The sequence below is a fragment of the Cannabis sativa genome, chromosome 9 (genome assembly GCF_029168945.1).
Source record: "Cannabis sativa cultivar Pink pepper isolate KNU-18-1 chromosome 9, ASM2916894v1, whole genome shotgun sequence".
Classification (NCBI taxonomy): domain Eukaryota; kingdom Viridiplantae; phylum Streptophyta; class Magnoliopsida; order Rosales; family Cannabaceae; genus Cannabis; species Cannabis sativa.
Window position 1 is genome coordinate 16,797,847 of NC_083609.1, and position 72,089 is coordinate 16,869,935.

At 35.8% G+C, this 72,089-nt stretch overlaps 3 protein-coding genes and 3 long non-coding RNA genes across 10 annotated transcripts; 1 reads left to right on the forward strand and 5 right to left on the reverse strand.

The window, feature by feature from the left end:
- Positions 1 to 15,069: 15,069 nt before the first annotated feature.
- Positions 15,070 to 16,317, reverse strand: LOC133031139 (uncharacterized). The gene is made up of 3 exons (XR_009684632.1): positions 15,965 to 16,317; positions 15,340 to 15,894; positions 15,070 to 15,263 (listed from the first exon to the last, which is right to left on the reverse strand). It is a non-coding gene; the product is annotated as an uncharacterized LOC133031139 (long non-coding RNA).
- A 1,187-nt stretch (positions 16,318 to 17,504) lies between these two features.
- Positions 17,505 to 18,321, reverse strand: LOC133030807 (uncharacterized). The gene is made up of 2 exons (XM_061103697.1): positions 17,792 to 18,321; positions 17,505 to 17,704 (listed from the first exon to the last, which is right to left on the reverse strand). Exons 1-2 carry the CDS (start codon positions 17,994 to 17,996, stop codon positions 17,511 to 17,513), a joined length of 399 nt encoding a protein of 132 aa, XP_060959680.1. The 5' UTR covers positions 17,997 to 18,321; the 3' UTR covers positions 17,505 to 17,510.
- Positions 18,322 to 20,918: 2,597 nt separating this feature from the next.
- On the reverse strand, positions 20,919 to 23,893 carry LOC115723736 (uncharacterized). Its single transcript, XM_030653213.2, has 7 exons — positions 23,504 to 23,893; positions 23,132 to 23,238; positions 22,842 to 23,060; positions 22,439 to 22,751; positions 21,628 to 22,327; positions 21,318 to 21,387; positions 20,919 to 21,231 (listed from the first exon to the last, which is right to left on the reverse strand). The coding sequence occupies exons 1-7, from the start codon at positions 23,891 to 23,893 to the stop codon at positions 20,919 to 20,921; spliced, it is 2,112 nt and encodes a 703-aa protein (XP_030509073.2).
- Positions 23,894 to 24,887: 994 nt separating this feature from the next.
- LOC115723151 (uncharacterized) lies at positions 24,888 to 35,447 on the forward strand. Of its 5 annotated transcripts, none has more exons than XR_009684351.1 (8): positions 24,888 to 25,051; positions 25,362 to 25,431; positions 31,261 to 31,305; positions 31,501 to 31,658; positions 31,792 to 31,923; positions 33,800 to 33,946; positions 34,343 to 35,027; positions 35,124 to 35,447. It is a non-coding gene; the product is annotated as an uncharacterized LOC115723151 (long non-coding RNA). The 5 variants fall into 5 exon arrangements; XR_004012904.2 differs by having other exon boundaries at positions 34,343 to 34,427; XR_009684350.1 differs by lacking the exon at positions 35,124 to 35,447 and having other exon boundaries at positions 34,343 to 35,109.
- A 23,240-nt stretch (positions 35,448 to 58,687) lies between these two features.
- LOC133030856 (uncharacterized) lies at positions 58,688 to 60,687 on the reverse strand. Its single transcript, XR_009684392.1, has 2 exons — positions 60,412 to 60,687; positions 58,688 to 59,455 (listed from the first exon to the last, which is right to left on the reverse strand). It is a non-coding gene; the product is annotated as an uncharacterized LOC133030856 (long non-coding RNA).
- A 505-nt stretch (positions 60,688 to 61,192) lies between these two features.
- Positions 61,193 to 61,684, reverse strand: LOC115723737 (uncharacterized). The gene has a single exon (XM_030653214.2). It carries the CDS (start codon positions 61,682 to 61,684, stop codon positions 61,193 to 61,195), a length of 492 nt encoding a protein of 163 aa, XP_030509074.2.
- Between the last annotated feature and the right edge of the window lie 10,405 nt (positions 61,685 to 72,089).

A 72,089-nucleotide genomic window follows, 5' to 3' on the forward strand; every position in this document is an offset into this window, starting at 1 on the left:
TTTCATCGTCCACCTTAACAATAAGGGAACTTAGAAACCCATAAGAAAATTAACTAAGAAAAGCGGTAAACTAACTGAGCGTTTTCTCTGAATTTTTCTGTCTAAAACTCTGAAACTGTAACTGAATTCTAAAATCCTAAGCTTCTATTTATAGAAGGGTAAAAGGACTAATGTGCAATTAAACTTATTACAAATTGCATGTGGGTAAAAATGTAAATACTAATAATTAAAATCGGAGTGCCACGTGTCAAGCTCGGATTGGTGGCTTTGGTGTGCAACTTGACACGTGGCGAGAGGAGAGAAAGCCACCTTTTGGCTGATGGGGCTCGGTCCAAACGAAGGCCAGCCGCGTGGCTGGCGAGTGGAGCAAACGAAAGGCCCACAGGGGCCGGTGCATGCCATGCGCGCGTGGAGGAGGCAGAGGAGACAAGGCACCTGTTGGTGCTGTGTGGGGCCCAGGCGCAGATGGCCTCTACGCGTGACACGTGGCAGCGGAGAGAGGAAGAGGAGGCTTGGGCCAAATGGACTCTCCTTCTTGGGCTTTGTGTTTTATCTTCAAAAATGCTATTTTTCATAGTTTTGGGCCTCATTTTTTCACTTTTTCATTTCTTTTCCACTCTTTCAGAAATGCTATTTTCTCAATCAAATACGAACAAAATATTTTCAACATAAAATATATCACAATAATTTTAATGAAAATATTTATTTAAAATTTAATTAATTTGTATTTCTTTAAATAAATACTGTTGCCCCTAAATTCACCCAAAATACGTGGACCAGTCAAGTAGGGACACGTGGATCAGATAACTTGTAAATATGTGATAAGTCTTTGTATGCCACAAGGAAGCACCCTGGGCATAGGTCCCGGAGGAGGCACCCGGAGTACAAGGTACCCCCGGAAGCTCGCATAGCATGAAGCCTCTCCGGGATGTGTCAGGCCTCTCCTGAGCAATCAAGTCGCATTTAATGCCGCATGGGAGGAAGCGTGTTGGGACTGTAACACGCAATAAAGTCTGACGGCACAACCCCCAAACAGCAGCGCCATAGTAATGATCATTTAAGTCTAGCGACGGCTACACTGCGAAGAGTCATGTCAATCACAAGGCAAAAAGGACATTCCTCATAAAAACCCTACAGCACCTAGGGATTTGACCATGCATCACCCATGGTATATTCATTGGGAATACCCAACTTTATGGATACTTACAGATACATTTGTAAGAACAATTCTAGGGATTACCCCACCAAAACACTATAAATACCCCCTCAAAACTCATTTAATGGGGTCGAGAATCTTGGATTGCATATGAGCAAGAAGAGCAATTACTCACCAAGAACATTCTCTGTATTTATGAGGATAACATTCCCGCGAGTGTGGAATCTGTATTAAATACATCCATTAATAACAAAGACTCGTGGACTAAGGCTCATTAACGCCCCAACCACGTAAAAATCCTCATCTCGCTTTCTTACAGCTCAATACTATAATTATATTTTAATAGTTGCCGAAAATCTCGGTCAACATTTTGGTGCTTTCATTGAGAGCTGAGGAAAGCTACTACACAACAAGCATTTGACTTCACAAAAATGGTGGAGCAAGAAGTACACGTCAGCCTCACCCTCTGGAAGATGCTCAAGATCCAAATGTGGAGGATGTAGCCTCAAGAGCGGCAGAGGAGTCCGAGGAAGAAGAAGAAATAGTCCCCGACGAGGACTACGAGGGGAACCTCGACGAGTATGCCTATGACGAAGGAAGTTACTCAGAACTGGTGCTTCTCAGACAAAAAGCTATCGATCATGAAGCCGAGATCGAAGCTCAGAAAGCGCAAAACCAGAAAATGCAGGAAGTGATGCTAGCCATGCAGAAAGCCATGGAGGCAGCTGGCATTCACGTGCACCCAAAAGCAATGACCGCTGGGCTCAACAGGGAGCCAGCGACGTCTTCGCCTAATTCCCAGCAGCAGAAATCTAGGGAACCTAGCCCTATAAGGTACCCTGCTGAGGAAAATCAGACAAAAAACCCTACTTCTACCCCTGGGCGAAAGAAAAAGGTGCAGGATCCGCGAAGGGTCCGCTCGGATTTCCCTAAAGGGAAAGGTCCGCAGAGGGGCAAGCCCCAAAAAGGGAGTCTTGGCCCTCAGGATCGAGGGGACCGAAAAAGCGTTTCTGTGCACCAGGAACCAGGGGGTAGAGGGAGAAGAGGACAGAGATGTCCTCCCATTGATCTGAGAAATCAAATCAATGGGAATCAAGGTGACCTCCGGGACCACCTTGACCAAAAAAGATACGGGCCCGTGGTTTCCTCGGGTACGTTAAACGAAGGGATTATGGCGGAACTCGCCATACTTCGAAAAGACATTGCTCGAGTCTCCCGGAGGCAGAAGGGAGACGACTCCGACTCGGACAGCGAGGATCGGGAGCCATGTGCCAAGCACATCCTGGAGGCGGAGCTCCCTAAAAACTTCAAGATGCCTGAAATGGCGGCATATACCGGGAACTCCGATCCCAGTGACCACCTGTCACGGTTCAACCGTGTCATGACAGTCATGCGGGTCAGCAATGATGCCAAATGCCTGTGCTTCCCACTCACTCTGAGTGGGTCAGCGGAGGAATGGTTCAAAAAGCTGGAACCAGGATCTGTGGGCTGTTGGAACAAACTCCAGACCAACTTTCGGAGACAGTTTGTCGCCGCCAGAAAGGTTAACTTGGAGGTTAGTGCCTTGACCAATATCAAGCAGCTGCCCACCGAGACCTTGAAGAATTACATCAAGAGGTTCCGAGAGGAAGCCTCGAAGACCAAGAAGGTTGATGACGGACAACAGCTTGCACTTCTCCAAGCAGGAATCCGCACTGGGACTCCCTTCTGGAATGAATTGCAGCAAGAAGGTGCTGCTAGCCTCCAGGACTTCCAGAAAAGAGTCCAAAAGTATATTAACCTCGAAGAAGCCCAAATCGTGGCTTATGGAGGCTATTATCCCACCGGGATAGCAGGGTACATGCCCGGAGTATCGCCCTCGGGTACTGCCCCGACTGCGACTCCACAAGTGAGTGGCATACAGTTCTCTGCTACCCCCGGGTATAGCCAGGGCCAAACTTTGGCGCCAGCATCTTCTCATTATGGCAACCCGTCCGGGGTGAATGGACAAGCTCCTTCACAGGCTGCCCCGACTGCTAGCTTAACAGGCCCTACCCAGGGGTCAAGGAGCAAAAGGTCCTCCAAAGGCAGCACCCGAACGGGAGAAAAGCGCCAGAAGAAGGGGTACACACCCCAATATACCCAGTACACGGAGCTATCGGACTCTCAGGAACGTGTGTACTTTGCCACTAGGCAAAATACTCACTACCGGAGACCACAACCGTTGTACAAAGACAGCTCCCGGAGAGATCCGAGCAAAAGATGCGAGTACCACAACGACATTGGTCATAGCACCAATGAGTGTAAGAATCTCAAAGACGAGATTGAAAATCTAATCCGTTTGGGCCACCTCTATGAGTGGATCAAAAATAGGTTGCCCCACCTTAATCCGGGGCAGGTGGCTGGGGGTATGCCCCAGGGAACACCAGGGGGTACAGCAGGAGTATTGGCTCCAGCTGCTCCCGCAGGTGACGCCCAGCATATTCCCGGGCTACCGCCTCGGCCTAATGGGCGGGTAGCCATGATCTCCGGAGGTCCCCATATCGGAGGGAACACTCGTAAGGAGCGAAAACGATACGCCGAGGCCGCGAAGCACAATGAGATATGGGAAGTTACTCAACTCCCAGCTCAAAGGCCTCGGCTGATGGACCAACCCATCACATTCACGGAAGAAGACGCCAAGACGGTGCGTTTTCCTCATCACGACCCACTGGTCATAGAGACCCCCATCGCAAATAAAGTGGTGGCCAGGGTCTTAATTGACAATGGGAGTTCCGTGAACCTGCTCTTCAAAGAAGCCTTCACTGCGATAGGGTTGACCGACCGGGATCTCTCGCCTAGTGGGTCGCAACTCACGGGGTTTAACGGGACGACACTTATCCCGATGGGAAAAGTAAGGCTCCCGGTTACTCTGTGCCCGGATACTCCCCAGAGCACATTTAAATATTGCACCTTCGTGGTGGTAGACTGTCCGACAGCCTACAACGCGATCCTCGACTGGCCGGCCCTAGTGGACTTTGGTGCAATCACTTCAATCCGACATTTGTGCCTAAAATTCCCTACCCAGGAAGCCGGAGTCGGAACTGTGAGGGGAAATCAAGGGGAAGCCAGGCAATGTTACAATGTTGCCACCCACCTACCCGTACTTATGATCCGGGAGTCCCCTGAGATAGAGAAGGCTGAAGAGGATGAGCTGGATCCTCGCATAGGATCCGAAAGGGTCGTGGAACCAATGGAGGACGTCGAAGAAATACCAGTGTGCGACGACGACTCCACCAAAGTACTCCGGATAGGGAAGAACTTGGATCCGGAGGAAAAGGACAAAATAATAAAAACACTGAAGGGCGCCATCGACATCTTTGCATGGCGCCAAGAAGACATGACCGGCATAAGCCCTCATGTCATCACACATGTACTCAATGTCAACCCGGACATGCCTCCTGTACAGCAAAAGAGACGCCCGCTCGACTCGGTGAAAGCCGAGGCCTTAGAGAAAGAGGTGGACAAACTTTTGTCCAGCGGCATGATCCGCGACGTATACTATCCGGAATGGCTGGCCAATCCGGTCCTGGTGCCCAAGCCGAACGGGACTTGGCGAGTTTGTATAGACTTCACTGATCTAAACAAAGCTTGTCCAAAGGACTGCTTCCCGCTACCCAGGATCGACCAAATGGTAGACGCCACGTCCGGATTTAAACTGTTGTCTTTCATGGATGCCTATGCTGGGTACAACCAAATAAAAACGCATACGGTAGACCAGGAGTGCACTAGCTTCAGGACCGATAAGGGGGTATACTGCTACCTAGTCATGCCTTTCGGACTGAAAAACGCCGGAGCAACCTATCAAAGAATGGTTAACCGGATGTTTAAAAGCCTCCTGGGACGAAACATGGAGGTATATGTGGACGACATGCTCGTCAAATCCAAAGCATGCAACAGCCATGCAAGCGACTTAGAAGAATGTTTCGAAGTCGTCCGGAGATACGGTATGAAACTCAACCCAAAAAAGTGCACCTTTGGGGTCAAGTCAGGAAAATTCCTGGGCTTCATAGTCAGCCAAAGGGGGATTGAAGCAAACCCGGAGAAAATCCAAGCTCTCCTGGACATGCCATCCCCCAAAAAGCATAAAGACGTGCAGAGCTTGACCGGAAAGGTAGCCGCACTGAGTCGCTTTATCTCACGATCCACGGACAAGTGCATACCCTTCTTCAACGTGCTAAAGAAATGCCAAAAGTTCGAATGGTCGGACGAATGCGAGGAGGCATTCAAGAGGTTAAAAGACCACATGGCCAAACCCCCTATCCTATCGAAACCCGTCCTTGGAGAAGACTTGTTTCTTTACTTGGCCGTCTCCGAGCACGCGGTCAGCGCTGCCCTGGTCCGGGAGGAAGAGAAAACTCAGCATCCCGTGTACTATGTCAGTAAGCGCATGATAGGGGCCGAGACAAGGTACCCGGTCATTGAAAAATTAGTATTCTGCCTCCTGATGGCGTCAAGGAAGCTGAGGCCATACTTCCAAGCCCATCCAATCAAAATCCTAACCAATCATCCGCTCCGGCAAGTTCTCCAGAAGCCTGAAGCATCCGGAAGACTCCTCAAGTGGGCGATGGAGCTAAGTCAATTCGACTTACACTACGTCCCCCGGATTTCCATAAAAGGCCAAGCCTTGGCAGACTTCATTACCGAATGCAACGAAGCCGAGGCAACAGCAAATACGCCGGTACCACCAATCCCCACCTGGAGGGTATTTGTAGACGGAGCTTCTAATGAGAACGGTTCAGGAGCCGGAGTGGCTATGATATCACCAACTGGACTGCGACTCCAGGCGGCTCTCCGATTTGACTTCACCGCTTCAAACAACGAGGCCGAATATGAAGCCTTGATAGCAGGGCTAAAATTGGCAAAAGCTGTAGGAGCCAAAAGAATAGAAGTCTACAGTGACTCTCAACTGGTCGTAAACCAGGTTTCCGGAGAATACCAAACTCGCGGCGAGCGGATGGCCGCGTACGTAACAATAGTCCGAGAACTGCTCCACGAGTTCACGGACTATAAAATAGAAAGAATCCCCCGAGAAAAGAACGCTCACGCGGACTGTCTGGCTAAGTTAGCCTCGGATAGCGAAATCGAAGAGCTGGGGGTAGTACCAGTGGAACGCTTGGCAGAGCCAAGCATCAAAATAAAAGAGACCACACTAACGGTTGGGCAAGAACCCAGCTGGATGGTCCCCATCATAAAATACATAACCACAGGTGAGTTGCCCCAAGAGAGGGCACTGTCTCGAAAGATTCAGTATCAGGCTCATCGTTATGTAATGATGGACCAAATTCTCTACCGGAGAGGACTCAGCATGCCTTATTTAAGGTGTGTATCGGACCCTGAAGCTAGACAAATCATGCTAGAGGTCCATGAAGGGTTCTGTGGAGATCATACGGGAGGACCCAGCCTCTCAAAGAAAATATTGAGGCAAGGGTACTTCTGGCCAACAATGAAAAAAGATTGTATAGACTATGTCCAAAAGTGTGACTCGTGCCAAAGGTACGCGAACATACCGAGAGCTCCTCCAAACGAGATCACCCTGATGACCAGTCCCTGGCCCTTCGCGGTCTGGGGAATAGATCTCATCGGGTCTCTACCTACAGGGAAAGGAGGGGTAAAGTATGCAATAGTAGCAGTAGACTACTTCACCAAATGGACAGAGGCTGAGCCTATGAAGACAATAACTGCCAAGAAGGCATTGGACTTTGTTATCAAAAACATAGTGTGTCGATACGGCTTGCCTCACAAAATAGTCTCAGACAATGGAAAGCAATTTGATTGCGAGGAATTTACTGACTTCTGCAACCAACACGGAGTAGTGAAAAGCTTCTCCGCGGTAGCCAGGCCTCAAACAAACGGCCAGGCGGAAGCGGTCAATAAAATCCTAAAGGTCACCTTGAAAAAGAAGCTGCTGGCCTGCAAAAATAACTGGCCTGAAGAATTGCCAAGGGTATTATGGGCCTACCGGACGACCCCCAGAACCACAACCGGCCACTCGCCTTTCTCAATGGCGTACGGTTGTGAAGCAATGGTCCCGGTAGAAACATTATTCCCATCCCACAGGAGGACGACTTACGATCCTGCCACTAATCAGGCACTGCTCCAAGAAGCTTTGGATCAAGTCGAAGAACTCCGGGATGAGTCTCAAATACGGATGGCTGCTTATCAAAAGAAGGTGACCAAGTATTTTAACTCTAAGGTTAAAAACAGAAAATTCGCTATTGGGGATATGGTCCTAAGAAGGGTTTTCCCAGCCACCCAAGAACCCGGAGTGGGGGTACTTGGACCAAATTGGGAAGGACCATATGAGATCGAGGACGAGATCGGTTCCGGCACTTACAAACTAAAAAGAATGGACGGAATCACCGTCCTAAGAGCCTGGAATGCCGATCACCTCAGAAAATATTACCAGTAGCGAAATAAAATTTAGACTTTGTTCAAAGGGTTTGTACCGTCCAAATGTATACCTCCTCTATATATTAAATAAAACTGAGTGCCTTAAAAACAAAGTTTCTATGCCACTCAGGGGGGTACTAGGGTATACCGCACGGACAAACAGAAAAACAAACTAAGTAAAATATCCTGACCCAAAGGGCAGGTCAAAAAGTATGCACAAAAATAAAAGGCATAAGCTCAAAAATCCTGATCCAAAGGACAGGTTAAAAAACATAAGTATGTGGCAAAATAAAGATCACATAAAAAAAAAAAATATATCCTGGCCCAAAGGGCAGGTCATATACATATAAATGGCCCGGGGACAGGCCTTAGAATATAATTGTCTCCCCTTCGAATAAAAGCTGCTACCTATATATATTGTTCTAAGGCAGCAGCAAATATGTAAAAAAAAAAAAGAAAAGAGAATAATAAAAGAACCGGGTGGAATCTTGGTTATACTGGGTCGGTTGTACAGCAGCTCAGTCAGCGCGCGGAGGAAGGCGAGGTCCGATACGTGCCTTTAACACGGCATCAAGCTTCTTCTTCTTTTCCCGAAATTTGGCAATCATTTCCTCGGGTTTGGGATAAAAAGTAAGCTTGATATTTTGGTCGTTGGTGGACCAAGCCATGTAGACTCCATCGTCAAAGCGCTTCAGACACTGGGCGCAGGAAATAGGAGAGAGGAGCTCGGCTCTTTTGGCCTTCTTGATGGATTGCTCTTTGAAGTCCCTGAGCTCCTTCAGCTCCACAACTAGAGCGGCCTTGGACTCTATGTTCGCCTGGTGAGTTTCCTCTAAAGATCTCACCTTGGCGACCATTTCATCCAAAGCCTCCCTGGCCTCCCGGAGGTCTCGTCTGGCGTTATCAGCAGCCTCGCTTTGAGCCCTCAGTTCCTCCTGGTGTTGGGCCTCCATCCTGTCCCTCCGCTGGGCCTCGTCCCGGATCATGGCTTCCGCCTGAGCCTCCCTCCATTTTGCCTCCTCTTCCTTGGCCTTGGCAGTCGCCTCCTGGCGCTCGGCAGCCTCCTGGTAGATCTGCCTTTCCGCCGTGAGGTCCTGAAGGACCTTCCTGACATCGTTCATGTCCCCAAAGTCGGACAGAACGAAGCCATGATTTATGATGTTCTTGGAGAGGCGGCCAGCCTCAGCAGCAAGCTGAACCATAATACAAGGGTAAGAAGGAGAAGTTTCTCAAGAAGAAAAAAAATAAAAGGAAAAGCAAAATTGCGAAGTACTTACCACAGTGAGAGAATGGCTGAGGTCCTGGACCTGGAAGATGGAGTTCAGGGAAGCACAAGTGGCGAACCGCTTGGGCGCGCACCGGGTAAGCTGAGAAGCGAACTCCCCGGTCATCTCCGCGGCAAAAGGAGCCAAGGTGGGCCCTAGGAAGCGACGGAACCAGTCCGATAAGGGGTCTAGATTAAGGTCCCACGGGTCCTGGTACTCCGGGTGGTTGATGCTCGCCCCAACCTCCGCCCGCAGAATCCTCCTAAGGGCTTCCACCTCGGCGTACCCCCGGGAGTACTCGTCCATAGCATAGTTATGCTTGGCTATCCGAAGCTCTTGCCTCACCTCATCCCCCGGAACCGGAGTAAGCACGATGTTGGGAGGAGCAGGATTTTCTTCCATGGGGGAGACCCCGCCGTCAAGACCATGAGCAGGAGTGTCGGCTCTCCGAGGCTTCTTGGGCTCATCCTGGGCAATCATTTTGCCTTTGCGCTTACGAATCAGAGCCACCTCAGGCTCCTCTTCGCCTTCCTCAGCTTCCTCCGGAAGGGCTCGGGGCTCTCCCGTACCCTCAGCAACTTCCTCCGAGAAGTCCCACTGCTTCCCTTGGCCTTCTCCCGGAAGCACCTCCTCGTCATCCACTAAGTCAATAGTGTCGGGGGGAGCGCTGGAAGAAACCTTCAGGGAAGGGGCCGGGGGGGAAGAGGTAAAGGCCGGAGGAGCCACGGGAGTGTGAACTCCGGCAAGCTGTTCCAAAATGGCATCCATGGAGACACCTGTTTCACAAAATAAGCAAGTGTTAGATGTCCGTGAGGAACCACTTATACAAGATACAACAAATAAGCTACTCCTACCCGAACTTCCTAATTCGGCCCTAGCAAAGTCCTGAACTTTAATGCTGGCAGCGTCATCTCCGAGATAACTGTCCGAGGGCCGGAACCAGCTGGACGATATGTAAGCTGAAGGACCTAAGGGAATAGGTTCCGGAGGGCCGGAGCCCATCCGGGACCGACCTAGGAAATCTCCTAAGTTTGAAAAATAAAATTCCTTCAAACGATCCCCCCACCGGGTCGATGGCATCCTAAACCTATGAAGACGCTCGTCGAACCCTACAGGCCTATGACTGGCGTATTCACCAACGGAAGGAACATAACGAATTATCAAAGGAGACTTACCGCCGGCACCGGAGGTGCTAGCACCAGGAGCCCCCGAGTTTGGCTCTGGGACCGAAGGCTGTGGCCGGGGGGTTTGCTTCTCCGAAGAATCCTCAATACGAAGGGGCCTCCTGGCAGGACGATCCCCAATCTCTTCTTGAAGAATCTTGTCAAAAAATTTAGCTTCGGACTTCCCGGCAATCGCCTGGCTCCTCCGCACCACCGGGCTCCCCACGCGAAGTCCCCTCCCAGAGGCAGCCTGGGCCTGAGAGTACGCCTTCTCCTGGGCCTTCCGGTAGAGATAATCTTGGTATTTTTTCTCTGCCGTGGCAATAAGCTCATCCCGGAAGGCCTTCTCCGCGACCGGCGCCCTTACGTTGGGACAGATGACCCGTGAGAGGTTAGAGTCCTCCACGGATTGATGCGGAAGGATAAGTTTGGCCTTCCTGCAGTTCTCCGTGGTGACCAAACCCCCGACATCGAGATCGGCGCGGTCGTAGGAGGCAAAAGCTTGGGCCCTCCGGAGGAAGGTCTGAGTAGGGGCCGTCCGCTGATAAGGTGGGATCCTCACCCACTCAGTAAGGAGCTCCGGGTGATCCACTGCCCGGAACCCGGAGGAAAAGAAAAAGCGATGGCGATACTCCTTAACGTGAGTCTGCCTATTATACGGAACCACCCCCTCGTTAGCGGGATGGATCCGGAACCCATAGAAACCGTCCTTAAGTTTGTCCCCTTTCTTGGGGACGGATACAAGTTCATAAAAATATAAAATTTCTGCCGGGCTGGGAGATCCCCATCCGCGGGCGGTATAAAAAATGAATAAGCCTGAAAGCAGGCGATAAGCTTGAGGAATGAGTTGATATGGCGCAAGGCCGACAAATACAAGGAAATTAACAAAATAATCTTGAAGCGGGAGCATGGCACCGGCCATCAGGTGTGTCTGGCTCCAGGCCCCGAAGCCGTCGTAATTATGATTAGGCGTCTCCGAGTCGCGAGGTGGCCGGTGATAGGTCCCCGAAGTGGAAGGTTTGATCCCAGCAACGTCTATAATATTCTCCAGCTGGTGAGGACAGGTTAGGGTGGAATGAAGCTCAGCCGCTTCCCACCCGGTCGCTCGGGATTTGTACCCCTCCTGGGCAACAGGTCCCAGGGAAACCTCCTCCAGAGTGGCCGTGCCTTTCCCGCTCTTCTTCGAAGATTTCGAACCAGAGGCAGACATTTTGTACTCTGTGAAAAACAAAAAAAAAAAGAAAGAGAAAATTCCAGCAGTTAGGTCCCATACCAAACCCTAAGTCAAGAAAAGGGAGTGGGGGTCCCCTAACCGCTAGAAAGAGGCCCCCTCCGGACACGTGTCACATGGGAAACCCTAGAAAGATTCCCTGAACAAGTGTCGGGTGCAGTAAAATCGCAGAAAGTGGTTTTACACAGTAAGAGAAACAGAAGGAAAAAGACCCCATTCTATGCCCTAAGCAACCGTTGAACAAAGAACCTATGGTTTTTCTCAACAAAAATGCACGATAATAACAGAGGCATGATAATGGCGATCTTACAACTAAAGCAATAAACACAAAACAGAACACCTGAAGAACCTAAACACTTGCATGCCCAGAAATCTCAAAGTACGAACCCAGAAAAACAAACAAAGCAAGTAAAAGCATGTCACTACCAAAGGATGCAAGAAACTTACAGTAAAGTGTTGAACTGGGGGTCCTGAGTGTGGCCGAGTAAAGTTGAGAAGAACTGATGATAGCAAACAAGGAAAAACTGGAAGAAATGGCGAAGTGTTAAGAAGGTTCGTGCTGTTTTGAAGAATTTTCTCTCTGGGAAATTCGAGCAAAAATGGCAAGGAATGGAAAGTAACCAAAATGAAGGAAAGATGGTGGCTTTTATAGGTAAAAGTGCATGAGGAACAGGCGTCACCACCTACCAATCGTACGGTGGGGGAGATGCACGATTCAAATACCCAAAGATCAAAGGATCAGATTGAGCTGCCATAAAGGCGGTGGAAACGTTTGAGTATCCGTCTGACACCATTAATGCGCCGCATCAATCAAAGGGCGTGAAACGAATCGACCTCTGCAGAAAAGCGAATCGCTGCATTTAATGCCATCATTAGACGCACCCTCACGCGCCCCAAGCTCGTGCCAAGAAACCGAGGAGGCGGCCGGAGACACCTCTGCAAAAAGCGAATCGCTGCATTAAATGTCATCATTAAATGTGCCCCCACGCGCTCTGGGCTTGAGCCAGGGAACCGAGGAGTCAACCGGAGGCACCTAAACAAGCCTTGGTTTATTTTCCAAGTAAACAAGGCTTGGGGGGTAAATGTTGCCCCTAAATTCGCCCAAAATACGTGGACCGGTCAAGTAGGGACACGTGGATCAGATAACTTGTAAACATGTGATAAGTCTTTGTATGCCACAAGGAAGCACCCTGGGCATAGGTCCCGGAGGAGGCACCCGGAGTACAAGGTACCCCCGGAAGCTCGCATAGCATGAAGCCTCTCCGGGATGTGTCAGGCCTCTCCTGAGCAATCAAGTCGCATTTAATGCCGCATGGGAGGAAGCGTGTTGGGACTGTAACACGCAATAAAGTCTGACGGCACAACCCCCAAACAAGAAGCCGCCACAGTAATGATCATTTAAGTCTAGCGACGGCTACTCTGCGAAGAGTCATGTCAATCACAAGGCAAAAAGGACATTCCTCATAAAAACCCTACAGCACCTAGGGATTTGACCATGCATCACCCATGGTATATTCATTGGGAATACCCAACTTTATGGATACTTACAGATACATTTGTAAGAACAATTCTAGGGATTACCCCACCAAAACACTATAAATACCCCCTCAAAACTCATTTAATGGGGTCGAGAATCTTGGATTGCATATGAGCAAGAAGAGCAATTACTCACCAAGAACATTCTCTGTATTTATGAGGATAACATTCCCTCGAGTGTGGAATCTGTATTAAATACATCCATTAATAACAAAGACTCGTGGACTAAGGCTCATTAACGCCCCAACCACGTAAAAATCCTCATCTCGCTTTCTTACAGCTCAATACTATAATTATATTTTAATAGTTGCCGAAAATCTCGGTCAACAAATACAATGCATTTTTTAACTTTTTATTTCTTTTTCTCTATTATGCCATAAATACTAATTATTATTTATAAACAAAGATAAAATTAATCTTTAATAAATTATTTTCAATATAAAAATATATTGTATTAATTTCATAAAAATATTATAAAGAAGTAATTTTATTTTGTATTTTTACACTATAAAATATGTAGTATTTTAGCATTTAACATAGGTACATATAGCACTTTATGAATGGTTAAGTGCTTGTTAATTTTACCTGTACCTATTCCATGGACAGGGATGTTAGTGCCATTAGGAAGAAGCACTTGAAATGGAAATACATCATTAGTAAAATTGGAAAAACAAGACTTGGTGGAGCACATGTGATGTGTGGCTCCACTGTCAATTATTCATGACAAGTTTTGAAGTAAAGAAAGGTTACCAGCCATGTTGGAAGCCGCAAGAACATGATTGGGGTCATCCCTAGTTACAAGAAAAATATCTTTTAGCTACCAAATTTTATTGGTAGCAAAAAGTAGCTTATTGCTACCAAATTTTAGTAGCAAAATTTCTTAGTAGCCAATACCAAATAAATAAGACCAAATATTTCTACTGCCAAATTATTTAGTAGGCAATTGTTCTTTTTAGCTACCAATAAATTTTGGTAGCAAAATTTTTGTGTTTAGCTACCAATTTAACTACCATATTTCTTAGTAGCAAAAGATCTTTATATTTTTTGCTACCAATTTTACTACCAATTGTGTTTAGTAGCAAAATAATTTTTTCAGCTACTAATTTTTGCTACCATTTTTTGTTGGTAACAAAATATGAACTCTTAGATATATGCATTTTACTACATTATTTTTAGTAGAAAAATATTTCTTCTCGCAATCAATGCTGAACAATTATTTTTTCTTGTATAAAAATATTATTTAGCACTTTTGTATTTTATATTTAACAAAATATAATATTTTGTTACCTACTAATTAATTTATTAGAGTAAAAATATAATTATTATTTATAAAATTGTTATACTAAATATTAGAAAATACAGTAAATAATTAACTTTTTTTTTACTAAAATATAAATATTATTTTTAATGTTTCTCCAGTGAACTTAAATTATTTATGTAATTTTGTTATTAATTTTAGTGAAATTATTTTATTTTTTTTCTTATCCTTTATTACATTTATTACCTAAATTATTAATTTGGTAAATATATACAATTTGCATGTATTTTTAAAAAAATTAAAATTAATTGTAATTAGGTTGGCACCTAATTAATACAAACAGTATTACTAAACATTATTTTAAAAATAAAATTTTTTAAAGAGTAGAATTATAATTTTCTCACAAAATAAACTTATATCATTGTCTTATTAAAACTTCTAAAGAGTGTTGAAAAATAATTTAGAAGAGAAAAAAAGATAAACTAAAATATATTAATATAAACAAATAAAATAAAATAAAATGATAATGTATAAATTAAATAATTAATGAATATAGTATGATTCATTTGTTCAATAAAAATGAATAAAAAACTTAATAAAATATTAAATCAATTCTATGAATGCATCGGCTCAGTCTATTCGAATTTCATCAATTTCTTCATTTGTGTAATTCTCCATTCTATTGTTGCACTGAAAAAAAAATATTAATAAATATTAATGAACTTAAATAATATATATATATATATATATTCAAAAAGATGTATATATCATATACATTAGTATTTAACCAATTGAGAGGTCTCAAATCCATGTATAAATCCCGCATGTATTTCATAACATAATATTCATATTCAAAGTTTTTGGGTTGTTGAGGACACTGCACATTTATATAGATGTGTAAGAATCTCTTAAAATAAATAATTAAAAGTAATCTTTTGTTGTAAAATCATTAAATATTTGTGAAATACAAAAATTTATTATATATTTTGAGAGATAAAGACTACTCACTTTTATAATTTTCCATATAATACCACCTGCTCTTGGAATTTTCTTTTTTGAAGCATTGTAATAGTCAAAAATCCTAAATGATAAACAAATTAATATCAACACTATTACATCACAGTTATTATTCACTTACATTGCGATAAAATTCTTAATGGTATCACTTGGTAGTTCTCCAAGTGGATTGAGCCAGAAGCACATCTCACGTGATGGATCAATTATTATTAGCACCCAATGAAAACTTGTGATGGAAGAAAAAATTGTTATATATAAATATATTACTATATAGCTAAAATAATAATTTAAGTTAATCTTACCCTAAATTGATAGGGATCAATGAAAGTTGCATCTGCGCTGCGCTGCGCTTGCTAATCGATCTACTATTGATTCTACATTTTGCAGCACATAGGATCCCACTATAAAAGCCCAACTTGGATGAATAAAACGAAAATATTTCTCTCTTTTTGAATTTTTCAACTTTTCATGTAAGATCCTAAACATTATAACAATACCAAATTAAATAATGTTATTAAGTGCGCGATTAAAAAATATGAAAAAAAATTATCTTACCTTATATAAAATGCGATACACCCAGCTCCAATCTCAACATTTGTGCCAAAATCAACTATATCTTTAGGTTCAATATACAAATCTTGATCAGACCCAAAAATATTTGGATCCATTTCAATACGATACTCATCTCTACTTTTGCGATATTGAACACTTAACAATATAGCTTTGACGCTCCTTGGGATGATTTTGGGCATAACAAATGGAAGAGGAGAGTCTTTCACATTCATCGAACTTGTTGAAGCTTTCTGAGTTGGCATGTGTGGAGATAAATGTTCATTTTTCTCCATAGTTTTTAATGCCTAAAATATTATTAAACAATAATTAATTATAATAGAAAGGCTAAATAAAAATCAAACTATTTTCTTTTACCTCAGAATCACCAAAGATGATTAAGTGTTTCGGCCATGCAACAAAGCTTTCGACTGCATCTTTTACGAAGATTAAATCATCACGAACATGGGCAGGAAGACGAGCATTTTCATTCAAACATTCAATTATGCGTACTCGTACATTGCCTTTTTCCAAATCTTTCCCATGAACTTGTTTTCCCGGAAAAATTTCACCAATAGCAACTACATCACCGTCTCTCAAAGTTAATCTATAAGTTTTATCCTACAAACAACATAGAAGAATTAGTTATATTAGTAGTAAAATTAATCTGGCCACTGTTGTGGTGGATTTGAACTAATTTGTTGTTGATTTGTCTCTTTATTTGATGAAGATTGAAATTTATGTCCTTCCAAGAATTTTCTTTCCAATGATTCAACCCGCTTGTCCACTTTTTCTTAAATATATTTTTCAAAAACACCATCTTTTTCACTGGTAAAATCTTTGATGATTTTTTCTAATTTTTCAATGTGTTGTTCTTTAAGCTCCTTGGATTTAGATGATAACTCTATTGATAATTTTTTTCCTATTACAGGTCCAGTCCCTCTTAGCCACCCGTACTTAGCATCACCTAAAACTTGTCTATAGATAGCAGCCTCGTCTACCATTATTAATGTACCAGCTTCGAGTTGATGAAGTTGATCTTCACGTAACTCAATCATCTCTTTCTACAAAGATAAAAAAATTATATAATATATTTATATAAAATGTAAATAGTGGAGAAAATGTTATTAACTTATAGTGAATGTGTTGCATACATATTTTTCCTCAGTAATTTGGTTGATCCATCCATTTTTTTTTATGTGTAGTGAGTTTTTTTTGAATGTTTCAATCTCTCCAACTTTAATAGACTTTGATTGTCCTTCATCTACATCCATTACCGGTGTAGACTTCTGAAATAATTAAATGAAAAAAATTTTAAAACTTATATATAGTAATTTAAAATTAATTAGTAATAATAAATTATTTTTACCGTCTCATGTAAGTGTTGAGTAAATGATTTACTTCCACCCCTATGCATAAATTTTACTTTTGATCTATTTTTTGAGCCAGCCATAGACTTTTTCTGCAAAAAAAAAAAAAAAAGTAATTGACATTAACAATTTTTTAAGAAAAATTAAAAATTAATATGATGAAATAGACATTATGATACCTTCCACTCTTCATTGGAGAAACATGCAGTGCACATCCATTTTCAGTCAGCTTCTTTTATCACCAAACCCGTAGGTCGATGCTCTAATGGATTTTTTCCTTCCTCGATCATTTTTTATAATGTCGGTGACAATTATGACGATGATTACTGTATGCATTTTTGCAATATTCATCACAAATTACCTCAAGATATGGATCTTTTGCAAAGTCCAATTTAAATACATCCTGCATAAGTTTTGAATAAATAAATATAAAATTACCTAATTAAAAGAAATATTGAAAATGAATACATTAACAAATGTACCTGTATACGAGCATATACAGCTTTTTTTTTTTTTTTTTTTTTTTTTTTTTTTTTCTGCAGGTGGAACTTCGCTCAACCACTGTATTGCAATAGAGCATCATGGTGTACATTTACGCCAACATTGGTTGTAAAATCAGAAGCATTATCACCATAAACTTGAAGCTCGCCCTTATTATAGGTAATAGTTAAATTAGTTATTTTGTCATTCTTCAGTTCACGGCTTAAGCGATCTCCACGAGTAGGACCACGTACGTTCTTTTGTATTTCTATTTTTTTGTAAGAAAAATATATAATTAATATGTATTTATAAATGTATTTTTTTTCAAAATAAGAGTGATGATAAAATTTTGTACCTTTTGAAGATTGACGTTGTTCATCATGTAATGGAACTGTTGAAGGGTCATCAGTAGAAGGTGTCAAGGTTTGCGGTGAATCTGATGGTGATTGAGTATCATTGTGTGCCCGTTTAGAGCTAAATCTTCTCGTACTACTCAAGGGTTGATCCGAAGTATCAGTGCGTCCCCGTTTTAAGCTACCTTTTCTCGTACTACTTGACATAATAAAATCTGAAATGATAAATTATTAGTAGCTAATATTAAATTATCCCATTAACAAAATAAAGTTATTTACACACTCTTTATATTAATCACTTTCATCACAGTCAGTTTCAGAATCTGAACCACTAAGTAGTGCTTCTTCATCAATATCATCAATGTTTAATTCGTGTTGAACTTGATTATTTTGATCTTTTGGGGAGTCAATCAATAACTCATCAGTTTCAACTTCATCAATATCTTTTCGAATAAGAACGCCATCCATGTTGTTTGAGGAATCCAATGTGAGATTTGTTGGGTTTTGTGCCCTAAATAAAACCCATTACAATCTGATTAGTTATCAATTTAGAATTTTGAAGTGATTTATGATTACATGTATGTTACATGTTTATGGTTTAATATATATACTTGATATATGCACAAAATCAATTAAATCCAGAACATATAGTTATTCACAATTACAGTATTGTCAATACAGAATGTGATTGTGATTATATGATTCAAAAGATTTGGTCCCTGTTCATCAGTGTTTTGGATTTACACTGATGTGATAATCAGCGATGAAGTATACTTACACTTGGAGTAAGTGTTATGTTCTTTCCAGGACATTGGTAAAGTATACTAGTTTCGAATGTATGGAGTATACATTGGACTGGACCGATATTGAACTTAGATAAGATATTATAAACTTACCGTTGTATCTTTCCAAGTCAATATCAGAAGTTGATCTTAGATTAAGAGAATCTAAATCTTGATATGCTTAGGCTCAATCTCTTGAGTGCTATTCATGTTCTTTGATTTATTAGTTAAGCCTACTTTTGGATCAGGGTGATACGTATATTTTGGGAACATGATAGCATAACTGAGTGGGAGTGCTGAACATAAATATGGAATCTATAGCTTCTATTGGTGTATAGAAGTAAAGTGATGATTCCCTTTGAGCTTAGTTAAATAGAAGTAAATGGATAAGCTCTTGTTTCAGTGACTACATATTGGATCACTAAAACATCATTTACAGGTAACTAAGTGTTCAAAGGGGCAAAATACATTGAGGGGTGTAAACGGTAAATTGGTCCCATCTCGATGTAAATCATCTATATAGAGGATCTTTTAATCACATTAAGATTATAACAATGGTTAAATGAGATAGCATATTGATATCGTGAAACATATAATATGTTCTATATAAGTCTGAGAGTGCAATTCCAAGTTCTAAGAGTGGATTCAACAAGGAATTAATAAGTTAGGGATTTACTTGGTAAATCGGTTCAACTTATTGGAACCTCAGCATATAGATCCATGGTCCCCATTCTAGTTGAGACTATACTGTTTGTAAGACTCTATAATTGATTTATGATTAATCAATTATAATTCTAAAAGTTAGACTATGTCTAATTTGTGAATTCTCACAGTTTAAGGATGAAATTGTAAATAAAAGGGTTTCTAGGTTTAATTATTAATTGAGAGACTTTGCATGTCTAATTAATAATTATTTTAAATGACAATATTATTTAATAATCTATTTTAGTTATTAAATAATTAGTTTTGGCATTTAAATGGTTAGAATTGGAAAAATAGTATTTTTGGAGAAATAGAAATAAAATTGAGGAAACTGCAAAACCCTAGTGAGGCCTTTGTAACACCATGGCCGGCCACCCTTTGCATGTTTCCCAATTATTATTTTCAATTTTAATTGCCATGTAATTGCTAATCAAAGCCTAGCAATAATAGGAAAGTGGTGGATCACACTAAATAAGGCAGTTAATCAATTACACAGTAAAAGAGGAAACTGCTTATTTGGAAAGTTGTGCTCTCCCTTCTCCCTATATATAGCAGCCCTTGTTCTCTTCTCTTGTATGCTTGATAACCCACGAATTCAAGAGAGAAAAATAGAGAGAATTTCGAAAATCCTTGTGAGAGAGAAGTGCCCACACACATCACTCAGTACCTCAATCATAGTTTGGAAGACTGTGAAGGATCACATCCAACTGAAGGAGACACTTAATTCCGCTGCCATCAATGTAAGTTATTCTTAACTTTTATGTGTTTTATTCATCGTTTTAGAAGTTCAATTTTAGGTTGTTAAATCAACATACTTGTGAGTAGATCTAAGTTCCTGGTAAAATATAATTCCAACAAGATTAATGTTGTTTGAGGAGTCTTCTTGATATGCTTCACGATTCTGGACAACTCGTTCTCCATCATCAACTTCAGGCTCTGATAGTATTTCCCAAATATGACGATGGTTTACCTTTTGCACCACTTTCCAATTTTCTCCTTTTTTAATGTCATCTAAATAGAATACTAGATTAACTTGGTTTGCAAGAAGAAACGGGTCGTCTTCAAACCAATATGAGCTAATATTTATACTAGTCATATGATATTCCATATAGATTCTACGTGGACTCTCACTGGTGTTATACCAAGAACATTTGAACAATATCACCTTATTGAAATAGATGTAATGTACTTTCCATATTTCATCGATGACACCATAAAAATCACAAAGGTTCCCATTATATTCTGCCTCAACTCGAATTCCATAATTTTGAGTGACTCATTTTTCATCTCGAGTTTTTGTGTGATATCTAACACCATTAACCATACAACCAGCATATAAATCATCTTGGGCTGTAGAATATGAGCATTCATTCATTCTTTTAACCTGAGATAATAATTAGTATAGTTAAAATGAGAATAAATATGCATATTCCATTTGAAAGATATACAAATTTATGAACTTACTTTATTTTCAAACCAAGATGGAAATTTTTTTTTTCTGTGATTTGTCAATATCCAAAACACCTTTAGATTGTAAAAACAATCTGTGTTCTCTGATTCAAAGTAAGTAACTCTCAGATAAGAATTATTTTATTTACGACAACATAAATTTTTTAGGATATAGTTAAGATGATTTAAAAAAAACTTACTCCAAATTTGGCTCCAATTCAGGACAATTATTCAGAATGTACCAATGAACCATATTTCGTTCATCTTCACTTATTCTGATTGATGATTGTTTTCTAAATGGTCTAGTTGGTAAGTTGAATATGGATAATGTTGATTGTCTTCTTACTCCGACATCATCTGGATTTCGATCTGGACAATTGAAACGAGTTTCTATCCCATGAAGATACATAGAAAAAAAATTTAATGCCTCACTAATTATATATCCTTCAGCAATGGAACCTTCAAGCCGAGCTTTGTTCTTTACATATTTTTTCAAATGACCCATTTCCCTATAAAAGGTTATATAATTAATATATATACATTAGTGCACATTTTTAAAATTCATTATTTGTTAAGGTAACAAAAATTATGTTACCTTTCAATTGAATACATCCATCGCATTTGGACAGGACCACCTAACTTGGCTTCCTTTGGCAAGTGGACCGCTAGATGAATCATCACATCGAAAAAGGCAGGGGGAAAATGCTTTCCATCTTACAAAGTGTGAACACGATGCCTTCTTCCAAATCATTTAAGTCTTTCATATACAATGTCTTCGCACAAAGTTTTTGAAAAAATAAGGATAATTCAACAATTACACTCATCACTTTTTTTTTTCAAGTATGGCCTTACACAAATAGGTAGCAATATCTGTAATAATATATGACAATCGTGACTTTTTAAACCAGTAATCTTCCCATCTTTCATAATTATATTTCGAGACAAGTTTTCTGCATATCCATTTGGAAATTTAACAGACTCCAAGAACTTACAAATAGTTTGTCGTTCCTTCATCGATAATGTATAGCAAGCCGTTGGTTTCACCCACTTGTTCCCCCGTTTCTTCATTTGCAATTGCTTACGAATTTTCAAATCTTGTAAGTCAAGTCGTGCCTTATCGGTATCCTTACACTTGCCGTCGATGCTAAACATTGTTCCAACCACACTGTCACATATATTTTTCTCAATATGCATCACATCCAAATTATGTCTTAGTTTAAGTTTAGGCCTGTATGCTAACTCCCAAAAAATACTTTTACGCCTCCAATTTGCTTTATTTTCATAGCCTGCATTCTTCATTTGATTCTGATCATCTTTTACAATATCAACATTTTTACCCGACCTACATTTCCACATACCATCTAATTTAGTTAAAATTTCATCACTTGTTAACTCTTGAGGGGGATTTCGTGTTTCAATTGTACCATCGTATTCCTTATCATTGCGCCACTGATGTTCAACACACAAATATTGACGATGTCCCATGTAAGAGATCTTACCCCTAACTCGAAATGAAGATGTGTCATCCTCACAAACTGGACATGCCTTATACCCTTGAGTGCTATAGCCGGACACAGTACCATATGCAGGGAAATCATTAATTGTCTATAACACAGCAGCACGCATTGTAAAATATGATTTATCAACAACATCAAAAGTTCGTACTCCTTTCTCCCATAATTCTTTTAATTCTTCGATTAAGGGTTGTAAATAAACATCTATGTCCTTACCTGGAGCACGACGTCCAGGAATAAGTACTGCCATCATTAAGGATTCCCGTTTCATACATATCCATGGTGGCATATTATATGGCATTAGTATTACTGGCCACATGTTGTATGAGTTTGATAAATCACCAAACGGATTAAACCCATCTGTTGCAAAGCCCAACCTAATGTTTCGAGGCTCTTTGGCAAAATCAGGATATTGCTTATCGAAATTCCAAGCCTCTGCATCTGCCGGATGTTTAAGTACACCTTCAGTATCCACACATTTTTCTTTATGCCACCTCATATCTGCTGCGGTGTATCTTGACATAAAAAGTCGTTGTAAACGGGGAGTTATTGGAAAATAATGCATCTTTTTATGTGGTATTTTCTTACCTTTAGTTCCTTAGTACTCATATCTTTCATGACCACATATAGGACAATTTGTAGCATCTTTATTGTCTTTCCAGTACAAACAACAATCATCCTTACATACATCTATTGTTTCACACTCTAAACTAAGACCACTCAATATTTTCTGAACCTCATAATAAGAATTTGGGATTTTGTTATCATCAGGAAATGCATCCTTAAGAAGCTCGAGAATCATGTCGAAGCCTTTAATACTCAAGCTAGTCAATACTTTTATATGCATTAGCTTAACCATGAAAGTCAACTTGAAAACTTTGTACATCCAGGATACAATTCTTTTTCTACTTCATCAAATAAGTTATGGAAGTTTTTCCATTTCTCCTTATCACTTGAATCCTCAAAATTCTCAAAAGCATTGAGCATGTTTGGTATTGTTTTCTGTTTTTTGTTTTAAAAAATTGTTTTTAGAAATGAGAACAAAAAATAGTTTTTGAAGTTTTTAAAACACAAGTCACGTTTGGTTAGTGATTTTTAAAAACAATATTGACCAAAAGTGAATTGGTTTTTAAAAATTCTTATTTTTTGTAACTTTGTTTTCTGAAAACTGTTTTTAAAAAACAAGGCCAAACTAGCCAAATTGTTTTTAAAAACAATTTTCTGTTTTTTTTTTTAAAAAAACAATTTTTTAGTTATGATGCCAAACATGCACATTATGTGTAGGAACTTCTTGAGCCAAGTCTTCAATTGCTGGGATCATATCATCATTGACATCATGGTCAACGTCATTATTATTATCGCCAATATCACTGAAATCTTCGACATCAGTAGCATCATCATTATCATGATCACTTTCTTCTAAAATATTTTCCCCATGATGTACCCAATTAACATATCGAGTATAAAACCCTTTTACATAAATATGACGCTCAATTGTCTGTAAGTCATGAAAGTATAAATTCATACACATAACACATGGGCACCGAATCTTATTCTCCTCATTCAGATGACTACTTGATAATCTAATGAAATTTTGCGATCCCTTATTGTACTTGGCAGACAATCTATTCTTATTAGAAATCCAACTCTTATCCATAGCTTGTTTATTCCTTTTCAGAGGTGTGAGGATGATGTGTTACACTAGAAAAAAAAATCCAAAGAAACAATATGACTAAATTCTAAAAAAATAATAATAAAAAAATAATATTACTGAATAATTTTTAAAAGTAATTATATTATAAAAAATATATAAGGAAATATTTGAAAAATATAAAAAATACGTTCTGTAACTACTTTTGTTTTTCATTTTTAAAAATAGAAAACAAAAATGTGTTATGTAAAGTTCATTTTTATTTTTTGATTTTATCTAAGTCGAGTCTAGGTCCGGAGTTGGATTCAGGTTCGAGTTAGAGGCCGCGGTTCAGCGCCATGGCCGTGGGGAGGGATTTGGGTCCAAGTCTTGTCGGAATAAAATATTGATTAAGAAAAAAAAATATTGAAAGTGATTTTTTTTTTTTTGTTTTTAAAATTTTGATTCTTAATTAAAAAATTAAAAAGTGAAAACAGTTTTATAGAACATGTTTTTAAAAAATATTTTTCACCTTTTCAATTTTAAAAACAGAAAATTAATTAAAAAATTGTTACCAAACGCCACTATAATTTATTGTTTCATAAATATACTACCAAAAATTTAAATAGGAAAAAAAATTAAAAAAAACTTAGTTTTTTCAAAATATAAAATGGGAAAAAAATTAAAAAAAAATTAATACAATTAAATAAATAAAGTTTATATAAAATAAAAAATTGTGTTAAATATATATTTAATACAATTTAATATATAAAGTTTATATAAAATAAAATAAAATACAATTAAACACTATTTATTTATTTATTTATTTTTTCATGAAACCCTAATTTCATCCGCCTCTCTCAGCTACGATTAACCTCTTCCAACCTCCCGCAGCTCCCTGCGAACTCTCTCTCTCTCTCTCTCTCTCTCTCTCTCTCTCTCTCTCTCTCTCTCGTTTCCTCGTCATTGCCCAGTTCATGGAAATGGTTGATCAGAATAATGGGATAGTGGGCTCATGCCACCAGCTCCAATAACGTCGTTAGGATTCTCAGCACCATCAATCGGGAGCTTCTCAAGCCCTCTGCCTTTGTTGCTTTGCATCGCCACTCGAATGCCCTTGTCAACGTTCTTCCTCCTGAGTCCGACTCCAGTATTTCCCTTCTCAGCCAGTCAGAGAAGCCTGATGTAAGCCCGATTCCTTTTTTGTTGACATTGATTCTACTAGGCTTTGCAGAAAATCGAATTTAGGGGTTTTGTCTTCAAGCGATCTACTAGGGCCGGTCCTGAAACAAAGTGGGCCATAGGAAAATTTTTTATTTTTGGACCCTTATGTTAGAAAAAATGTGGTATTTTTTAAAGTCAATAAAAAAAATATAATTTTAAAAGGGGAAAAAAATTTTTGGGCCCCTGGGCTAGGTGGGCCCTAGGCACAGGCCTAGCTCGCCTATGCCCAGGGCCGGGCCTGGATCTACTCTAACATCTTTGATCTGAATAGGTGAAGCTTCTCCCCTACTCACAGTCGACGATGACAGCTCCTCCCTTGCAAACGACAAGGACGCATGCAGGTTGATTTTCTTTCTCGTAGATTTAACAACTATGTAATCCTTGTTAAATTTTTCATTCGTTAATTTTTCTTTCTCCATTTTGAATATGGATCTTTTTCTATATGTGAGTTTGATATTTTTTCTCCATGTGATTTGTGGTGCTACATACATACCAATCTACCGAGGACAAATACATATAGTAGAATTTACGTGGTATATGGCTTTTTTAAACCTTTTATGATAAATATGGCATATTTAACTATGGACCCCTTTATATGGCTTTTTTCAACTTTGGCAACAGTTTATGGAATTTTAAAGCCCATACGGCTGGAACTATTTTGCCAAAAGTCCATATTGTGTGTTTTGTAGTTTCTTTGGGTTATTTTAGTCATTTTAAGTGTTTAAATTTTTTGATACAATTTTTTTTTTACGATAACCGTTTATTGTAGAGGGGTTTTTGCATGTAATCATGGTGATGTGATGGCTGCTTCTCCATTTTAACTTCTTTTTTCAGTTTTCAAGTAACCCCTATAAACCTCATAAACCGCCTACCTCATAATCAAATATCACTCTCATTTTCCCTCTCTCCTCTGTTCGGTTTCCTTCTTCTTCCTTCTGGTTTTTCATTTGTTTTTTTTGCTTTTTGGCTACCGATTTTGGGACGAAATCAGCCACCTTGTGTTTTGGGTTTTTGGTTCTTCAAGGTATTGCTTCTATCTTTCCATTTTATTAATTTTCAGATGTTAGGGTTTTTTTTTTTCATTTTCATTTATCTGTTTTATGAAGTTTTTTTGGTTGTTCATAGAGTTTTTTTTTTGTTTTTTTATAGTGTTTGCTGTTGTGTTAAACCGACATTGTGGGTTGATTTGAAAATGGTTTATGTGTTGCTCTTCTCCCTTATTTCCCCTCCTGCCACCTTTGTCTTCTTCTATTTCCATAACCGAAAAATTTCAATTCAAAATGTGTGGAATACTTGTTGTTCTTGGTTGCTCCGATGACACTCAGGCCAAAATGGTTCCGTGTTCTTCAGCTTTCACGCAGGCAATTACCATTGCTTTCTATTAATTTGATTTTGTTTCATTTCTTTTTATATACACTGAAGAAATCCCTTACTTTTGTGATTTGGGCGTTTGTGTTTGTGTTAAACGTTTTGAAGCCCTTTTTTCCTATTTCCCAAGATCGGCTTTCCTTTTTCTGCTTTTCTCTTTTTTTTTTTTTGCAATTTTAATGAACATTCACGGTCTTTGGTTGATGTGTGTTTGATGGTTATACGAGAAGTGAAGCTTTGTTTGATGGTTGATGTGGATTATTAAAGTAAAACATGATTTTATTTTGGATGTTGGCTGTGGTTGGACTACGTGAGCTGGTTTTTCAAAGTGGGTTTTGCTCTTTTTATTATTACTATTAGCTACAGGATGATATTGAAGCTTATTATAACATAATTATAACTCATTGTGCTGGCTTTAATTTGTTTAATTGGACCAAAGGGAGGATTTTTAGTATTGGGATGGAACACACAAATAGGAAAACCACTGCCAATTTTCCTGTTTTACATTTCAGCGTCTATATGATTATGTTTTTCATTCCCTGTTGTATTACTTTAGGCTACCAACGTTTTACGTGGTACAGTATGTTATATATTTATGATCAACTGGGCAATACTTTATAGTTTATACACACTCAGTGTTATTTAGCAAAAAAAATATATATATATACAATAAATAAAACTGTACTGTAATTTATATCTAATTTGAGGTACACATTAGACGGATTTTATGCATTTTATGCAAATTTGGGTTTAATGAACATTCCCCTTTTTTTTTTATGAATCATTCATGGAAGTGAACTCGGGCATTGATTTATTGCAATTTTACTTGGAACTTTCCTTTTTCCTTTGTTTGTGAATATTCACTAAGTCCTATTAAGCGTTGCATTGTTAGTGGAACAAATTAGTACTGTGATTATCATTTGGTTGGATACGATTGGTTTTTATTAGAATTCTTTTTTGTTAATTATTCAGATAATGAATGCAAGTTGGATAGAAGCCCTAATGATTATGTATTTCTGTATGTTTGGCTGTCTTCTTTCACAGACGATTGTGTTTGTGTACATATATATATGTAGAAAGTAATGTAGTGTAACCATTATTTGGCTTAATTATTTCCAAAACAGTTTTGAGAATCAAGTAAAAGTAGTAGCAGAACCTGGTAGCCTTCCATCGCGAACGAGCAAAGTAATTTTCTGCCCCTTTTCCTGATTTGTTTTCAAGAGTTTCAACTCTGTTAGTGTCAGTGTTAGTTTAATTTTCTTCAGAAACCAGTTTCTCTAGTTTAATTTGTGTTTTTGTGCGTTCTGTGATTTTAAAAATTGTCATTTGAAAACCTGTTTCTATATCAGGTGTTGTTTGGGCTTATCCTATACCTAATTTGGAATCAGTTAAAAACCAGTTTTTGAGATTACATTTTCTATATTACTTAGAATTGATGGAGGTGTTGCTTGGGATCCTCAGATTTTTGGTTTGTGAGGTGTTTTAATGTTCAGGTTAAGCACGTCAGATTCAGGTTATTGTCCTTCTTGACTATTGTTTGTTCTTGGTACATAACCTCTTCAGGGGAATATAAGACAATTCTAGTTAGACACTTGTGTTTTAGATGTTCTAGATTGAAATAAACTAGTGTAATCACTAGTACCCTACTAGATGATATAAAAGGAGAAACTGGTTTCAAACATCAATGTAATGCACATATTTGATCATACCTATTTTGGAAACATGTCAAAAACCAGTTTTTACAGATTGATTTATGCTATTTGTGCGTTCTGTGATTTTTGGTGTGTGGGTGGTTTTAAGGTTAAGGTTGAGGTGTGTTACTGTTAGTTTGTATGAAACTGGTTTTCATGTTAATTATCATGACTGTTTTTGTTGTTTTGTGTCTAATGTTTATTTTGTATTTTTTTTTATCAAAAGGAGAGAGAATCAGATGATAAAGTACCATCTAATGTTCAAAAGGTTGAGCCTTCTAAGAAGGCTAAAGGTCGACTGAAAAAAGATTCACGCAAAGGCAAAGTATGTTTTATGTTTTGTATTAAAACCGGTTTTTATTAATTGTATATGTTTTCTTTTTCGGTTATTCTAAACTGGTTTTAATTTTTTTTTATTGAAACTGATGTTGTGTTGTTTTTTTTAAGGTTGATCATGTTATGGAACCTTCGAAAGCTCCACCATTAAGAAGATCTCCAAGGAAAACTAAAGTATGTATTAAATTTCATTGAACCCGGTTTCGAATTTATTTTATGTTTCATTGTGGTTTGGTATTTATTTTTATATGTTATATAATACTGGTTTTTTTTGGTTTGTTTGTGTTTCTTTTTATCTGTTCTGTTTTGTTTATGTTTAATTTGTTTATTTTTTTCAGGATGATATTGAATTGCCTAAAGCCGATGTTGTTTCTCAGAAACACGGTTGTAAAAAAGTTAGTAAGAAGGATACGAATGTCCTTCCATCTGCGAGTGATGATGATTTTGAAACCGAAAAAATTGTCGCAAAACCTGTTTCAACCAAGAAAAGAAAAGCTATTTCTGATGACGCTAGTGCGTCAAAGAAAAGAAAATCAAAGGATGTTGGGGAGCATTCTAATTTGGTATGTCTTCATTTTTTCTTATATTTTTTTTGTTGTTTTGTTTTGTTTAATTTAATAGTTTTGTTTTTTTTTTTCATTTTGATTTAACTGTATTTTGTTTTATGTTTATTTAGGATAAAGTTTGTGAGCCTAGGGTTGCTGATGATCTGAAGCTTGTTAATGTTGGTTATTTGTAAAACCAGTTTCTGAACATCTGTATCTTGTCTTACAGATTCACTTTCTGGTTTTTGTTGTGCAATGATCTGGAGTCTTGTCTCGTCTACTGTTGTGATGCAGAGTGGAGACTCACTAACTGCATTTTGTGTCTTTCTCAGTTGTAAGTAGAACATCAGTGAGTTGTCACTAATTATTTTCATTGGTGGTGAGTCTGGGCATAACTGGTAATGCATTTCTATTGTTGTGTTGCATTTGATTTCAGCCTTTACTAATTCCAACAAACTTTTTAGATCACAGTTTGTTGGTATTAGTAGTCCAGTCATTATGTAGTCTTCATACTTTTTATCCTCTTTCCATTGCCCTCCATATTTGACCACACACATTATTGAGTCCATTCCTGTACACAGTATTTGAAAATTGTTAGTTAAAAATTACAATGTATTAAGAAACCGGTTTCCTTATTTTTTTTTTGTTTTGTTTTTATTTGTTTTAAAATTATATGTTTTTTTTTCACTATATATTTGAGAAACTGGTTTCCAACATTACTGTATATTTGTTTATTTTTAACAAGCAATATCATTTTGAAAACTGTTTGTTAAAATTTATAATGTATTTAGAAACCGGTTTTTGTTTTAAAATTATATGTGTTTGTTTCACTATATATTTCAGAAACCGATTTCCAACATTACTTTATATTTTGTTTATGTTTAACAGATAATATCATTTTAGGAACTTTTAGTTAAAATATATAATGTTTTTAGAAACCGGTTTTATCTTCATAATTTTCAGTAATCTTTTCATTTTTGATCGTGGACGTCTAAAACTGAATTTTTCATAATGTTTAATTTTCCTTTTTTTTTTTTGTTTGTGAAACTTCATAGTCTAAATCTAGATTAAGTATGGACATTTCATTATGAAGCAATGCAAGATCATATAGTTTTGGTATGAAATTTACTTCAATCTAGTTTTTTTTTTCTTTTAAGTTTAAATTGGAATTGTACATAGTCGGTTTAATTTTCTTTTGCAGTATATATATGCCTATAATATTCATAGCAGAATTTATATAAGTGTACCTGTATTTTATTTTGATCGTTGTTGACAGGGACGATCGGTGTTGGCTTGATTTTGTTGATTGAATTTTATGTGTGCAGGTTGATCGATGCTCTGAGTTTAAGAATGCGTTTTCTGGTTTAAGGTGAGAGCTTCATTGCTTGTCAGGTGCCGATGTTGCAGGTTGCTTGCCATGGCCATGGCTGTTTTTCAGATCAGTTTTGTTTGAATCAGAGAATAAATTTGGACTGGGAGAAGTGATGAATTGAATCGGAGAAGATGATGAAGTGAATCGCAGGCCAAAAACTAATGGCAGTAGAGAGAGAAGAGAGAATCGCAGTAGAGAGAGAGAGAATCGCAAGAGAGAGAGAAAATCGTGTACAGATTTTGTTTATATATGGTTAAAAATAGTAAATTTTATTCATTTAAAATTAGTTTCTGTTTTTAACTTATTATATGGTTTTTTTTAAATAAGAAACCATATTTGTAGTTTGCTTCCTTAATTAATGCCATATTTTTTGGCATTTAGTTTTGTTGCCATATTTATCATAAGATGGCTCATTTTTCCCATATTTTTGAAAATATCCCATACATATATATATATATTTATAGCTATAGGTAGGTCACTGTGTAGAATGAAAATTGCAATTAGTGAGTACACTCCAGAGTAATTATAATTAGACAATTTGCGAAAAACTTAATATGTCTTTATATTTTACTTATAAGATCCTATATATAGTTTGGTTAGGTCTTACAATTTGCTTTGAATATGAGATTGTTCCTAAAACAATATTTACTAGAATTTTTATATGGGACAATTTGTAAGGGAACAACTTGTTGGGTTTTGTATATTGAACAATAAAAGTGATTAGTTATGCTATTTACTAATTTCATATTAATAATACCAACAGAACAGTAATTTTAGTTAAGAAAATTATCTCATATTTAGAGCATTGTCATTTAGTATTAGAAAAGTTTAATGATATATGGAATTTATTTTACGCAGAGAACATGAAAAAGGAAAAGCTTGCGAGTTTGTTGGATCATATTGGTATGCCATGTTCAGAGCATCATTTTGTATAGAAAAGTTTAATGAAATATTTTGATTTCATGTTTTAGTGTTGTTAATGCATAGCCAACTTGTGTTAGTAGCTAAGTGCCCTTTTATGATTGTTACTTCATTTATTGATCTGTGTTGATTTGTGGTGGGTATTTGGGGATTTTTATTTATTCATACTTATTGTAGAGAATTTAAATTTTCAATCAGAGGATTGAGGCAGCAGCCTAATAGTGAAGCTCCTCATATACATGTGATGGTCGTCCATCTCCATTGCTGACAACTTGGTGATTTTTCTATCCAATCAGGCAATAATCACAAAATCAAAGCTTTGTAGTCTATTCTTGGTGAGTTATCATTTTTTTTTTTTTTTTGGTTTAGTTTGTTCTTTCTTTTATTATTTACCACTTGTTTCTTTTTATTTTTTGTAACAGTTTTATGTATGTGATTTAGTCATTAGAGTTGTTTGTGATTCTTTAGTTGCGATAAAAGATATGTTGATAGTGGCGATAGTGGGATAAACTTGTATGCCTATAAAGTGTTTGATATAATTCTTCAATGACTTCTTCAAATTGCCTAGAGCAGCGGGTACCCATACACCAACAATACAAAGTATACGATTTATATAAGCATATTTTAGGTTGTATCAATTAGTCTATGATGTCAAGAATTATGCATTAGATTGTATTACTCTCTAGTTCGTTTTCTTTGGACTTTTATGAATTGTAGTATTTCCTTTTTATTATAATATGTGTGTAAGAGTCTTTATGTGTTATGTATCTTGACTCTTCTTATCTTTAGGGAAGTAAAATTAAAATAATAATTTCATTAATGTTTAGGAGAACAAGTTATAAATAGTACACTATTATATTGTATGATTGAAGACAATAGAAATTTTGTCGATGAGCTTATGATACTAGTTATTAAATTTCATATTTTGGAACTAATTTTTTATCATAATTATCAAGTTCATATGTAGGGAATATAGAACCTTAAAATGTAATTTATATGATAATTTATTTATATTGTAATGCTAATGACTTGTGATGTGATGTGAATTGTGTCTGACCCTATTTAAGTAATTTGGTACCTTGGCATACTATGACCTTTGGAGATGTAGGTTGCATGATGCTATGTTAGAGGCACAACTATTTCTCAAGTGTTCATAATAACATGAGAAATTGTTGTGTTATTTTGGTCCATCTAGCATGATAAGTTATATAGCAATAGTAATTTAGTTGTATTAATATTATAATCTCCAATCTCTTTTATATTAATTAGTATCGCTTGTATTGATATTATAGTCTCCAATACTTTTTGTATAATAAATACATTTTTAGTAGAAAATATATAAGTATCACCAGTAAGAAGGATGAGAATTGATTATTACACTGTTAACTTAGAATATGACATTTTTTATGTATCTTAATTTGAACAAAAAGCTATGTTAATTTCTCATGTAGATAGTCTGATAAAAACTCTCTGAAATCTAGAATGTTATTTGTCAAGGGTGGGAACTATACCATTAAAGAGATCATTTGTATAATGTAGTTGAGGGAGGGCGTTGGTCTGGTTGATGTTTAGCAGGTTTTGTGTAAACTTTGATGGTTTTTATTAATGATATCCTTTTCTTGATAAAAAAAAAGTGAGGGAGAATTCTATTTGCACCCTAAAAAATTATAAATACACACTTATTAGAAAAAATACAAATTTAAATAGTTTTTATAAATTACTCTTAATGTTTTTTTTTAAATACAAGTTACCTTATTGTGATCAAGTCCTCCAATTGAAGCTTGCCTCGATTTGGAAATTTCCCTTCAAAAATGGCCTCACACCTATTATAAAAAAATTTATGTTATAAACAAATATGGATCAGTTATACTTATACATACAATTACTATATCTAATCTAAACATATAAGTATACATTATACCTTTTTGTCTTTTAGTCCTTGCTCTTCAAAGCTCTTCAAATCAAAGATTGGTTCCAAAGGTAGATACTTCAATTTTATAAAATAATATTATATATATATATATATATATATATATATATGTAGATATGTAGATATTTAGGTTTCACCGAAGGATGAGTAATATTTTTTAGTTTTTTGCAGGAATAGATCGACAGATTAAGAAACAGATTAAGGAATGATAGTTATATATATGTGTAGATATTTCAGTTTTGTTTAGGGTTTTATTATTTTTAATTTAAATATAAACATCTTAAATAATTTAATGATATATAATCATTTTTTTATTCTTATTTTTTATTTTACTTTTTCATCTGACTTTTTTATTGTTATTCAAAATTTAAATTGTCGCTCACTTTTTTCTATTTCTATTATTTTTATGATTATTTTATTTATGCATGCTAATATATAGCTGTAAAATAGTTTAAGTAGTTAGAAAATAATGTTGAGTTTGTTTAAGTATTAGAATAATTTATTGTTATTAAAATTTAAAAATGACGTTGAAGTTACATTTTTCAGATTTGTATAACACCTCAACCTAATCTAAACGTTTTATCACTTACGACTTGGACGGAAGACAAATCCAAGTCACTCCTGCCGAAGCTAAGCCTAGTCGTTCATTTTAAAATTTGAATCTTATATCCTGGATAAAGAAGAAAGACTAGGGTATGTATTAGTCTTGTCCCTTTTCAAAATTGTATGTGTTGTTTATTTATGTGAACATGCATGCAATTGAATTCAACTTGTGCACGTTTTGTCATTTTTTTTTTGGTTGGAAAGAAGTTGTATTTGTGTGCCTAGAGTGTGTTAAACTCTCAGTTAAGCAACTGATTTTGTAGTAGACCTTTATTAAGTTTGCAATAGATTCAGTGAAAAAGTAGAAAAGGGTTAGTTACATTTTTTTTTAATCCAATTTGGTTGTAATTCCGTTCCTGACCAAGCAGTGGTTTTGTCTAGTTGAGGAATGAAAATATCAAAATACCTGGCTATGCATTTTTTTTATCAAAAATATTTTCTATTATTGGATCAATGATTTGTCAAATGTATGTATTGTACGCGTAGATGAAAGATGTTGGAAGCAGAACTTGCTCATAATGCCAAAGACTTCTTTTCCCAGCCACAAAATCAATTACCCTAAATTCAAAAGGTAATGTAAGTTTTTATTTTATCTTTTACCTTTGAGCCATGTACTGCTTTGTTTTTGAACAATTTTAGTATCAGCTACAACTCAGTACTTGCAAATAGGATGAAAGAAACTAAAATGTTGGCCTTAATTTTTGTCGAATGTGTGCATATTAAACAGACTTTGTCCTTTGTCTTCATGACTGACTTTATATTTAGGATCCATTTGGTTATTATTCTCTGTGTTTAGAACAAATTTACTTATCGGTAACCTCTCTTTTGTTAAATGAGAATGTATTTTTTTTTAAAAGGGTACAAAATAATTAATAATTGAGTTTAATTTTCATTATTTTTAATTATAATTAACCCGAGTTTCGTTTTTATTTTTTCTTGTTATTTGGGGAAATTAATGTTGATTGAATTAACTAGTTGCTATATGCCAATGTATTGCAGTTTAAATGAATACTGTTGTTCTTTGTATACTTTGTTATATAGTGATTATTTTCTCTCTAATTGTTTAAGCTATATTGCAGTCTGTTGTTTGTATTCAATATAAGCACACCATCGACACTAGCTAACCAGAGTAGAATTCTTTGTAGTTTTGGAAAATATGGATCTTGGCCAGGTGTTTGTCCACGCATTATCATACATTTTGGGACACTTTCTACTTCCACCACAAAAATAATCAAACTCATTCTCAAACCTTTATTTTTTTTTTCAGGATTAATCCATTTCACAGCGTAATGTGAAAATTACTGATGGTCCATACTCCACTATTTTCACCTGGAACTCTGTAGTTTCATTAAGTGTAGGACCAGAAGATACAATTCCAAAACAAGAAGCCAACTTCTAGATCTGCTCATGTGTACACTTAAAGATGTGACTCAATATTTATGAATTGATGCTGTGTACAAATTTAATAATTTTAACCATTTTTGTTGTTTTTTTTAGAAAATAATTTGTTGTAGTACTTAAAGATTGTACTATATATAATATATATTTCATTATATAAAGAAAAAAAAATTATTTTACTATTTATTGTCAATATATTATTATTATAGAACTATTTTATATAATTTTACTACCAAAAATTGGTAGTAGATAGTTTTATTGGACATTATAATTTATTAGTTTTGCAATTATTTTTTGGTAGCAAAATAATTTTATTGGATATTAAAAGCTTATAATTTTGCTACTACAATAAAGATGATTTACTACCAAAAAATTAGTAGCTAAAAATAGAGCATCAACTACCAAATATATGGTAGCAAAAAACTTTCAGCGACCATGATACAACTACTAATTTACTACCAAAAAATTTGGTAGCAAAAAAAGTATTAGCTACCAAATATAGATTATTTACTACCAATTTTTTGGTAGCTAGAACTTATATTTCTTGTAGTTGGCTCAATTGTTGGCTGAGTAAGGAGATAAGCTGCTGACATTAGGAAGAAAGATCAACTGGAGTGGTACTGTTGGTGTTTTCTGGTTTGGAACTGGCAGTAGCTATGTTGGCACTAGCCTTGTCTTTTTCAGACTTCTTTTTGTCACCATAACTTGGTGGTAATCCATGGAGAAAATAGCATTTGTCCACATAATGTCCTGGTTTACCATAATTAGTGCAGGAGGGCCTCGGTTTCTTTGATTTAGGATTAGTAGTGGAAGAAGATGGGCCAACTGAGGATGCAAGAGAGGAAAAATCTGAAGAACCAAGGGTCCTTTGTCTCTCTTCTTGAACAATCATAGAGAAGACCCGAGAGAGATTAGGAATTGGTTCATTAAGAAGGATTTGGGCTCTTACCGAGGCATAAGATTCATTGAGGTCAGTTAGAAATTGCAAGACTTGATTTTAATTATAATAATCAAGAAACAATTTCATGGCACCACAAGAACAAGTAGCATTGGGTTTTAAATTCTTTTAGCTCATCCCAAATCGATTTGAGCTTTGTGAAGTAGGAGGTGACAGATTGATCACCTTGTTGCAAACAGGTCAGTTGTGTTTGTAACTGAAAGATTCGAGGTCCATTACCCTCATTGAATCTTTCTTGAAGATCATGCCACATATATGTAGCAAGATCAAAATACATGATGCTCTGTGCTATTTTAGAAGAGACAGAGTTTATGAGCCAAGACATCACCATGATATTACAACGATTCCAAGAGTTAAGGAGAGGATTACCAGATGCGGGTCAAGGAAGGGTGCCATCTATGAATGCAGATTTATTCTTTGCTGTCAACGCCATTGTTATGCCTCTTTTCCAAAGTTTGTGCCATTAAGGACGGTGGAAACAAGAATGAGGCCTGGATGGTCGGCTGAACTGAGAAAGAACAGGCTGGAGATGTCTTCATGAGCCAGTCGATCAAGAAGAGACCTTCGAGTGGGTTGAGTTGCGTTGTCAGCTGGAGGAGTAGGAGAAGATTACACTGGTTCGTGTTCTTCCTCATTTTGAGACCTAGATCTTGAGCTTGGATTTCGACGAGGAACAACTGGAATGTTGGCTGCTAGTGTGGAAGTGGAATCGGAAATGGATTCCGTGTTGGGTTTTATGCCCTAAATAAAACTCATTTCAATATAATCAGATTTATTAGTTAATAAAGATTAGAAATAACATTTTATGTTGCATGGTTCACATGATTTATTTCATGATTATATGTATATAATGTATGAATTCTATTTAAGTCCAGAACATATGAATTTGTTAATGATTATAGTGTTGTCAGCACAGTGGAATATAATCTTGATTATATGTTCGAAAGTTTATTCCCTGATTTGTTAGAACACTGGATTTAGACTGGCATGGTATAATCAGAGATTGGTATTCTTACACCTTGGATAAGTGGTATGTCCTTTCCAGGGCACTGGCAAAGTTTACTAGTATCGGATGTATGGAGTATACATCGGAAGGGACCGATATTGAACTTTGATTAGATATATTAAAATTTACCGTAATATCTATTCAATTCAATATCACTTGTTGATCCTAGATCAAATGATCTTAATCCTGATATGTTTAGGTTCGATCTCAAGAGTATTATACATGTTCTTTGATTTGTTAGTTAAGCCTACTTTTGGGTCAGGGTGATACGTACATTTTGGGAACATGATAGTGCAATTGAGTGGGAGCGCTAACATAAATATGGAATCTATAGCTTCTATCTGACAAATAGAAAGTAAAGGATGATTTTCTTCGAGCTTGACCAAACGAAAATAAATGGTGGAGTACTCATTTCACTTAGCTGAAATATCATTTATACGGGGTTAAGTGTTTTAAGGATAAAATACATTGTAGGTTGTTACGGTAATCTAATCCTTTTACAGTGTAGATCATCTATATAGAGGATCCTTGATCAAATTAGGATTATAACAATGGATAACTAATGACGTGTCTATATGGTGGAACATATAGAGCGTTCTATATACTGAGAGTGCGATTCTAAGTTCTATGCGTGGATTCAACGAAGAATTAATAAGTCAGTGAATTTAAGATATAAATTCTTGATCTGCTTATTGGAAGCTCGAATATATAGACCCATGGTCCCCATACTAGTTGAGACCATACTGCTTGTAAGACTCAGTTAATTGATTTTGATTAATCAATTATAATTCTAAAGTTAGACTATGTCTAGTTTATGAATTTTTACTAAGCAAGGGCGAAATTGTAAAGAAAAGAGAATTCTAGGTTTATTTATTAATTAAGAGACTTTATATGTCTAATTAATAAATATATTAAATGACAATATTATTTAATAATTAATTTTTAGTTATTAAATAATTAGAATTTACATTTAAATGGTTAAATTGGAAAATTAGCGTTTTTGAGAATATGGGATAGAAAAATGACAAAATGACAAAATTGCAAAGTGGGCCCAATCCGCTATCCATGGGCGGCACACTTAGTGTGATTTTACTATTTATTTTTCTATTATTTTAATGCCAAATAATTCTAACCTAAACCTAGGTGGTTAGTTATAAATAGATAGTGATGGCTCACATTCACACTTAACTTTGTCAGATGAAATCTGAGCCTCTTTCTATTTACCCTAGCCGCCACTTCTTCTTCTCTTTTCCTCTTCAATTTTTCAAACCTTGAGTGAATGAGTGAGTGCCCACACACAATAAGTGCTATCTCATTCATAGTGTCTAAGACTGTAGGAGATTCCAAACAACAAGAAGGAGAATCAGCATCAAAGGAAGGAGAGAAAGAGATCCAGGTTCAGATCTTGGTGATACTCTGCTACAGAAAGGAATCAAGGGCTAGAGATCTGAACGGAAGGAGTCATTATATTCCGCTGCACCCAATGTAAGGTTTCCTAAACTTTATATGTGTTTATTTCATTGTTTTAGAATTCATATTAGGATGTTAATGAAACATACATGGTAGAAAATCTAGATCCTGGTAAAATATATCAAACATTCCGATGGATTGTGCTCAGTTGTAGGTGGAGGAACACCATCCTGGGAGCGTGTGGAGGGCCTTGCCATTGAAGAGTTGGCTAGGGTTCTGCTGATACCATATGAGAAACGGAGAGATTGGAGAAGAAGAAGAGAGAGACAGAGTTAATACTCTGTTATTCCTCTGTTATGTTCTTATTAATTGAATTAGAAAATGAATTACAATGGTTTATATATTGAATAGCTAACCGACATTTAACCAAGGTATAAAAAAGAAGGGTTATTTGCGGCAAAACCCCCTAAAGTAGGGAGGTTTTTGCAACTAACCCCCAATTCTAAAATTTTTGCGGTAAAACTCCCTAAACTCAAGTTCTGTTAGTAGTTAGCCCTTTCCGTCCATTTTTGGCTGTTAACTGTCATGGTGGAATGTCCACGTGTACACAGTGTACACGTGGCACAATTTTATTGGTTCACGTAAATAAATATTTAAAAAAATAAGAAAATTAATTATTTTAAAAATAAAAATAAATAAAATTATTTTTCTTTAAAAATTAAAAAATTTAAAATTAAAAAAACAATTTTAAAAAAATAAAAAAAATAAACCCTAATAACCCTAACCCATTCCCACTCTTCCTCTCGTTCTCTCTCTGTCAAGTCGCCCCATTCCCACTCTTCTTCTCCTTCTCAATCTCCACCACCACTTCGTCTTCCTCATCTCCTTCAAACACCCATCCATGACCTCCAAAATCGGAGCCCTAATATCAACCACTTCAAACACCCAACCGGCGATGGCAGAAGTGGAGATTCTGACGATGAAAGCCTCGGTCTCGGAGAGGTAGGGATTGCTCTCGCTGGTTCGAGGAGATGGAGCTAGATCTGGGTCGTCGAGGGTTTGGGGGATTCGGGGATCTGGGTTTGGGGGATTCGGTTATCTGGGTTTGGGGGATTTGGGGATTCTAGGGTTATGGTGGATTAGGTTTAGGGCTTTGGATGAGGACGGTGAGGTGTGGCTGGGCAGACTGAATTGGTGAGAGGGAGTGTGTGTGTGTGTCTAGGGGAGGCGGGAGTGTGTGTGTCCAGGGGAGGCGGGAGTGTGTGTGTGTCGTTTTTAGCAGAGAAGATGAAGAAGAAGGAAGAAGAAGAAGAAGAAGAAGAAGAAGAAGAAGAAGAAGGGAGTTAGGTTTTTTTTTTATTTAATTTTTATTTTTAAAATAATTAATTTTTTTTATTTTTTTAAATATTTATTTACGTGGACCAATAAAATTGTGCCACGTGTACACTGTGTACACGTGGACATTCCACCATGGCAGTTAACAGCCAAAAATGGACGGAAATGGCTAACTGCTAACATAACTTGAGTTTAGGGAGTTTTACCGCAAAAATTTTAGAATTGGGGGTTAGTTGCAATAACCTCCCTACTTAGGGGTTTTGCCGCAAATAACCCAAAAAAGAATTAGGCCGTTGTAACAGTAGACAACTGTCATAACTAACAACTAACAAACATCATAACTTCCTAATCTTGACATCAAGTCCAGCCATGTTTATAGATGGTTGTCGATGATGATAAAATGGATTCATTTTTCCAGTGCTGGCGCTCATCTCTCCTAATGAACTCTTTCCTTACTGTGTTTTTCTTCTTTTACTATGTATGTTTTTAAGATTTGTTATTTGTCTTGTGCGTTAAAGTGTTTGCATCTTTAGTCCATTATATGTTTTAAATTTCTAATATATATTCTATCGTCTCAAACTTTGACGATGATGAGTGTTGGTTGGAGTTGTGCTTCATATGACTGAGTGGTACTGGTAGTCGGAGAGTGGTGGCCTTACGGTCAGGTTGAAGAAAGGGAATTGGAAGCTTAATTTCTTAATAGCGTAAGTTTCGTAATTTGTTTCTTCTGTGTATTTTTTTTTGAGAAAAAGCGTAGTTATATATAATAAAGATATTAGACCTCTCGGTCATTACATAAAATGTTCTCCGGGACAGAGTTAATCGGAATAGATACGTACATATGGTTGTTAAAAGCCCAAAAAGCCACATTATGGGCCATAAAATTACAAGATCTACTAATGTTCGAAAAATTACAACAAATGAAAGAAGGAGAAGACTTAGTACAAAAGGAGGCATAGTTCTCAAGAGCCCAATGGGATGCCTTCCCATTAAGAGCATCGATCACTAGCCTCGAGTCACTCTCCACTATAATATACTTATGCTGAAGATCCATTGCAACAGACATCGCCAAGCAGGAGGCCGCAGCTTCTCCACAAAGAGCATCAAAGTAATCCAACCGGGACGTGTGAATACTCATCACCCTTCCCAGATGGTTCCTACCAACCGCAGCTATACACATACTCTCTAAACCCACTCGAACGTCACAATTAAATTTGATCCACTCCAGAGGTGGTGGATTCCAGCTGTCCCTCCTCAACGGCGAAGGACAAGGCAAAAGAGTAGTGTGTAGCTCTGCAAAAGAAGAACAAATAATGTCAATACATTTTAAAACATGAGGAGGGCTGTTGTTGTGAACCGCTTCATTTCGCATTCGCCAGATATTGTCAACAACAATGGACGCATAGAGAAAGACATCCTCAACCCTAACACCTTTATTATTAAGGCTCCAGATGAATTTCACCCAATCCCAAACACGAATACCGGTGTCACTCACTGGAAAAATTCCCCAAGGTGATGAGCGCCACAATTGCATCGCCACATCACATGTTAGAAATAGATGTTCCACGGTTTCCTCTCCCCTTCCACAAAAAGGACAATTAGTGTCTTCAATTGGAAATCTCCTACAAATGATTGCTCTAACCGGCAGGGCATTGGAGAGGATGCACCACCAAAGAACCTTTTGGCGCTCCATAATGTTACTATTCCAAAGTTTATTCCAAAGAGCAGGCGCAACATCACAGTGGGGCGCTCTCTCCAATGCTTGGGAAAGATAAGCCGATTTGCAAGAGAAACGCCCATTACTTTCAAAAGTCCACAACCAGCTATCCTTGCCACTACCTTGAGGAATTCCATCCTTGAGAATAGCCGAAATGGTCTCACGGTCAAAGAGACTATGAAGTTTCCCCATATCCCACCCACCCGTGGGTGTTATGAGATCAGCAACACACTTGTTATCCTTTACCACACCTTCTTTTGGTTTCGGCACGAAACCTTTTAAGTGGGGGATCCAAGGATCCCACCAGATTCTAGTATCTCTCCCATCAGCCACCCTTTTACATGCCCCTTTCCGAAGTATTGAGCTTGCTTTAACTACATTTTTCCAAAACCAGGAGTCAGAATCTTTATAATTGCAATTGAGAAACTCTTTCCCTCTAAGGTACTTAGTCTGCAGAATCTTTGAGCATAACGACTGCTTGCCCGTTAATAAGTTCCAACCCCACTTAGCCAAAAAAGCAAGGTTCATTTCCTTCGTTTTCCGAAAACCCAGGCCTCCCAATGATTTGGGAAGGCAAAGCTTATCCCAAGCTCTAAGGTGCAGGCCATGGCTTCCTTTCTCAAATCCCCACCAGAAATCACGAGCTAGACCATCAATCCGATTCACAAGGCGATTTGACAATTTGGTATTCTGCATAGCATAAATAGGCATAGACAAGCCTACCGACTTAATAAGTGTAGCCCAGCCAGCTTTTGATAAGGTTTTGGCCTTCCAGCCTTGCAACTTGGACGTGAGATTGTCAAGAATGAAGTGAAAATCAGCATCTTTCTGTCTGGATCGGAACAGGGGTAACCCCAGATACTTTGTAACCCCTTCAGGGGAGGCTATACCCAGAGCTTCCTTGATTTCTCTCCTCATACCATCAGGGGTATTCTTGCTAAATAATATAGAAGTCTTGACTTTATTGATCTTCTGCCCTGACCACTCACAAAACTTATCAAGACAACTCCAAAAGCTCTTAGCCTCAATTAAGTTGGCACGACCAACCAAAATTAGGTCATCAGCAAAGAAAACATGGGAGATCACCGGGCCCCCTCTACTTAATTTAATACCATGAATAGTTCCTTTTCCTATCTCTTCCTCCAAAAGTCTGGACAACACTTACGCGGCACAGATGAAAAGATAGGGAGATAACGGGTCTCCCTGTCGAAGGCCGCAAGAAGGAATAATCTTACCAACAGGACCACCGTTGAGGCAAATATTGAGAGAGGAGGTGGAAACACACTGGGAAACCCACCTGCGGAATTGTGGGGGGAAGCCGAAATTCCCAAGAACATGATCGATAAATTTCCAACTCAACCTATCATAAGCTTTAACAAGGTCAATCTTGATCGCAAAGAATCCCTCTTTCCCTTTCTTCCTGTTGAAGGAATGAATAATTTCTTGCACCACAACATTGTTATCTTAGATATTCCTTCCGGGAACAAACGCAGCTTGAGTAGGGCAGATAAGAGATGGAAGAATAGGTTTTAATCTATTTGCAATGATCTTCGAAATAACCTTATACATCACATTGCAGAGAGAGATTGGTCTAAAATGGTTCGGTTTTTTCGGGTTCTGCATTTTAGGGATGAGAACAACATTCGTCGAATTTACCCCCTTATGCATTCTTCCATTTACAAAGAAGTCTTCAACAGCATCACAAAAGTCATCTCCCACAGACCCCCAGTAGTGCTTGAAGAACAGAACAGACATTCCATCAGGGCCAGGGGCCTTATGGTTATTCATGGCAAATAGGGTTCTTCTGATCTCTTCACGGGACGGGCAGCAAACAACTTCAACTTGATTTTCAAGAGAAATCTTCTCAGTAAATAAATGACCACAATCCATCTGCCGGTTACTATCAGAGCCAGAGAAAATGCTTTTGAAAAAGTCCAGGAATTCCTGGCCTATCAGCACTCGCTCATTAATCCATTCATTATTTTTATTCAAAATGCAGTCAATGGCATTCCTTCTTCCTATTATAGCAGCAGAAAGGAAGAAAAATTTGGAGCATTTATCTCCGTCCTTGAGCCACGAAATTCTGGCCCTTTGCTTCCAATAAATCGCTTTTTTGGCTCGGGCTTCATTAAAGCTTCGTCTAATTTCAATCTCCGAATTCCAGTCTCTGGAGCCAGCAGGCAGTTGTTGCGTTTGGTCCAGTTTTAGTTCCAGCTCCTGAATGATACTGTCAATTTTACCAAATTGGGTTCTCTTCCATTGCAGAAGCGCAACCCGAGTCGCACCAATCTTCTTAAAAACACGAGCAGGGGCCCACAGATGGGCCACCGAATCCCAGGCACTGGCTACAACGAGGTTGCTTCTGCAATCCTGCGTCCAACTTTCCTCAAATTTGAAGCATCTGGTGAATTTAGGACCAATTCCCCCCGTGTCCAAGCACAAAGGTCTATGGTCAGAAGTACTCGTCTGGACGGAGCAGAGAACAGATTTTGGAAATAGCTGAATCCACGCTCCATTCACAATGCCTTTATCCAGGGCAGATTTCACATGGTTTTTTCCAGACCGATGATTATCCCAAGTCATCATATCTCCTTGAATATGCATATTTATTAGGCCACGAGTCTCCACAAGGTGAGAGATGAAAGGGATGAAGGGGTCTCGTCCCCTTGAACCTTCCCGCTCAGAGGAACTCAGGACAAAATGAGTATCACCAAATATCAACCAAGGGCCGCCATATCTATCTCCAAGAGCCATAATCTCCGACCAAAATTGTTTTTTAGCATGGTTATACGGCGGACCATACACACACGAGAGGAGCCACGGGTGGGTAGGGGGGTCCGAATAGACAATTCCCGAAATATGGTTACGAGAGCAAGAAATACACTCAAAACTAAACCCAGATTTCCAAGCTCATATAATACCTCCCGCAGTACCAACGGGCGGCACAAAAATATTAAAGTAAAAGTGAGAAGCTTTTAGAATACGTACCAGAGGGTTAGCATCCACTTTGAGCTCAGTCAAAAAAACAAAGTCAGGAGAGCGCGATCTGAGCAGGGACTTCAGTTCGCGAACTGTAGAGGTCTGCCCCAACCCTCTACAGTTCCAGGCTACACCTCTCATGGCTCCTGTGGAGGAGATATGACGTTCTCCTCCACAGGGTTGATCGAGTGCACAGAAAGACTGGATCCAGATTCTTCAATTACAAACGAGCCAATCAGATGACTCCTTTTAACACCATTGCTACAGCTCGAAGAGCTCGACCCCTCAGTAGGTTCTTCAGAAAGATCATCAAAATCCACCTTTGACTCACGGTCCCTCTCCTTAGGGTCCCAAGGGAAGTCCCTAACAACATCTGGATGACGTCTAACAATTTTGTTAGGACGGGTGCAGAGAGAAGCGGAGCCTTCAAATTTCCTCTTCTTGAAAGGGGTGGTACGTTCATTAGTTTCTGACGTAGGCTTCACTCCAATGTCACCACCAATTTTTTTAATTTCATACAAGTCCAAATTACCAAAATGCTTAAGGTCATAAAGTAACTCTTCTTGGGCTTTAAGAAAATGAGCTAAAGCCCTTTCCTCTTCACCTTGAAGCTCGACCCCACTAGCAACATTCACGTGGACCGTATTCTTCCCCACCATATCACAATCAATTCCACACGGCCCACCAAAAACCTCTCCTTTCTCTTTGCCCTTTAAATCAATTACCTCATTCGGCCTCAATAAAGACTTGGACCCAGCATCCCAATTATTATCTTTTATATTGTCACAGCCAGGCCCACCACTCACAACCCTTTCACCTTCTAACCCATCATGACACAACTTACCAGGCCCATTACACAAAGAAACTTCACAACCCGGCCCAACAACATCAAGCCCAATCTCATTCTTGTCCTTACTCGGCCCAGCTCCCAATAAATTATCAGCATTACATAAACCTCCTTTAGCCAACGGATACCCATCCTTTATTACCACATTCGAGGTCTCTAAATTGGGAATAGACTCAGAGATCTTTCCCCCAAAATTCAAACTCAACCCAACCTTATTACCATTAACGGCATGGTTCAAAGCACGCTTACTTGAACCTGCCTTTTGCACCCATTCCTGCGATACGCCCAGCTTGTGACCGGGTAAAACACGACCGGTCACCCTCTTCCCTCGATTCCGTCCCCCAGCTGTCTTGGGATTAGAGCCCCCAACCGGACCTCCATGCCCAGCAACGGCCATCTTCCCATCACGAACGTTCGAACTCACGAGTAACTCCACAGAGGAATGCATCACCGGCTTGGTAACACTAGAGAAGACATCAAGAAATCTTGAAGCAGTGGACATCCAAGGACCAAATAACGGCACTGCAGAACCATCCACCGACTCCATCGTGACCGGCGAAGCTAGAGAACAGCCTCTCCTCTGGTGGCCCAAACGACCATAAAAATAATAGGATATTCCAATTTTTTCAAACTTAAATCGAATCCATCTTTTCTCCCCAGAGGTTAAATCAAAATAGCAACCCGACACAAGTGGATTGAGGAAATTGATATCAACTAACACCCTAAAATAAGAACCCCAAGTAACAGATTTCTCCTCATCCAACTCAACTAGAATAACCTTACCAACCATTCCTCCCAGTCGGTTACCATTATCCATCGAATAGTACTCATGGGGGAGATTGTGAACCTGCACCCACACCTTTAACATGTTCACAGTACCCGACCTTTCAATACCAGGAAACCAAGCATACAAAATGAACGTATATCCTCTAAAGGACCAGGGGCCATTCTCCAAAGCCCAAACTTTGTCTTCCACACATTCAAAGCTGAGCTTGAAACTATTCATCAGGGCAGGAGCATCCGAAATAGAGCAAACAGCCACCGGTTTCAACCAGTTCTTAGTAACATGCTGTACAATATCCTCAGCATTAACACTCATGGGTGCTACCACCTTGCCAAATAAACACAATGACGACAAGGCTTTTAGTGAGGTGGCACACTGAGACAAGGAAATCCAGGCTTCGGCACAAGAGAAACTTTTACCCATCTTAGGGCCATTATCCACAGTAACTAACTCCATTAAAGGCACAGACAACAAACGACCAAATGGAATAAATACACACACACCCAGAACAACTACCGTATCCCAAGCACAAAAAAAGAAGACACACTCCGACAAAAGAACACTCACAGAACAAAACCAACCCCACTCACTAAAAGATAGCAAAGAAGGAACCAAGAGAAACAGTCAGAACCTTTAACTTCCTGAATCAAAACCAAAGAACTTAGTAGCAGGATAACTCAATAAACAAACACTCAAACAACCCAAAAAGAACGACTTCAGGACCAAAAACTTAGAGGTTATTTGAGTCTGAAATCATTCAAACACACTCACACACTCATTCACACACACACACTCTCTCTCTCTCTCTCTCTCTCTCTCTCTCTCTCTCTCTCTCTCTCTCTCTCTCTCTCTCTCTCACACACACACTCTCTCTCTCTCTCACACACTCATTCACACTCTCTCTCTCTCTCACTACAGTTGGCAATGTTTCTTCTGTGTATTTATTTTGCAATATTTCTTTTATTTAATTTTGTTTTATATGCAATATGTGAGAATATCTCTCTTTTTAGTAATTTTTCAGCAGCTTAATTTAATAGCTTTCAAAATATTTCTATAATCATATATATTATTATTCTAATCTTTCGTTAGTTATTTTTCTTATTTTTAGGGAGTTATCAATTAATCTTTGCCTTTATTTTCTACAATTTTAAAATAATTTAGTTTCTTCATATTTTTTAAGTTAATTATAATTATATTTCATTTATACAGGTTCTTAAGATAAAATGCCAAACTATTTTCTTTTATTACTCTTTTAAGAAGGTCAAATTATCTATATAAATGATTTTAGGGGGTTTTTATTATTATATATAAAACAATTTTTTTTTTGTTATAAAATAATATAAAGTAGATGAGAGGAAAGAAGAAGAAGATGAAGAGAGAAAGAGAAAGTGAATGAGAATTTTTAAGTTGTTTATTCCAATAGGGTGAACCCCTATTTATACAAATACAAGAGTGAGATATTAAGAAACTAAGAAAAAAGGAAACTAAGAAAAAGAGGAATATTGATTACAATTTATGGTAATAAATAAAAGATTTGGACATCCACATAATTATTAATATTTATAACGCTCCCCCTTGGATGTCCATAATAACTGCCTTATTAAAAATCTTGCTGAAAACTTGATCAAAGGAAAAAGAGTATAGTGTAAACTAACTCCCCCTCATTTAAGCATTTGTGGAGATCTTCTAATCGACGAATTTCGATCTTATCTGTCATCTTCTCAAATGTTGATGTTGGTAATAACTTTGTGAATAATTTTACAAGATTGACACTTGATTAAATATGTTGAACACCAATATGTATTTTCTTGAAGCGTATAAAGAAGAATTTCGTGAAATGTGTTCTAACTCTATCTCCTTCAATGTACCATCCTTTTAGTTGAGCGATGCAAGCAGTATTATCCATAGAGAATTGCTTGGGTTGATACTTCTTTATTAAGTGCAATCCATATGTTTTCCGAATATGCTATGTCAATGATCTCACTCACACACATTCTCTATTTGCTTCATAAAATGCAAGTATGTTAACATGATTTAAAGTTGCCTCTTTAAAAACCTTGTCAGAAAAACCCAGTGGGACAAAATCTGAGCTAAGGAAAAAAGAGTACAATATATATTTCCTATTCATAACTATTTGCAAGTTTCCTCGTTAAAAACCTTGCTAGGAAAACCCAGTGGGACAAAACCTGAGCTAAGGGAAAAAGAGTGCAACATGAATATGTCTCCCCCTCATGCACATATGATCCATAATTCTTTTGGTGATAATAGATCTCATAAGATTATTGTTATCACTTTTAAAATATCACCATATATAATCTTTGATCATATATTTTCTATAACTTTTCCAGAGTATGTATGGACTTCTAAATTATAGATGAGGGGTTCGTGGAACATTAATCTTTATCCAACTAATTGTATCATTAATGTGTATATACAATCTTGTTCATACTAAAATTTAACATTTCAAGTAGATATGAACATAACACATTAATGATAATATAAATTTTCGTTTGTAACAATGATGGTACTCCAAGACCATATATTTGTTCCATCTTGTTGTATGATCTTAATTTCCATATCAAATGATCATATATCTATAATTCTTAATACATATGAAGTACTTGAGGACTTCAATACTAATGAACAAACTTTATACGTTTAATATTTCTCGATATTCAAAAGAAATAAAAGTTTGTTTTGCAATTAATCAAAAACTCTTCAAGAGCCTATCACAACGTATAATTTACGTATTTATACTGCATAGACAACCATACGTATTTTTCAAATTATAATTTACTTACATGTCTTTATTTCATACAAAGATCTTTGTCATATAGTGCGCGTGATTTAGAATTTATATCACTTAAGACATGTATTAAATTCTTCTAGAACTTTAGATAAGGCTTATTTCAAATTCTCACTATATTAGGAGCTCCAAATAAATAACCTTTTGTTGCAACATTTATGTGACGCTTATAAATCATCATAAAATATATTCCAGGCTATAATCAAATCATGATTATATTTTCTCAATATTTAAGCCTTACTTCAATCAATCTCATGTCTATGCAAACTTTGTACAACAATTCATTATGTACAAATACATATATGCAAATTTCTCATTAGAAATATTTATTTGCACACCCTACAGGTCTTACTTCACTTTATGTGAGTAAATTTGCTTGGACTGCGTCATAATATTTTGGCCAAAAATCAAAATGTATGTCGATAATTCTCGACAAATCTAATACAATGATCCTTGCTATCTCATGTTAGTTTATTGCATATGCACACATTCAATATTTATTGTCGACAAAAATTTCAATAAATGATAATTTCCTCCCATATTGACATAACTTATAGAGATCTCTTTAAATTACATATTTTCAAATATACTTATCATTTATAGGTACCTATAACAAATCACTTCAGGGATTCAATTATGATGAAATGTGTTATGTCTAACTTCTCTTGGGAGTCTCTTCGAGTACCGTTTTCATCACGGTTATCATTTTAATACTTTATAACATTAAGGTATCTCCATGAGTACCTCTAGATTTAACAACTTCAGGGCAAATCAAATGAACATTTACTAATAATTTCTATATTGTTCATTTACGCTTCAGGCGTTTTCAACTCATTCTATCTCAACTTTGAGTAATATTGATTTGCAGTTGGTATATATCATTTTGAACTATATCGTTCTTATATACTTTGTGCAAGGATCATTTTTCAAAAATTATCATCGATCCCAACTGCTTCTCTCCCCCTGATCGAGAGAATTTTTAAAAATTGTGATATCTAATAATATTAATATACCTGTAGGGATTTCAATATATCACAATGAATCAATATTTATTTAAACTCATATATACTATATGACATTGAACTTCAGGTTCAATAAACTTCAGTTTCAAGTTCAATCCTTATGAACTTAATTCATTTCTAAGAGTGAGTCATACGTGTATAATTAGAAATACATAAATTTACACATTTTGTAAATGCATGATTATACAATCGTATCACATCGATAAGAAACTATGCAATAAAAATCTAACAATGGCTCAAGATTGTTTAAGAAATATAATTTAAATATTTTTTATGTGCAAATATATGCATATTCTTCTTTTGAGCCTTATAAATTAATAATGAGAAGAATCTTCTGGTTCTTCAACAAAATTTAGTCAAATCCTTTGACAATTTATTGCATATGATTGATCATGTCAAAATAACTCAATTCATGAACTTCAGGTTCACTATAATTTGTATTTCAATGAAACTTTCACAAGGTAATGTAAAATCACTACAACATATAAGTAATCATAAAAAGTTTCATTTTTATATACACGAATAATATAATTATATTATTCTCCAAAACATATACACTCTTCAGGAGTCACTATTATGTTTATCAAACTTTATATTTCTTCAGGAATCACTATCATCAATTTAATGATGTGTATAATTTAAAGATACATGACAACTTCATCATGCTATTGTAATGGTCAAATAGATATAACCATAATATATCATTCATTTTTCCCGGTATCTTTTTAACAAGTCGTTTAATTTATAAATAGACTATTCATTAGTGTAATTATCATGACTTGATATATTATATATTTAAATGTACAACTAGTACATACAATAAGTTATTTCTTATTACTTTCATAACTAGATAAAAGTTATACATCTAGGTACATACAAATATATTTTACTACTCCAAGTAGCAATTGTATGTAAGACTTCTTCAGGAAGCTTTTCAAATAATCATTTTGTGATTCTTTATCACTTTGATTATATTGGATCACTAACAAATATTAGTAAATTATATATCCACTTTTGGGAATATGCAAACTGAATTATATAGTAACTATATATATACATATCCTGTACTAACAATAGTTTGAAACTATTGATTTCAAGAAATAATAAAATATGTATATACTAATTTGCTTCTGGCATTACCAATATATGTGAAATCTATATTCTTTGAAATAGAATTTCATGTCTATTCATTCTCTTTAAGTAATGATATTTAAATATTCTAAATGTACAATAAGTTTGTACAATTCACATTCTATTAAATAATCAAGTATACTTTTATCTTGATTATAAGTATGTCCGTACTACAGGTACGCGACCACTATTATTCAATTCCACACATGATATATAAATTTCATGCACTTTGATTATGTGTGGTATCTCATCTTTTAGTTGTTTCCACTTTTTCTGGAAATATTTGAGTAGTAAATAATGTCATTGATTATTTAAAATCATTACATTCACTTCGGGGAATGACGTTGAACAAGTAGAACATTATTATAAATTTCTTAAAAATTTATTACTTGTTCATCCATAAAAAATATAAGAAATTATTCAACAATTTCTTTTACGATATTTCAAAGAATATATGAATGCAATTTTTGCATAGTCTCCAAGATGTATGCAAAATTTAATCTTTAACATATGTCAGATTCAATAATTTCTAACATTGCAAGTAATAACAATGTATAATAACATGACTAATTCGAGGAATCTTTAAAAGTGATTGACTTCAATTCGTATCATTCTCTGCAGGGAATGATGAACAATAAATACTGCCTCATGTATTTAAATAACATTAGTCATGCTCATTGTTATTATACTTTAATGTTTCAATGCAATTTTCTTAACATTCTTTTTGGGTATTCAAAACCCACTATAAAATTGCATCAATAATAATCATTTTTAATGATTCTTTAGTTGTATTCACATAAATACAATCATTTTTTTTCTTCGATAAATATAGATTTACTTGAGGAAATGTTTGTCAAAATCTATATCGATATTAGATTACTTTTCATTGTCCTCAAAGAATACAAGAACATATATATAAATATGTATTCATCTCTTTTATTATATATCCATCAACTATATAATGAATATTACATTTGCATAATCTTCAGGATATATGCAAGATTTTATTGAGGACGCATAATCATCAGGATATATGCAATATTTTATCGAGGATGCATAATCTTCAGGATATATGCAATATTTTATCGATGATGCATAATCTTCAGGATATATGCAATATTTTATCGATGATGCATAATCTTTAGGATATATGTAATATTTTATCGATGATACATAATCTTCTGGATATATGTATAATTTATATAGATTTTCTCTATCATATCATAGGCACACATATATTGTAAATATTATGAATGATAAGAACATTATATATATATGAAATCAATAATAAATATATAAAAACATATATACATATATAATATATAGATATATAGATAAAAAGAAAAAAGAAACCAAATGATTCTTGAAATTGTTTCAGTCAGAGGAGTATATATATAAATATATATTTAGTGTATTTTGACTTTGAAACAATTCAAGAACTTTAACAAGATACTTACATTGGGACTTGGGCAGAGACTCATGCTTGAAGCTTGGGCAGAGACTCATGCTTGAAGCTTGAGCAGAGACTCGTGCTGATAACGTGTTATAAAATAATATAAAGTAGATGAGAGGAAAGAAGAAGAAGATGAAGAGAGAAAGATAAAGTGAATGAGAATTTTTAAGTTGTTTATTCCAATGGGGTGAACCCCTATTTATACAAATACAAGAGTGAGATATTAAGAAACTAAGAAAAAAAGAAACTAAGAAAAAAAGGAATATTGATTACAATTAATGGTAACAAATAAAAGATTTGGATGTCCACATAATTATTAATATTTATAACATTTTTTTTTTTTTGCATTTATACGGTTACTGAAAGATTTTTTTCATTAATATATATAACTCTTTATTTTTTATCAATATTACAACTTATTCATTATATTACCTAAAATATTCACTGACTATATAAGTCTCACTTTTATATATGCTTATAGGTTTTATTTATATTAAGACAATATATAATACATTTATATTTAAAGTCCTTTGTATATTGAGTTGTTGTACATGTTGCTGTGAGGGTTGCTTAATTATTTGTAAGGTTGTTGTATAATTTTTACACTAGGTTGTTGTACTATATATGCTGTTATAAGGGTTGCTAAATTATTTGTAAGGGTTTTTGAATGAATTTAACAACTCATACAACAACCAGGAGAGCAACTCAATCTCATACAATAAATGTGTCAATAACTCTTACATTAACCCAATCTCATACCAGAACCATGTTAATAACCCTTATAATAACTACGTGCTATCAACTTTCGGAGTCAAATCTTCTGTCCTAATTTTTTCTGTCTCTCTATCCCAATCCAATTAAAAAGCTCCACCTCAATTAAATGTTCTTTTCTTAAGAGAGTTAATATATTTAAGTACTATTTTATTTTATTGTTAAAAATAATCTGTTGTCATGTGACTATTTTAAAAAGAATAATAAAGACACTTTAATAAATTAAATTTTACCCTAATGTATTATTAATATTAACGTATTGTAATACTAATACATTTAAAAAATAATATATTATTAATAATATATATTATTATTTAACAAATATTAAAGATAACACCCGTTTAATTTTTTTTAAGAAAAAAAAAGATTCTTGATAAAAAAAAATTGAAATAAAGAGTAGTAGAAAAAAGAAATAGGTCTCTTTTTTTTTTTTTATAGAATTATATTATTTTTTAACGAAAATCTTATTTTATTCTTCTTCTTATTTTTAACGGAATTCAATATTTTATTTTATTCAAGTGTCCTTATTTTTATTTTTTTTTGAATAAAAAATTGAAAAGAACATTTAACAAAATAAAAAAGTCCCATGAGAAGAAATTAATGGTAAAATAAAATAGTTTTTAAATATATTAACTCTATTAAATAAGGGAATATACATTTGATTGAGGTGGAACATTTTAATTGGATTGGGATAGAGAGACAGAGAAAAATTGGGACAGAAGATTTGGCTCCTCAACTTTCACAGTAACTTAATATCATACAACAATTATGTTAGCAACCTTAGAATAATAATGTTAGCAACTCAATCTCATACAACAACCGTATTAGCAACCTTTACAACAACCATGTTAGAAAGTCAATCTCATACAAATACCATGTAACCCTTACAAAAGCCATGTTAGCAACTCTTGCAGTAATTATGTTAGCAGCTTAATCTCATACAGCAACCGTGTTAACAAACCTTACAACTACCATGTTAGCAACTCAATCTAATACGAAAACCATCCATGTTAGAAACACTTACAACAACTCAATCTCATACCATGCCATGTTAGCAATCATACATAAACCATATTAGCAACTTTTATAGCAACACAATCTCATACAATAATTTTATTAACCCTTATAGCAATACAATCTCATATAACAACCATGTTAGCTATCCCTTACAACAACCACGTTAGCAACTCACTCTTATAATGTTAGAAACTCTTAAATCATCTCAATCTCATAACACAACTATGTTAAGAACTTTTACAACAACCATGTTAGTTCTTTTATGAGAAATTAACCATTACCAATTTCGTTATAAGTTTATTATTAGTCCAACTCTTAAGAAATCACAACTTAAGCCCACATATATATATAACTATTTGTATCATTTTTAGTGTAATCAAACATATATATATATATCATAAGTGTATAACGCAAGTGATGGTAGTGTCATAAGCATTTGTAAAAATGGTAAGAACATAATGACCAATACCATTTATTTAAGTTCAGAAAGAGTTTCTCTAAAATTTCTTTTATAAAATTACATTGGATAGAAACTAAATACATATACAAATCCATCTATATATATATTTATATGATAGTTATATATATATATATGGTAATCATCTTGAAATTTAATATTACAAACACAAAGCTTACAAGACCAATTTGAATCTTTCATTATAATATATGAAGAGGTTTCAATGGTTACATTTTTATTGTAATCATCGTGGTTACATTTTTTTAAGCTATTGGATTACTATTAAATGATTGTGATTAATTTGGAAATTAAATAAAAATAAAGAATAAATAACTTGTAACCTGAAAGTAACTTAAAATTATACACATATAATTTCATAATTTAAATTTTATTATACTAGTTATCTTAATTTTAAATTATTACACTTAATTATTTAATTTCTTTATTTAAATATTTAAAAAGTAAAAAATGAAATAAGTTGAAGGATTTTTTAGAAAAAAATAAGGCTGCACTTGTTATCGATTGATTAGCTTGAGGTCTCATACTTAGTTCATATAATTGTAACAAAATAATTAAATATCATTTAAAAATAATTAATTGTTTGAAAATTTATTATAAGAAGAGAATTTTAAAGGGTGTCAAAAGAAGTTTAATTTTTGTAAAAAAAATAAATTTTATTGTAAATATTATAATTAAATGGCTTAATTATAAAAATAATTCAAGTAAGGATTTAAATATAAATATTAATTGCTAAAAGAGATCTTATTGAATATTTAATTAATTATTTTAAGAAAATAGTTAACTATAATTAATTAATTCTAAAAAAGGAATATTTACTATTTAATTAATTATTTTAAGAAAATAGTTAATTATAATTAATTAATTCTAAAAAAAAAAAATATCTATTAGTAACATGCTATTACAAGTCAAAGAAAAATGTAACTATATGGTTACAATAAAAATGTAACTATATGGTTACAATAAAAATGTAAAATAGTCACCCATATATATATATTCATTAACCAGAGAAAATAAATTCAAATGATAAAGAAAAATAATTATTTCTCAACAGACCCAGATAGCTATAATCCTAAGCACAACTCACTTAGAATAGATAGCTTTAGAGGTTTTGATTTGGATCTTCATCAACTCACGACAGTCAATGCTACTTTAATGGAAACTCCATTTTGGGACACTACTCAGTGGGGGTTACCAATATTTCACAAAACTCCGGCGAAGGATGGGAAGGCGAGACGAAAGAAAAAGAAGAAAAAAAAATCTTTCAAGTGGGGGCGATTGTGAATTTTTGCTAATACGGACTTCGATTTGATTTTGGCTAGGAAATGAGAAGGATAAATCAGTTTTGGCAAAAAAAAAAAGGAAAAAAAGCTGTAAAAGTGAATAAAAAATTAATGCCAACGTAAAAATAAAAAAGAAGCATTATAAAAATAAAAAATATTTTAAAGTAACGTAAAAATGAATAGAAAGATTAGAATCACCGTATACAAGGTGATTTGATCCCCGTGATTTTAATTGGTTTTCTCGAAATAAATAACTTAAATACGAATTGACATCAGTTTTTTTCTAAATACAGTTTGATTTATTTATGGTGGAATTTTAATTTTTTTTTTGTTTATTACTATTTAATGTAGTTTAATATTTTTAGTCAATTATCTTTTATTAGTATTTATTAATTTTGATTACATTCATAATTATTATCATTGTTATAGCTTGTGCTATATTTTGGACTAGTTTTTACCTTTTATTTGGCTATTTTCAATATGTTGTTGGCTCGTTTGATAGTGAATACAATCTGACAGATAAATTTTAAATCTTGCTTTTAATTATATTTATTAATTTCGAGAAATTTTCTTTCTATTATTTTGTATCATTATTTATTATTTTGTTAGCTAATTGAGTTTGTTATTTTTTAACAAAATAATAAATTTTAGTTGAGATTTGATTTATTAAATTTAATTAATTTCTCAAATCTTATGTATGGTGTAGGTTTAATTGACTAGTATTTTTCTACCATTGAAAAACTTTGCTCTAATAGTTGGACATAACAAAGTAGTTTCTATACAATGGTGACATGCTGAGTGAAAAAAGACTTCAAAGATAAGTTTTCTCGTCAAAATAACAAATGTGTATTATCCTTAATTTAAAAATTTACAATATTATCGTTGTATGGTGTGCTAATCCACTTTTCTATGTTTGTTTGTTTTGTAGGTAGTTTTGGTCCAGTTGGTTATTTATATCGAATGCTTCTTGAAGGTGGTCTCAAGTTGTTTTGTCTAAATTTCTGAGATAACTTAGTCTTATATAAGTTGCCTTGCTTGTAGTGACTCATATTCTGACTTTGTATATCTTTGGCTAGACAATTAGCTTATTGACTGGAAGATCCTCCGCGTCGACAATTATCATAGTGTGATTCAAATCACTCTCTCAATATATATATATACCTTAACAAAAATAATAATAATAATATGACATATAAACTTAAAGAGAATCATTTATCACATAGCAATGTATGATTGCTGTAACGTCCCCGCTTCAGGCCTTCATTGGGTCCTTACACTCACGGAATAATGACTCTTATACACGAGTACGCCACTCTGGCTGCTTTCTTGACTGATGACTGACCCTACAGACCAACACGAGTGTTTCCAGCATGCTTTGTCCTCACTCGCACGCTTCCTGTGAAAACTTCCCAGGAGTTCACCCATCCTAAAATTGCTTTAGGTCAAGCACGCTTAACTGTAGAGTTTTTTCGGGATGGGCTACCGAAAAACAAGATGCACCTTGTTGATATAGGTAATACCAATCAATCCATTTAAGCCCTCTTCAACTGTGTAGTCCCATACCTACACAGTCTCAAAATCATTACCCTTGACCTTCCCCAAGTGATGTGGGATTGCACAGCTTACTCGGTATTTTCCCTTACGGATCATGGGACTACTGACTATCATAATCACCCCCTTACGGGGTCTGACGTCCTCGTCGACCACACTTCCGGCTGGGTCAAGGCTCTAATACCATTTGTAATGTCCCCGCTTCAAGCCTCCATTGGGCCCTTACACACACGGAATAATGGCTCTTATACACGAGTACGTCACTCTGGCTGTTTCAGAGATTGACGACTGACCCTACAAACCAACACGAGAGTTTCCAGCGTGCTTTGTCCTCACTCGCACGCTTCTTGGGAAAACTTCCTAAGAGGTCATCCATCCTGAGATTGCCCCAAGTCAAGCACGCTTAGCTGTGGAGTTCTTTCGTGATGGGCTACCAAAAAATAAAATGCACCTTCTTGATATAGGTAGTACCAATCAATCCATTTAAGCTTTCTTCAACTGTGCAGTCCCATACCTACACAGTCTCAGAATCATCCCACTTGACCTTCCCCAGGCGATGTGGGATTGCACAGCTTACCCGGTATTTCCCCTTACGAATCACGGGACTACTGACTGTCACAATCACCCTCCCTTACGGGGTCCGACGTCTTCGTCGACCATACTTCCGGCTGGGTCAAGGCTCTGATACCATATTGTAACGCCCCGATTTCCCGAGACGTTACTTCTAGAGTCCATTTAAAACTTACCAAAGAAAACTTTAATATACTAAATAAAATATTTATTTAAAAATTTAAAAGACACACAATGAGATCTCATTATTTAAAAATAAAAATGTTGGACTCTAAGTTTAATAACAACATAAGAATATAATAGTTTAAAATCTAAAAGTTCAAAAACAAAAATGTCATTTATTTCTAAAACATAAATAACTGTGCCCAGCGTTTAACATGTTTCGTCCACGCCTCGAGCCCGCACCACTCACTGTTTTGCTTTGCCTTTTCCTGCACACCGAGTACCCATGAGCTAACGCCCAGTAAAAAGAGCTATGTAGGACATAACCCCCTATACCAAAAAATCATGAAATTACCAACTATACATAAATAAATATATAACATAACTATCATTGTGAGATATGTATCACACCAACATAATACGTGTTATACACATACACACTAATATTAACAAGTCATGTTGATCGGACATGAAATGTAATTTTCCCTGCCTGCGCTATACTCACACTCGACATTCCCACGGTGGCATCTAGTCTAGCCTGAGCTATACTCACACTCAACCGTTCCCACGAGATATCGTTACCCTGCTTGCGCTGTACTCACACTCAGCAGTTCCGTGGTGGCATCCTATTATCATGGGTTATACACACCCAAGATAATTCCTGAAAGTGATATCCTCACACAAGCAGGTATAAACTAGTAGCACTCCCACTCTATTGTCTAAGCATGTCTACTATTAACATATCTAGCACTATCTTTACACTAATCAATCTAGCGTAACAAATCATGTCGTAAAATAAAGTAAATACATAATTAAACAACAACAAAAACAAGCATAATCTACACCCTGTGCACAGATGTCCACTTTTCTTACCTTAGACTCTCCCTGCCAATGAATCACCACCCTTTGAGTGAAGCCGTATTCCTATGACAAAATTATAAAGGCACATAATTAAGGCACAAAAGAAGTAATCCTATTGCCACATGTACCTTAAAAAAATACCTTTGTCATACTCCTTTATAATATTGTCTAAAACCATTAATTGTCATCTTAAATAATTAAATATAATTTTAAATTAACTATACCATTAATACAAAAATCCACGATAATATACATATGTCAACACTCACCACAATCAGATATATATATGTATATAAATTAGTAAGATACAAATACATAAGGCTAGAGTTTATTTTTTTTATTGATAGTTACTGTTCTTTCTTGAACCAAACATCAACAACTCACATATGCACAAAGTACACACCTAGTGGATCCTCCTTAGCATGGGTTTATTTGTTTTTGTCTTTATAATATATATATACTATTCATATATAATAGAACATAACATCATTACTTCTAATAATCAACTTCAACCATCCTACACCTAACAAAATAAGCCATCCTCTAATCTAAGCACAGTCCCCAAATAGTATATTTATAACTTAAATCTATACTTTAATGTATATCATCACCCAACTACATATCTAGCATATATGTCCCATATAACTTTAACTATATACAATTTAAATAGTATTATTTTTATCACAACTCAATAATATATATCCCTACAACTATCAAAACTCACATAAGCCATTATATATATAACTTAGAAAATTGTAACTGTGAAAACCCAAAATGTATGCATATGTATATATAACCCAAATGAGTATTTATATGTAATCCAAAACTCAAATGTCCATTCATATTTATATACACACACAAATTGAAAAACGTGAACACATCCTAGAATCAACAAAAAGAAATAATAAAATAAAATAACATCTTCCATTCATACATATATATACACACAAAACAAATAGAAAGATGAGCATATTCTAGAATCAAACAAAAAGTAATCATAAAATATAATAAAATCTTACCAATACAAAAAGTTAAGTCTCTATCACAACACCATGAGCATCAATTCCCCTTCTTGACACAAGTGACCCCTTTTATTTCTTTCTCTCCTTACAATTTAGTCACACTACCCTAGTTTTCTCTCTCTCTTTTTTTCTTTTCTCTAGTTTTCTTTCTCTAGTTTCTTTTCTTGCACGGCAGCCAAAGCACTTTAGGGTTTCCAATGTAAAAGAAAACTACCCCTTAAATAAATTAACAATAATGAATATTTATTTCCATTTTACTATATTACCTTTGTTCTCTCCATTTAAAAAAATAAAATCTTGACCATTTCAAACTTATATACTTAAAGCCCACAAAAAAAAAAAAAAAAACGTGACAAGGTTGACCACTTCTTCATCTTATCATTATTATTATTATTATTATTATTATTATTATTATTATATAAGCACATGTATTCCCATATAGGATACTTATTCAATTCCTTACATATTTAACTTAAATAAGTAAAAAAAATAAATACATAAATGTATAATGGAAAATTTCAATGACTATTCTTATAAAAAAAAAATTTGATACTACCATTATCATCCTAATAAGAAGTCTTTGTCTCAAAATTAATTTAATTAAATAATAACACCATGGAAACCATACAAAGTTCTATAGTAACACAAATATAACCATACATACTTCATCAAATAAAAAAAAAATAACATCTTCAATAATAAATTGGCAGAATTTCTCTTTTCGAGATAATGGATATTACAATTATCCCCCCCTAAAAAGAAATTTCGTCTTGAAATTTTACTCAAACAACTCGGGATGCTGCTGCTTCATATCAGACTCAAATTCCCAGGTTGCCTCCTCAACAACATTGTTTCTCCACAAAACCTTTACCCAAGGAATGGTTTTATTCCTTAGGACCTTGTCTTTTCGATCAAGTATTTTCATTGGACGCTCCTCGAACGACAAATCCTCATGCAAACCCAGTGTTTCATAACTCAGCACATGTGAAGGATCAGATACATATTTTCGAAGTTGTGACACATGGAATACGTTATGCACTGTAGACAATGATGGTGGTAAAGCTACCCTGTAAGCCACATTGCCCACTCTATCTAGAATCTCAAAAGGTCCGACATATCTGCGACTTAGCTTTCCCCTCTTGCCTAACCTCTTCGTTGGGATCCCTTTCCTTGGAGTCACACGTAGAAATACATGATCACCAACTTCATACTCAATCTGCGTTCGCTTTAGGTCTGCATAAGACTTCTGTCTACTCTGAGCTGCAACCATTCTTGCCCTGATTTTCTAAATAGCCTCATTGGTTTGCTTCACAACATCTGGCCCAAGTAATTTTGTCTCTCTAAATTCATCCCAGTGAAGCGGGGATCTACACTTTCTTCCATACAACATTTCATATGGTGCTACCCCAATGGTAGATTGGTAGCTGTTGTTGTATGAGAACTCAATTAGTGGCAAGTATCTGCTCCAGGATCCTTGAAAGTCAATGACACACGCTCTTAGCATATCTTCTAAGACTTGATTTATCCTCTCGGTTTGACCATCTGTTTCTGGGTGATAAGCTGTACTGAACTTCAATCGAGGTCCCATTGCTCTCTGCAAACTCTCGCAGAATGTTGATGTAAATCGAGCATCTCAATCACACACAATAGAGTATGGTGTCCCATGTAGACGTACTATTTCGTTCAAGTACAACTCAGCGAATTGATCCATTGAATAAGTGATGCGTACTGGTAAAAAGTGAGCTGATTTAGTATACCTATCCACAATTACCCATATTGCATCATGTTGTTTTGTGGTCCTAGGTAACCCTGTCACAAAATCCATCTACATCTCTTCCCACTTCCACTCAAGAATATTCAATGGTTGCAGGTCTTTAATGTTCTGCCTTAACCTGCTGACAAGTTAAACATCTTTCCACATATTCCACTACATCCTTCTTCATTCCCGACCACCAATACAATGTCTTGAGGTCATGGTACATTTTAGTGGTTCCAGGGTGAACTGAATATGGACTAGTATGAGCTTCTGTCAAAATCTCTTTCTTCAATTCAACACAGTCTGGCACACAAATGCGCCCCTTGAATTTGATCAGTCTGTTATCTGACATAGTGAAATCCTAAGCACTCCCATTCTGGATTTCCTACTTTAGGTCACTCAACTTCTTATCAGCATTTTGTCCTTCCTGGATCCTTTCTAACAAGGTAGACTGAAGAGTAACCTTGGAAAGTTGTCCTATGACTAGTTCTATGCCAGCTCGTTCCATGTCTTCTAAGATCTTCTTTGATACTCCTTGTAAAGAAGAAACCATTCCTGGCCCTCTACGGCTAAGTGCATCAGCCACGACATTGGCTTTACCGGGTTGGTATAATATGTCACAATCATAATCTTTGACTAACTCCAACCACCTCCTCTGCCTCATATTTAACTCCTTCTAGGTGAAGAAGTATTTTAGGCTCTTGTGATCGGTGTAAATGTCACATTTAACCCCATAAAGGTAATGACGCCAAATCTTCAGTGCAAAGAGTGTTTCCACCATGGATTGCATAACTTACCCAATATTTTTCCTTACAGATCACGGGACTACTGACTGTCACAATCACCCCCGCTTATGGGGTCTGACGTCCTCGTCGACCACACTTCCGACTGGGTCAAGGTCTGATACCATTTTGTAACGTCCCCGCTTCAAGCCTCTATTGGGCCCTTATACCCACGGAATAATGGCTCTTATACACGAGCACGTCACTCTGGGTGCTTCATGGACTGATGACTTCCCCTACATACCAACACGAGTGTTTCCAGCATGCTTTGTCCTCACTCGCACGCTTCTTGGGAAAACTTCCCAGGAGGTCACCCACCCTAAAATTGCCCCAGGCCAAACACGCTTAACTGAGGAGTTCTTTCGAGATGGGTTACCGAAAAACAAGATGCACCTTGTTGATATAGGTAGTACCAATCAATCCATTTACGCCCTTTTCAACTGTGTAGTCCCATACCTACACAGTCTCAGAATCATTACCCTTGACCTTCCCCAGGCAATGTGGGATTGCACAACTTACCCGGTATTTCCTGTTAGGCTATTTTTAGCCTATATTTTGGATCAACTTTATGTTCGCTTTTCGTTGTTTTAGGACAGAATTATGCTTATTTTCTATGTTTTCAAGTTCTTCGGAGTAATGGAGGCCTCGGGATGAAAAAGTGCAATAAAAGGGAAGCAGAGCCAAGAAAAACGCCAATTTTAGGCTTGGTGCACTTCTGGCCGCGGCTAGATCACTGTCGCCGCGGCCATAACTCGAGAGCAGAGAAGGGGAATTTTGAAGCTTCAGTCGCCGCGGCGAGATACACCATCGCCGTGGCCATATAGAAATTACAGAAGCATGTTTTTAGAGGCATATCTTGCCGCGACGAGCTACAGCTTGGCCGCGGCGAGATCCCGTACGGCCCAGGGGTAAAATCGTTCGACGAGCCCTAAAAATCACATACAAATAAAAAACTGCGACTGGAAATCAGGGGAAGCGATTTGGAGACCTAAAACATAGTAGAGAGCGGCAGGAAGAGCAGAGGAATTCAAAGTGAAGATCTAGAATCAATCCACCAACAGTTTCTTTCTCTATTCCTCTTTAATTTATTTATGCTGAATATTGTCATAGGAATGGTTATGGATTTATTTTTGAACTAAATTTCCCATTTAGGGAGGATGATGAATGTTGTTTAATGTTGTTTCCTAGTTAATGCATAATTGCCATTCCTCCAAGAAAAAAAAATCGGGGTTCGGCCCAATGGCCGCGACTAGATACAATGTGGCCGCGGCCATACGTGAATTACAGAGAGGACATTTTTCAAAGGTATCTGGCCGCAGACAGATTGTTAGCCGCCGCGGCGAGAGTGGCTGGGCAGAGACAGGATTTTTTTTGAAGGATCTAGCCGCGGTGAGGAGGAGGCCCTCCGCGGCCATATCTCCTAGGAAGAGAGGCCATTTTTTAAGACTATCTGGCCGTGGCGAGATACACTCTAGCCGCGGCGAGATTAGGGCAGGTAGTTTTAAAAGCCAAAATATCCCACAATTTCAAACACACTCATTTTCGAATCCCTAACAACCACCTCCGAAAAAAACCTCTCTTCTCACCATTTTTCTCCATCTAATCTCATCCTAAACCATTTTTCCTTAAATCTAACCACAATCTTTCATCCCAAACCATTCTAAATCATTAATCCTCTCAAACACTCTTTTCCTTTCAAAATCAACCCCAAATCCCTAAAACCTCACCCAAATTTCAAAAACCACTGTTCATCTTTTTCTTCCTCAAGAATTTCAAGGTCTTCTTCAATAGAGGTTGAATAAAGGTGGATTCTTATTGAGGTAATAATTCTCAAACTCTCTACACAATTATAAATTGGTTAATTTTGGATTGTTGGAGAACTTTGGAATTTTAGTGTGAATTTTTGGGATTGTGTTCAATACATTGTTTGATAGAGTTGCTTGTGGTTAGGAATTAAATTAATTGTGATTGGGTTGATACCCGGGAAGAGGATTTTTAAGGGAAAGTGCTGCCGAAATTTTCATAAATTTTGAGAATTAGAAATTTTGGTGAGATGGGTCCTAAAAGATCTAGAGCGAGGTTTGTGAATATGGAGGCCCAAGAGGGATTTTTACAATTGAAAGATAGACCCTTCATTGAAGATAGAGGGATAGTTATTGGTAACCCGAGCCAAACTACAAACATCCCTGTTGTATTTGCGCCCATCAGAGAACAAATCCTAAATCGGCGGTGGACTAAGTTTGTGGATGTCACTGAGCGCAGCAACCAAATCTTAGCTTTAGAATTCCTAGCAAATTGGCCAGAAAGGGAGGATGACAAGGTCAAAGTTAGGGGGTTAAAGTGCCTGTTTCCATAGCCGCCATTCATGTTGTTTATGACCTACCAACCTTTACTGTAGAAGAGCAACCATTGAGACAGCAACTTCGAGCAAGGAGCTTGAATTATGAGGACATAGCCAAAACCCTAGGTTATCCAGGCCTTAGTTTCCATGAATTTGATGGAGAACCGTATCAGCTGTTTCAGTGTGAACTCAACCTGGTAGCCAAGGCATGGTTATACTTTGTTAGTGCAAGGTTGGTACCAAACAAACATTATTCTGATGCTCAGATTGACAGGCTTAAGTTTGTTTATGGAATTATGAAGGGGTACAACTTGAATGTGGGGGACATAGTTAGAGTGACATTTGATATGATGGTTGAGGGCTCTTGTGGAGGTGGACTTGGGCTTGCTGATATTATTAGCACTTTGTGCGAGGCACATGGAGTACCACAGTACTCTTATGATACAAAAGCAGCACCACAACGCAGTATTACCTTGTCCACAGTACTTCGATTCAAACCACCGCACCCTCATGGTCAACCGCCAGCTCAAAGAGATCCTCCTGCAAGAGAACAAGAGGAGCATGAAGACATTATACCACCACGTATTGCTGGGCCTCTCGACCCAGCCATGCAATACACTCATGATCAGTTGAATTAACTAATTCAGCAGAACATGCACATGTAAAATTACATGGCCCAAAGGAGTGTTTTTTATGAGCAGCAGGTGGCCCAATTGAACACGCTAATTACGAGGATGAACGTCGGTGTGGACGAACCTAACTACTTTGCCATGCCACCACGCTACAACCCCTACGATCAGCTACCTCCGCCAAACCCCTTCTAGTGGGGCTCAGGTAAGTTTCTCTCATCCAGTTTTAATTTCACACATTAGGGACAATGTGCATCTTTAGTTTGGGGGGAGAGACTTACTTTTTTTCAGTTTTCTTCAGTCTATTTCAGTTCTTTTCGTTTAGTTTTAGTTAGTTTTTTATTATTTTTAGTGTCGTGTGTTGATAGCTAAGTTGGAAGATTGATTGAACCACTGTTATTCACTTGTGTAATGGATTAAAATCTGAACTGTGTTCTTGACTCATAACTTTTTGAATTAAATTGGATGTATATTAGAAGGTTGTTCATGTAGATGTAAAACATTTGTTTTTGACGCATATCACTTGTGTTCTATTTGGATTGTGGAATGATTGACTTGACATGGAATAGAATTTGTTTGACATACTCTCTTGAAGCGAAATCCTTGACGCTTTTTGTTTGGAAAATGATTTAGGCAAGTTTTCTTTGGATCGATTGAGCCTTTCAAGCCTACCCAAAATGTTTTATCCTAGTATACCCAAAGTTGAGCCTTAGCCAATTCTAAAAATTTTTCACCACTAAACTAAGCTGAAGTCGTTATCCTTAACTACTTTCACCCTCAACATACCTTATTATGCCGTAAGCTTTTAAGCAAGTTTGGGGGGGGGGGGGGGATGAAATGTTGTAAGTGGGGGAATAATTTTGGGAGTAAGAAATTGAGAAAAAAAATAATAGTTGTTATGTGTTGTGCCTCTATTGAAAAAAGAGAAAAATGAAATGTGACAATTTCTTCTTGAGAATCAATTGTGAACAATGAGGTAGGCACATAGGAAAAAAATTGCAATCTCTTACTATCATCTTTGGGGTATATGAAAAAGAAAAAAAATGGAAAAGTGTGGGTCTTGTTTGGTATAATTGTGCTTATGGTATAATGTAGCTTAAATGACTTTTTACCTACCCGTGCACCTAAGCCATGTTGTTATAACCGAAAAAGACCTATTGATTCCGAAGAAAAAGTTGTCAACATTAGTGGAGAGAGGTATGTCATCTAAACTTATTGAGCATGGGGTAGCGGAATGTCGAAAAGTGTAGAATGGTTGTGATATGAATGTCAAATGTGATGTTTTGTGTTTGCATGAATTGCTTACTTCTGAATTGTGCATCCAAGTTGGTTCCTAGAGTTATCGAGTTGAAATTCTGGTTATTGATTGCTTGAAGTTGTGCAGGTGGTGGTAGCAGTTCAATCTTTTGAAAGTTTAGTTATTTACTACATTGTTTTTTTTTTTAGTTCGAGTCTTAGCTTTACTCGGGGGCGAGTAAAGATTCAGTTTAGGGAATTTGTTAGGCTATTTTTAGCCTATATTTTGGATCAACTTTATGTTCGCTTTTCATTGTTTTAGGACAGAATTATGCTTGTTTTCTATGTTTTCAGGTTCTTCGGAGTAATGGAGGCCTCGGGATGCAAAAGTACAATAAAAGGCAAGTGGAGCCAAGAAAAATGCCAATTTTAGGCTTGGTGCACTTCTGGCCGCGGCTAGATCACTGTCGCCGCAGCCATAACTCGAGAACAGAGAAGGGGAATTTTGAAGCTCCAGTCGCCACGGCGAGATACACCCTCGCCGCGGCCATATAAAAATTATAGAAGCATGTTTTTAGAGGCATATCTGGCCGCGGCGAGTTGGAGCTTGGCCGCGGCGAGATCCCGTACGGCCCAGGGGTAAAATCGTCTGACGAACCCTAAAAATCACATATAAATAGAAAACTGCGATTGGAAATCACGGGAAGCGATTTGGAGACCTAAAACACAGTAGAGAGCGGCAGGAAGAGCAGAGGAATTCAAAGTGAAGATCCAGAATCAATCTACCAACAGTTTCTTTCTCTATTCCTCTTTAATTTATTTATGCTTAATATTGTCATTGGAATGGTTATAGATTTATTTCTGAACTAAATTTCCCTTTTAGGGAGGATGAAATGTTGTTTAGTGTTTTTGCCTAGTCAATGCATAATTGCCATTCCTCCATTCTTGTTTGTGAAATTATCTTTATTTGTGTTTAATTCTATGTGTAAGATTGATCACCTTGTGCATGTTTTATGATCTCAATTCGAAATCTGAAAAGTGAGAATTGAGAATGCTAAAATTGGATATTCGATGTTCTATGTGAAACGAGAGTATTCACATGACTTATGTGACAAGTAGATTATTGCTTAATGCTGATTTCATGTTAGTTTAATTAAGAGATTAATTAGAGATCATGTGATTTAGAACCTAGAAGATCTGAAAAGAGCTAGGTTAATTTATAATCTGTCATTCACTTAAAGAAAAGGATAGCAGTTAGGCATTAACAATTGGGTAAACAAACAACAAGATTCTCCTCCCTATTATCTTATCCTACTTAACTTTCAATTGTGTTATCCAAGCTCTCTGAATTACTTTCATCCTTTTTCAATCATAAATACTTTTGATCTTCCAAATAGAATTATAAGTATAGTTTAATAGTAATTAATCCAATTCCCTGTGGTTCGACCTCACTCGCGTGAGTATACTACTTGATTGTGTGCACTTGCGTAGTAATTAATAATTTTTGTAACATTTTCCCTTACGGATCACGGGACTACTGACTGTCACAATTGCCATTTTCTAATGTTTGAAATTCATCAACAATCGTAAACCTTAGAATATCATCCCTTTCCCATGTAACAGGTTGAACTATGTCATCATCTTTGTTTTGCATATTAAATATTGGATGAGCTGATGATTTCTTTTGTTGGTATGGCTCCATATCTTCATATACCACATCCTCATCATCGTCAACTTCTTTGATTGGAATATTATAGAAATCCCTAGGTTCAATCTTCACAATTACAAGTCGATCCAAATTTTTAACATCTCTTACAAAGTAAATTTATTCACATTGACATGCTAATACAAATGGTTCATTAGTTTTCAATAACCGTTTTATGTTCACACCCAAAAATCTATGTGTATTAACAACAATTCCTTTAGCACATTGACATCCCACCTATCACTCTTAAACAATACAACCCTTAAATCTCAACTGTAATAGAGTTCTATTATCTCTAGCAAAACACCATAATAGTCACAAGTACTAGAATTATGAACTACTTTCACAACAACACCATTATTTTGAGTATTCTTTCTACTTGAATAGCTTTTGGTATGATAACTAAAACTATAAATGAGATACCCATTACAAAAATTAACTATATGAGAAGGTCCTCGGGCTAGTGAAAATAATTCATCATTAACTTTTCTAGTACATCGCAACTCCATCACTTAATTTATATTATGAGAAATAATTAGTACTTGTACATGATAAAATCTAAGTTTATAAACAAATTATGATATATAAGGCATACTGTATTCTCAAACCATTCTCGAAACTTTTTATTGAATGTTTCTTCTACATTTCTCTCTCATATTTTTCTCTAAATTCCTTGCTTAAAAATACAGGTTGACAAATATTACTTACTTTATAATTATAAATATCTCATAAGAAATCAATAATATATATATATATATGGGTATGCTCTTAATGGGTATTACCTATGTATGGGTACTTTATTCTTGACCATTAGATCAAATATCTAATGGTTGATATTTATAATAATTAATTAAATATTAAAAATTAATATTTCCTATTTTGTTATTCTCTATATTCCTAAAATAGATAAAACTATTAATAGAAATAAAAAATTTATAAATGAAATTTAAATTTAAAAACTAAAACACACTAAAAAAATTAACAAACTATTTTTTTTTAATAAAAATCATTTTAAAGATTAAAAAAGAAAAAAAGTGTATATTTATCTTTTTATAAAATTTCTTCATACTAGAATTCTAAATTGCATTATTGAAAATAAAAAAAATAATAATTTTAAGCTTTAAACTGTAATACACATAAAATGTATAAGATTTTTTTTAAACCTAAAATCTTTAATTTTATAATAATTAACAATTATTTATATGTTTTTATTTTTTTTTTAAAAAAAAATACTTGAGCTTACCAAATCTATAAGAACAAAACCAATGAAGAAAATTTTAACAAAAAAAAAAAATGAAGGAATAAAAAAGTGTCATAAACATTATTGAATAATGACAATTGCCAACACAAGAATTTCAGCACAAAAAATTATATTTGACCCCTAGACAAGATTATCATCTTCCAATCCTAAAAATATAAATAATGAACAACACCTCATTAGTTATTCTAGGAGAATGATTCATGGTAATATCAAAAAAATCATTGGATGGTAATAATATTTTTCTAACAATGATAGCCTAAGTAAGAACTAAGAAGTATTGTAGCGTTTTATTTTTAAGAATATGAATAATATTAAGACAATTGGATTCCACAATCAAGCTCCTATTCTTCTAATAAAAAAAACACATTAATATACATGTAAATGATTTTTAGTTTTACAATAATAAATTATTAATAAACTCATAATTTCATAAAATAATAAAGTATTAATTTTAATTAATTTTTAAAAATAATTTATAATTTTTTTTTCAAATTATTAGTTGTAATTATTATTTTCAATTTTATAAAAAATAAATATAATTTTTTTTTAAAAAAATAATTTTTAGAAACTTGCCATAAAAAGGCTATTAGATTATTACCTTATTAATTTTTTTTAGTTCCCATCAATGAGTATTACCCATTAAGAAGTGTTCCATACATATATATATATATATATATATATATATATACTTACTTGATGAAAGATTGAACTTCTTTTTTCAATACATAAAGACGAAATTGGAGCCAATCATTTGATGGAAGAAAATTCATATCTGTTCCACTTCTAATAGGATGACCAATATTTTTAAAGACTGATAATTGTCTTTTATTAGCTTTTAAATCAACATCCTCATAGTTTCTTTGTAACGCCATACCCCATAGGGACGCCACGTGTGTGATTTTATAAACTAGTTTAGTACTAATAGAATAATTAATTATTAAAATTTGTGATAATATTAAAAACTTCACTTAAATAAAACACCAAAAATTAACATCATAATGACACTAAAAATGTGTTCCAGGGATCCCTGTTGTAAATTTTTTACAAAAAGGCTATATACGACAACAAGACAAAATACTAAATAAAAATACATGGTAGATATAGCCCAAAAACAACTCCTTGAAACTCGGCATACATGCCGGTAGGATTAATATGTACATTGCTGGAGAAGACTGTCACCTCATGGCTGCGCTAGCTTTGCTTTGCCTTTACATGTACCACATAGCACCCATGAGTCACTGGGACTCAACAAGAAAAGTAATAACAACAATCATATAATATATTACTCAAATATTATCATTTATACTCAAATAATTAAAATCAAATGATCACACATTGCTCATAAGATGAAATCTAAATCACTACTGACATCTGTCACAATTAAACGTCAGTATAGATATTCGGTAATATAAAATAATTATACCAATAATAGAAATCATATTCATTTAATAATATAAATTATATATTACCTCATAAAGTAACCATCTTTATTACATCACATTGCCTAATCAAACAAGTCATTCTTTAATCTGGTAATCCTATATTGCATTGCCTAATCAAGAAAGCTCGTGCCATAGCATGGCAACCATATATTGCATAACTGCATCGGCTAATCAAGTAAGCCCGTGCCAAAACCTGACACCCATGTATTGCATCTCCTAATCAGATGAGCCTGTACCTTATCCTGGCACCAACATTTCACATCACCTAATTAGGTGAGCCTGTGCCAAAATCTTTCACTCACATGTCATTGCCGCCCGTGCCTAATCAGGCATCGCCGATAGGAAGAAACCTAACAACGATTTCAGTTTATGCCATAACTCGGCATTCATATGCCACTGCTGCTCGTACCTAATCAAGTATCACCGACAAGTATATCCCATCACCTAATTAGGCGAGCTCGTATATCACATTCCTGGTATCATCACATTGTCATTGCCTAATCAGGCAATCTTTTTATTACAT

Coding starts and splice junctions, on each gene's coding strand:
- LOC133030807 (XM_061103697.1), bottom strand. CDS start 17,996: ATGTCAAGTAGTACGAGAAAAGGTAGCTTAAAACGGGGACGCACTGAT. Junction 17,705..17,791: donor ACAACGTCAATCTTCAAAAG/GTACAAAATTTT, acceptor ACAAAAAAATAG/AAATACAAAAGAACGTACGT.
- LOC115723736 (XM_030653213.2), bottom strand. CDS start 23,893: ATGGATAAGAGTTGGATTTCTAATAAGAATAGATTGTCTGCCAAGTAC. Junction 22,328..22,438: donor CTCCAGGTAAGGACATAGAT/GTTTATTTACAA, acceptor GCTGTGTTATAG/ACAATTAATGATTTCCCTGC. Junction 21,232..21,317: donor TGGATGTATTCAATTGAAAG/GTAACATAATTT, acceptor AACCTTTTATAG/GGAAATGGGTCATTTGAAAA.
- LOC115723737 (XM_030653214.2), bottom strand. CDS start 61,684: ATGGTTGCAGCTCAGAGTAGACAGAAGTCTTATGCAGACCTAAAGCGA.